We start from the raw sequence: 63127 nt of genomic DNA, 5'->3' as shown, positions 1-63127 counted from the left end.
TTTGATGTCATTGAGTTTAATTTCGGCCAGTAATTTTTGGATGATATGGAGCTACCCGCCCTTTGAGCCCGCATTTGATCTTAGAGGATGACCTTCAGATGGCAGGACCTTTTTTATCGGACGCTAGCGCTTCCTATGGTGAGTATATTTTATATATATATATATATATATATATATATATATATACGTATGCATGTATATATACATATATATATATATATATATATATAAGTTTATAAGTAAAACTCGGCCGGTAATTTTGGTTGACATTGAGTTCGCCGTCCCTTGAGCCCGCGTTTTATCTTGAAGGGTGACCTTGAGAGGTCAGAACTTTTGGACAGACGCTAGCTCTTTCTTAAGTTAGTGTTCTGATCTTTGTGAGTTAAAAATCGGACGACAATTTTTGGGCGATATGGAGTTTTTTGTCCTTTGAGCCCTGTTTGACCTTGAAGGGTGACCTTCAGAGGTCAGGACATTTTGATGGACGCTAGCTCTTTCTCAGATGGCTATTTTGATGTTGATAAGTTTAAACTCGGCCGTATTTTTTGGTGATATGGGTTCCCCGTCTTTTGAGCCCGTTTTGACCTTGAAGGGTGACCTTGAGAGGTTAGTACTTTTTGACGGACACTAGCTCTTTTTGGGATGAATGTTCTGATGTTTGCAAGGTAAAAATCGGCCGGTAAGTTTGTTGGTAATATTGAGTTCCCCGTCCTTTGAGCCCGTGTTTGACGTTTAAGGGTGACCTTGAGAAGTCAGGACTTTTCGACGGCCAGTAGTTCTTTCTTCGGTGAATGTTCTGATCTTTGTAAAACAAAAATCGGCAGGTAATTTTTGGGTGATATGGAGATCCCCGTTCTTTGAGCCCGTGTTTGACCTTGAAGGATGGCCTTGTGAGGTCAGGACTTTTGAACGGGCTCTAGTTCTTTCTGTGGTAAATGTTCTGACCATTGCAAGTTGAAAATCGGGTGGTAGTTTTTGGGTGATATCGTGTTCTCCGTCCTTCCACCGAGCTTTTGACCTTGAAGGTCACGTGATATTGCAAAATAATGATCATTTTTGGTGTTCTCATGCCACAATTGACCTTGAACCCGTTTTTCAGGAAATCGGAGCTCGTCGCTTAAAAAATCGCTGAATAAATCGCTAACTTCACGGACATTGCAGTGCCGCACAACGGTCATGTTCCGGTGTCATGTGGATACCACTGCTGGCCACAGCTCGTAAGTCAGTCTACCGCCGCCAGCCGGCCCACAAGTCAAGACATCCAAGTAGCAGCATCCGAGATCGGACGAACGAGCTTAGCAAGACAACGCGCACGAGTGGATGAAAACTAACAATAAACACGTACGCGTCCGGCAGACAACACAATTTTTCATGCAATTTTTACATTTTTTTACAAGGGGATACATAATGTTACTACCGGGGCCGTCGCTATTCGCGGCTATCTTGATGCAGCGCATGCCGGACAGATGATCGGCGCTGTTGCTGGCAGACAGTCAGCCACCGGCGCTACACGCCAGTGTCTGGATCTTGGGCGTTTCTTGGTGCTTTTAGCACCGAGACATTTTGTTCACAACAAATATACACTGGAAAGAATGGGAAAAATTGTTATCCGTGGGCGACATCAGATGAAGGTAATCTGCTCCTGAAACTTCGACAGCATCGTGTGCCACACTAACACGACTAAACGAGGGACACTGCTTGCGGGTTACAGCCGAATCTCTAACATATCACACACAATCTCTCCAATTTACAAAATCAATCTTGCAATGCACTCGGTGCCCAGGACCGTTGCTGTTCGTCAGCACACGTTTAACCCACCCACCATCCAACGACACCGAAGCGCTCAGCCGCCGGGCCCGAAGTCTCGTGACGGACCAGGGAGAAACGTAGAGAGAATCTGGTATACGCAACGATTTAAAGTTCCTGGATTGCACGTAGAAATCATTCTAACGCAATACAAATTGATACGAAAGTATATATGATGTTACACTGACATGTACCCCTAAATATAGTGTGAGTTTAATCATAATTTGATGAAAAACCTATTTTATTTCTTTTCAAATGGTACCCCTATTTAAGTTGCATTCGAAACTATCCAAAATGGATATTGTATAGGAGGTATAATGGTGACGTCCAACACCATCACAAACACTCGCTTGGGCACGCGGAAAACCACGGCTCCGCGGGTTTCCGGCTCTTAGGGAGAATTTAGCATCGAAGAGAAGGCATATTTTCCACTAAGAAATCCGAGCTCAATACGTGATGGAGTACGTAAAGGTGGCATTGAACAAAAGCGTGACATTTTTCTATCGATCTACGGAGGGTTGCCACAGAATCATGATCTGAATATCAGGCTGAAGCAGGGTTTCTTGTTCTCCATTGAGCAGAACTTTTGGTTTTGTATTTATGTGATTATTTACGTCTTTTAAATTTATCTCTTGTTTGAGCCGGGTTTTACAAATGAATGTTTTTTACAAAGTCATAAAGCAATAGCAAAACCGATAGATAACTGAACGCGGCTCTGTCGTTGAGGGCTGCTATTTCGTACGCGCCATTTATGTAGACTTGCGACATGTTTTGAGGGGCCGCGTGTGAAGCCGTGATAGCGCGGCTGGTTGGTAGCGTACATAAAGGCAGCATATAAATTCAGCGCATTTCCATACACTGAGAAAAGTATTGTATCAGACTCGACCCCGGTGAATAGATGCAGCGATGCCAACTTTGGACGGCTGGATTGCTCTGCGAGGAGGAAATGATTGCTCCGCCCCTGCCGCATTGGCCTCCGGGCCCCGATGACGCAGCGGCTCGGCGTCCCAGGTGATGTAGTTTTGTATTCATAGTTTGTGGAGCGGATGAGCAGAGAAACATTTTATCCCCCAAAAAATGCAAACCATCTTCCCCTTGTTTTACCAAGTTTCTTCTCAAAGGTGAGGAGGGGCTAGCACCCCATCAAACCAAATAGGAAACTACACCCTTGGTCCCAAATTAAGTATACCTAAGTCCGTAAAAGCCCTGGCGGGTATCACATCAGCGCAGAATCTTTCCCTAAGGTGAGAAAGATTTCACTTAGGCTAGAATGTAGCTGCACTTATTACCATGCCCCAGATGCCCCTATTTAAATTGTGACTTGCATGACATTTCAGTCACAAACTTGTCATAATGTGCTGTGAGGAAAAGTGCAACAGGTGCAAATATTTTAAGCATTGGTCTCTGTCAGCCTTAATTGGGATTGGCATCTTTACAATATGATTATTAATATCATCAACTCGCTATCAGCTCCATAGCTCCAAAAATACAGTAGGTTTGAGCATATACAAAAAGCATAGGAAGGAAACACCAGCTTACGAAGCTAGAAAGTTTGAGAAATGCAAGCAGCCAATCTCTAGTGGTCTTTGGCAATCACTAAGACCAGCTAGGCATGGCATTAACATCTGCAAAGGGAATGGTTGTCTTGAAATCTATACATGACACACCTTAAAGAAATGATTCCCACCATGATTGGGGTGAAGAGTACTTCATATCCACATATCTTATTAAAATTTGGCAATGTTACTCTGCCCTGGATTGCATTATGAATGGCATGTCATACATGGGCCTATCCAGTTAGCTCATGCATCAGCACTGCCGCTAATGGCTGTTGGAATCGCACACAGACAAGCCCAGAGGTCTCCATGACCCTTCAGGGTAGAACAAAGGTTTTAAAACGTTGATGGGGGTGTCGGCGCTGACAACAGTTGGTAATGCTGTAATACCAGTCGCCCGCCCACTGCTGCCAAGGCATGCACACACGACGCAGTGTACCCGCAAACCACAGAAAACGCCAAGATCACACGTTGTGAAACACGTTAACGCCAGTACAGCACCAGCGCAATGTCACTAAGCTAATTCACTGGGGGCATAAATCAAATGGCTGTATCTTTTCACATCTAAATATCCAATGTCCATATCATTTTACATCTGTGTACCTGCGCTGCATCCCTAATGGCGCGGCACCGCTCCTAAGGGCTGCACGACCCACAGACGAACAAGCCGAAAGTTCCCCGCAGGGGCACCGGCTTCGGCCGGCGTAGGGGACCAGCGCCCCCTCGGGTCCCATCTCCGGTAACAGGTGGACAGCGCAAGCTGTTCTTCTCAGGGCGTAGCGACCCTGCCCGTACGTAAGCTCCCGACCCTTGTCCCGCCCGCTCCCTTCCCATTACCCCTTTCCTGCATCCGGCCCACTCACCGCTCCTAATCCTCGTTTTGTCGGGGTTGCCTTATCCCTTCGCCCGCGTCCCCGGGTTGATCGGATCCTGGTTGCTGAGGGGCGCGTTGTGGGGTCAGTCACGGCGCGTCCCAACGCTCAAGTTTGGCCAGGATATCCGGGGGCGCAGGAGGCCTGTGGGGCCCCACACGGGTCTAGCGGCTTGTGGCTCGCGCTGCGGTTGGATGTTCCGTGCGGGTTTCCGCTTGGGGCGCCCGACCACGCGCAGCGGCTTAAGGGGTCAAGGGGCGGCGGCGCTAAACCAGGGTCAGGACGGGGAGGGGCCTCCCCGGCTACACCTCGCCGTGCGGAAGGCGTCGTTCGCCCCGTATAGCACCGGGGTAGCCCTGGCGGTGACCAACTCCCGAGGGAGTGTTGGACCGCCCCCCAGTTGGGCTCCGGGTTGGGTGGGGAGCCCCGGTGCAGAATGCTTGCAAGGAATCGCATGGCTTATCAAAACTCAACAAACGCTCGGCCCCCGAAAGGAGGTCGGACAGCGTTGAGGCCCAGCTGCGAGGGAAATTCGGCCCCCCTTGCCCTCGGATTCTATCTTCTCCAGCGGAGATAATTTATAGTATTCGTGATGAGAATGGGAAACATGACAAAGCCGTAGCTTTGACAGTAACACCACACAACATAAATAAACTCATCTAGAGGCGTTGTACATTGCTTTGACCTCCGTGATGTAAGTGAGAGCGAAATCGTCGAGGAGCTTTCGGAGTTCGACGTAACCGCCGTGCGCAGAATCCTGGTCAGGAGAGGAGGAGAACTGAACGCTACGAACGAAATCATTGTCACTTTGAATCGTCCAGACCTACCATACCATATCCGTGTGGGCTATGCCCGCGTGAAAGTCGGTCCTTTTGTTCCCAATCCAATGCGCTGTTTCCAATGTCAACGGTTCGGTCAACGGTCAACGGTGCAACAGGCGCAGCCCAGTTCTGTTCAACCATGTCGCATCTTAAAGTGTGACTTTGACCCCTTTTTAGTACGCCCCCTTGCAGGCGTCTCGACTGTGATATTCTGCGTGCTGTGCTGCTGAGCTAGGTGTGGTGACTGCTCTCACTTCTTAGCTCTATGACAGGTATCTTATAGTGGAACTGCAGGGGCGTGAGAACTAGTCTACACGATCTCAGAGTCATTCTGAATCGGCGCTATCCGGCCATCGTCTGCCTGCAGAAGACCAAACTGGCACCTGGCTCTCAGTTTAGTATCCCGAGCTGCACCGTAATGCGTCGGGATACGCCAGATGATTCAGTTGCACGCGACGGAGTTTTTTTGGCTGTGCACCACAGTGCCTCCGTCCAACGCGTCGTCTTACACTCTGACCAGCAAGCTGTCGCAGCTAAGGTACTTTTCGGGTGTTGTGTGATAACCGTCTGCTCGCTTTACTTACCTCCTGGTACTCCGTTTATGACGTCAGAAATGAGACTTCTGTTGGCCGAGTTTCCCAGGCCTCTCTTCTTTTGCTGGGCAACTTCAATGTTCACCACACATCTTGGGGTTGTGCCCAGACCAACACTCGCGGCCGGCATTGCGAAACTTTTTTACACGATGAACCTCTGTCTTTTAAACAACGGAACCCGAACTCAAAGGATGCTGCCGTCAGGTCAGACATCTGCGCTGGACTTGAGTTTTGCAAGCCCCCAACTGGCGGTACACCTGACATGTTCGGTGAAAACGACTCCTTTGGTAGTGGTCACTACCCCATCTGGTTGTGTCACCAGAACGGAGCAGCTCTCGGCTCCAGGCCACAACGGTAGAATCTTAGAAAGGCTGACTGGGATGAATTTCAGGCACGGGTGGAAACCAGGTTGGCTTCCGTTTCGGCGGGTGAGCCTGCATCTGTAGAGGAGCTTACCTCCACAATCTTACGATCGGCAGAAGAAAGAATACCACGTACATCCGGTGTCCCACGCCGTCCCCCTGTTCCGTGGTGGACGGACCAGTGCCGCGACGCTACACGTGCGCGTTAAAAAAAAAAAACTGTGAGACTTTGATGGGCACAGCACTACGGACAACTTAATCGCTTTTCGACGAACTCGGGCGGCAGCCCGCCGTACTACCATGGAGGCCAAGCGTACGTCTAGGCGTTTATATGTGGGCCAGCTTAATTGTCAAACGCCGGTTTCGGTGGTTTGGGCGCGGGTGAAGCGTATAGCAGGCCAACACTCCTCAGTGCCGCACCGCGTGCTCCGTATGAATGGCCATGACGCAATGCACCCATCTGATTTGGCGAATGAAATGGCTCGTGTGTTCGCGGGGCGTTGTGGGTGAACAACTGCCGCTCCCGATTTCATACGCCGTCGTGCTCGTTGCGGAGCAGCTCAGATAAACTTTCATGCAGCCGAAGAGTTTTCATATAACAAGCCTTTCACAATGCTTGAACTGATGTCTGCCATTAACTCTGCGCAGCGTGGCGGAAGGTCCGGATTTCATTCATAATGATATGCTGCGGTGACTTCCATCAACAGCAACACAAGCTATGTTGGTGGCATTCAACCGGTTGTGGGAGACAAGAGAGTTCCCGACGCCTTGGCGAGAGTCGCTAATAGTTCCGCTGTTGAAGCCTGGTGAGAATGGGAAGGATCCATCGGACTACCGTCCAATTGCGCTGACCTCCTCTATGTGCGGACTTCTGAAGTGGATGGTTCAGACACGATGTCTTGGTTTTTAGAAAACAACAATATGTTCTCAAACGCCCAGTGTGGTTTCAGGAAAACCGCAGCGCCATTGATCATCTTTTAGCCTTGGACTGAACTGTGGGCATTTCTTTTAGGGAAAGGTGACATGTAGGAGCTGTGTTCTTCGATATCGAAAGGGCTTACGACACCACCTGGCGATATGATATCTTACGGAAGCTGTTCCAGTATGGCATACGCGGAGCTATAGGTACCTTTCTTGCGAACTTCCTTGCTGACCGCTTCTTCCGCGTCCGCGTTGGTTCCATATGCTCGAAAAGATACACCCAAGAGAGCAGCATACCCCGGGGCAGTGTTTTGAGTGTTGCGTTGTTTGCCGTCATGATAAATGATGTTGGTGACAGTCTTCCCCAGGCGATCGGTCGCTCGCTTTTTGTTGATGACCTCGCCATCTGGTGCAGCTCTGCAGCGGCAACGTCCGTGTCGCGCCAATTGCAGTTGGCTGTGGCTCGCTTAGAAAGATGGAGCATGCTCAACGGGTTACGGTTTTCGACCTCGAAGACAGTCTCCGTCCACTTTTGTCGACACCGGCGTCAGTGTCCCGACGTGGTGCTTAAGCTTTATGGACAGTCGATCCCCTGCAATACGGCGACACGGTTTTTGGGATTACATTTTGATAGGCATTTCATTCATTCATTTCATTCTGCGTGACAAGTGTTTTAAAACACTGAACATACTAAAATGTGTGGCACGAACATCGTACGAAGCAGATCGGAAAACACTTTTATTGTTATACCGTTCACTGATACGCCCCAAGCTGGACTATGCGTGTTTTGTATATGATGGCACCTCTGAGTCCGTAAAACGCACATTGAATGCGGTCCATCATGCTGCGTTGAGAATCATTACTGGTGCATTTCGTACGTCTCCGACAGCCAGCTTGCTTGTGGAAGCCAACGAACCTTCGCTGGCTACCCGAAGGCAGTTGTTTCGCGCCCCCTCGGGTCCCAGCTCCGGTAACGGGTGGACAGCACAAGCTGCTCCTCTCAGGGTGCAGCGACCCTGCCGGTACGTGAGCTCCTGCTCCTTATCCCACCCGCTCCCTCCACATTGCCCACGCTCCCGCATCCGGTCCTATCACCACTCCTCGTCCTCGTTTTATCGGGGTTGCCGTGCCCCCTCGCCCACGTCCCCGGGTTGATCGGATCCTGGTGGCTGAGGGGCGCGTCGTGCGGGTCAGTCACGGCGCGTCCCAACACTCCACTTTGGCCAGGATATCCGGGGGCGTGGGGGGTCAGCCAGCGGCTGTTCACTCTCGCGAGCCGTGAACGCTGTTAACCTGATTGTCACCGAATGTGTGTGACGACATGGTTCCCTATGTCACCAAGTTGACCCACACTCTCCGCGGCGTCTGCTGGGCCCGCTCCCTCGGGGTTGTGACCGACTGCTGGGCGCGTCCCGTCCGGACTACTGGCGAGCGGTGATGTGGTGACCGTGATGTTTGTGGCCTGGCTGCAAGGTCCTGTGACCAAGGCTGGGCGGCTGAGATCATGCCTGGGGATCGGAGCAGCACGCCAACATGTATAGGGCTAACACGTTCGGCGTCAGAGTCGGCTTAATGTCTTGGAAGGTTTTATGAATGATGACGTCAAGCGCGCGTTTGTCACGCTCTACTGACGTGATGTGCGCATCAGATTCCAGTGATGTCGCCTGTGCGGTGACGTGCGTTCGTCGCGTTGAACTTGCATTGCTCACTGCTACCGATGCCGACAAGTTGATTGCGCTCGTTGAAGTTTGGCTGTCCGTGATCTGGCACTGATGCGATTTCCTTGTTTGTCATTGGCGCTGTGATCTGCTCCGTGTGTGCCGCAGCATGGCGCTAACACCGCACTGCACGGTGCTGCTCTGGGCTTCCACACCCCAGTCTGGGCGGTGTCTCTGAGTCAGCGACAGGGAGCGGTGGTTGGCCCACGGAAGCGATAGTTCGTTCAGGTATCGCACGCTATTGCTTTCTTCGGGCTGGAGGAGCCCGCTTCGAAAACAGGGTTGTTCCGTTTTTGTTATTGAGTGTTTGTGCTCGTAGAATTTTGCGAAAATAAATACATGATAATTGTAAAACTGTGTGACCTTTTGCCGACGACGATTTGGCTTCCACGCAACAGAGAACAATCGTTAACGTGGAACAATCGTGCAAATCAAACCAATCGAACAAACCGAATCGATCAAAATCGACAACAAAGTCGAACAAATCGGGAACAATCGCGAACCTTAATTCACGATTGTCATTGCAGGGAGGAATGTACACTGTGCGATCATTTAAAGATGCCTCTTGAGCCGTTTAGGCAACGGGAAATTTTTGGCGTCGAATATTGTGGTTTTTGTCACGAGACAATCTTAGGGCCCTGCGCCAAGACCCATTTGCGTATCACTCGACTGGGCTGCGTGATCCTGCACAACCAAGTGGACGACAATCTAGAGCCTTTGCTTTACTTCGCACCACACAATTTTTGGCGGCATCCACGCAGTGTTGCGATACACCTGGGCATCAACAAGGTAATGTACATTTTGTCACATTGATAGGAAGCATTATTCCGGGTCCGACAATCGTCAGGTGAGACCCAGAAATCAAGAATAAAACGGCAGTTTGTTTCGATACATTACCAGAGCCTTCTTCTGGTTGACGTAATTTGTTTTGAATTAAATGCATTGGAGCCGGTGTTTGCCGTTTAGTGGATGGCATAAGGTATTGGCGGATGGTCGCAACACGTCCTGGTGAGGCGGCACATCGCGAGGACTTCAAATTAAGCGGTCATTGGGAAACGGGTCTGGCGTGTTTGACACCGAAGAGGCGGCCGCAGCTCACCGTTGTAGCCCCCCTGCCTAGAATGAACTGGGAATTCAGTCAGGGGCCTGTGCACAAATGCAATGTTAGTAGGTCATGCAGTCGTTAGATGAGAAGTGCCAAAAGTGGGCAAAGCAAAGTTCCCGCACCTTGAAACTTTGCACGTTGCGTATGAATGCCGAGTTCAGTTTCATCTGTCGTTAGGGTCCGATCGAATTTCATGCAATTACGGAGAAACGTAGGAACCGGATGAAGTAACGGAGGTGGGGACCGGAAAGGTCGCCAGGCGCTCCATAATCATCCAAATTTGCGTGAAACCTAATGAAACCGCAGGGTAGTGAGCAAAAAGTCTTCAAGACGCAATCCTCACTCCAAAATGTTGAACTATTATAAGTGTAGTGTACGCGAATGCACGAGCGGTGATTTCGTAACACTGACCTTTCTGTAGTATTAGTTCACCACTATGGCGTACCAGCGTCCTCAGCACTACGCGAAATACAGTCTTCCGGTGAACCTTGGTTTGTGAGGTTTTGTACGCAGCTGTCACGTCAAGCCGCGCGTGGCGAACATTACGGTAAGCTCCTGGGATGTCTCCATATCCTCTGCCGAGTAGGCATTTCGGGTACCATTCCAGTGCCATCAACTCCCAAGAAATGATAGCGCCATGAGCAGCACTTGCGATACTTTGCGCGGACACCTCGAGACACTATTGACCATTGATGGTGATGTGCAAGTTAAATCTGTTTTCGCTCCTTGTGTTTTCCCTTGACACATCGGGGGCTCCTTCTCCTACTTAGAGAAGATCGGCCAAATCCGGGGAGAAACCCGCTCACTGACGTTTTTTAACCGCAGGCTTCTTCATTTCTCATCGTTCAGGCCCCCGTTTCCTTTTACTTGTTTACATAATTACGCCCCTGCTTGCGACTGAAGACCGGGCAAAAGTTTTGCGCCGTCCTACATGAGCGTAACTCTACAGTTCACTTGAATGCAGCTGCATCTACAGACTACAGCCCGCGAGAGGGCTTTCCGATGACTGGGTTTAATCACTAGCAGAACAGCAAATTGGGTTGCATAGGCAGTAAATGTTGTTTCGTTAGGCTTGGGCATAACCACAGGGCTCTGGCCCTGTGCGTTTCTCAGCTGATCCGGACGAAGACAGATGATCGCTGCGCGTGTGCAGAAGGTGAAAGTGTGTTCTCATTTCTCAAGGCCCTAGAGCAGAACAGATCATTTCTGATGCTGCTTGTGTGGGGTGGTGGAGGGTTAAGCTCAGTTTTCTCTATTTAACCTTTTAGATGTCAGAAACACGATCTTCTCTTCTGCTCCTGCTCAGAAAACAACTGGCTGGTAAGCCCAGGTTTTTATATCATGTCACGTTGTGCTGCCTGTATTCACAAACTATAAGGTCATAGTTTCTGCATTGCTTTTGCCCATTTTCAGGCCGAGCAACAAAAACTTCTGGGTAAATCACACATACTGTTACCAGTAATATTAGAGAAAGGGATTGCACTTGATTAATCTCATCCGCACAAACACCTGAACTGTAACTCCGTTTCCATGAGGAAGGCTGATCGGTGATGTCAGAATGGTCATTGGTTAACTGTGTTTGTCACTAATTGGGCTCTGAGCATGGTTTGCCACATGTCTAATACATTATGTTCTATGTGTTTCGAAAATGAATTAGAAGATGTAAAGATCATTATTTTTTACAAGTAGTACACAGTCTACAATTTTTGGAGGAAGGTGGGCATCCATCAATCATGTCATACATAAAAGGGAAAGGGTTAATGGAGTGTAACAGAAGTGTTGCAATGCAGGGAGGTGAGGTTCTTGGCAGCCTAACATTACAGCCATATCTGGTTGTAAACCATGCAGAAATGGATTAAAAGAACTTGAAACTTAAGCTGGATGCAATTGGCTTCCTGTTTTGACAAGGAATGCATCTAGCAGAAGATGACAGGCATCCCTAACTTAATTAGATGCCAAACAGATGTTTCTTTTTGTTATGTCATTCTTGACACAGCAGTAGGGGAGGGGGACTATAATATACCCACCATAACCAATATGTAAGCAGTTGGAGAAGGGATGGCAACAATGATCCAAACAGATACCATAGTTTATAGGTAGCCCCATACATCATTGGGGATTCAATGCAAGAGCCTTCATGGGTTTCCATGTAGGGAGCCAATGTGTGCTGATCCATAATACTGGGACCCTGCTATGTTATGTTTCTCTGTGTGCATGAACAGTTAAACTTTTATAGTTTGTTTTGTCATATATGGTGTTAAAAAAGAAGCATGCTGGTGTGGCTCTTGGGGTTTGCCTGGATATTGTGTTTGTCTGACTTTATATTTTGGCATGCATTTGTTGTGCTTTATATGGTAATGTGGAATGTATGAAAAAGCAGAAAAAATCAATTTACGCGAAAGGAAAATGACGAGATATCAAACTAAAGGTACTAGTCAGCATATTCTCTGAGAACTGAGCTGTAGCTACATATCCCTCAAGATATTTTGATTTAGTTTTAATTTCTGGATAACTTGTACAGTATCAAGCTAGAAGATGATTATTGCATCATAAGTAGGTGATTATGCTTTGTACGTGACATCCATCTTGGGTGGGTTTGTTGAGGTTGGCTTCACATATTTTTATAGCTTTTGTTGTAGTAAACTGACTTGTATGATTATTTGGGTGTGTTATTCTTTGACATTTGTGTTGTTGACTCATTGACTCAGCTGTCTGTACCCTGTGTACTGATGCATTCACCTTGATAAAAATGTGCTATTAGTAAATTATCAGTATGTGTTATTGATGTGCTGCATGGACTGATCAAACAAAATACCTTTATTATAGTATATGCCCTGTAGCCCAATTGGCTTACCTTGTTGTCTTTAAAAGAAGTGCTCACTTAATCCCAAAAATTCCCAACCAGTCACACTATGATGTGACAATGCTACTGTCAACCAACAGAGCAAGCCCAGGACTTGTCATCACTGTCAGCAGTTTAGAAAATGAAGAGGTTCACATGGATTGCATGCATTCCTCAGTGGCGGTCCTTGGTGTTAATGTATTCAGACAATGGTGTGATGTCATGTATTGATTGACATCCCTGTGTGGTTGTTTTAAACCTTTCCTGAACTGTGATATTACTTCAATTATTATCATAGCTACATGGTATCACCAAAGGAAGACATCACCACCTCTCTTTGACACTTTGTCCCATCCCATTGTCAACAATAATTGCATTGTATGAGCAGGTTGACCATCAAAATGATCAGCTGGACATCCAAGCACCAGCAGCTCTCCTTTAGCATATAATCCCAGTGACACCCATGGCAGTATTGCATTGAGTCTTATCTTATGGAATATGCTCTTTTTGTGGTAATGTCTTCTTGTGATGAAATTTTTTGATGGTATTGAATAGGGTTGTCACTCTAGAACTAAAGAACAATCCTGCTGCTATGTGCTCATTGGGCCCAGTTGATAATGGTGGTATTCCACCAGATGTAAAGCATTGGTGGTGCACATGTCAGTGCTGAATCCATACTCCTGTTGTGGACATTGCTTTGCTTCCTGTGAGTTAAATGTGTTTTTAATGAAATCCCATGATGATGAAACATGCTCCTGATTTCAGAACTGAACATGAACCCCGTCAATGGGTTCTCAGCAGGCCTTATTGATGACAATGACATCTTCAAGTGGGAAGTTCTCATCATAGGCCCTTCAGACACACTTGTAAGTAATAATCCATCAGTTGGCTACAAATTGCCTTTTATAATAGTCCATATTCACTTTCTAGGCACAGAAGGTTTTGTCAGAACTGCCTCAACTTGTCTTAGAATATGTCACAGATCTGCTTGATGGGAACAAGTTGCATTCATGCCGTGGATGAGTTAAGTGCTTGTTCCAGCGAGGGCGGCTTCTTCAAGGCTCACCTTCACTTTCCGAAGGAATATCCCCATTGGCCTCCAAAGATGAAGTTCATCACCGAAGTGTGCCATCCTAACAGTGAGTATCATGTACATGTTTTTGTTGCAGTGTAATCAGTCCAGTGTGGCATAAAAGGTAGTGTCAGTTCTGGTCGGCAATGTCACGGACATCGACAATTACAATCATCTGTTCTCCAGAGCGTTCACAGCTCTGCTGGGTCAGCTACAAGACGTGGCCCAGTTTTTTCCTTCCAAAATGTGCTCACACTGACAGACTGGCATAAACTGTCTGTCTCGGCATTAGGTGTTGCTGCGATGACTTGACCGCTAACACGGAAAATAATGCCGAATCCGTCATCAGTGGTACTGTAAACCTTTTTTTTGAAGATTTTAAGCTTCATCCTTATTGTGAGGAAAGGCCCGTCGTGGCTATAGGAACGTTTTTAAAGCGGTTGAGTCGACCTTATTTTTTCATGACATGCATATGCACATATGCACATCACCGTCGGTGTTAAGAAATGGGGACGCCTATTCTCTCACCCTGCGTGGCCAAGCTTACCCCCACCCGCCCCCACGCCTCGTGACCACCACTCTGCGGCCAACAGTCGAGAAGAACGGTGACGTGTGCATCTCGATCCTGCACGAGCCCTGCGACGACACGTGCGGCTACGAGAAGGCGTCGGAGCGACGGCTGCCCGTGCACACGGTGGAGACGATTCTCATCTCGGTGATCTCCATGCTGGCCGACCCCAACGACGAAGGCCCGGCCAACGTGGACGCCGCTGTGAGTGTCGCCGTCCCGTGACCTGCGGTGGGGCGCGGTTGCGGCTGAGGTCAGTTGGAGGATGTCCTGGTCAGTCTGCGCGCGTGACCAGCGTCCAGCACGAGCACACTTCAGCTCGTCTGAGGCTAACAGGGCGGCATGCAGTGTGATTGTGGGATGACGTTTTCCTCCGTTTTTTTTTTTTTTACAAAACTTCATGCCGTACTTCTCGGTGGCGCATTTCTTTGGATACGAAATGTCATATTGCATGCTTTGACGTTCTCCATTTGCACTCAAATTTGCCTACGCGCAAGTTGACGTGCGAATAGATCTTTGTATATAAATTTGGAACGCGCAATACGAACCGCCACATATTGACGTGCTCGTGTAACTCCATAAACGTGCTTCTGGTTTGTCATGCGCGCAATTTATTGCATCCTGTTTCATCTTACGGGCATTCGTACGTGTCACTATCCCCGTATATGCAATGCGCGTAGCAGCTTTGCGTATTTGCAGTCTTTCGCATCCATTTTCTGCGTAACACATTTCATCGCGGCAGTCTTAGGCTTCACTTCGGAGATAATCGAAAATGGATGAAAAGTCGACCAAATTATTGAGTCATAGTAGAATTGATTCCTCACATTTATGTACCTGGGGCGGAGTTGGAGTCCCCGCAGGGGCACCGGCTTCGGCCGGTGTAGGGGACTAGCGCCCCCTCGGGTGCCAGCTCCGGTAACGGGTGGACAGCGCAAGCTGTTCCTGTCAGGGCGTAGCGACCCTGCCGGCACGTGAGCTCCTGCTCCTTGTCCCGCCCGTTCCCTCCACATTACCCACACTCCCGCATCCGACCCTATCACCACTCCTCATCCTCGTTTTATCGGGGTGCCGTGCGTGTCGTGCGGGTTAGTCACGGCGCGTCCCAACACTCCGCTTTGGCCAGGATATCCGGGGTCGTGGGGGCCCGTGGGGCCCCACACGGGTCTAGCGGCTTGTCGCTCGCGGTGCCGTTGGGTGCTCTTTGCGGGTTTCCGCTTGGGGCGCCTGGCCACGCGCAGCGGCTTAAGGGGTCAAGGGGCGGCGGCGCTGAACCACGGTTAGGACGGGGAGGGGTGTCCCCGGTTACACCTGGCCGTGTGGGAGGCGTCGCTCGCCCCGTATAGCACCGGGGTAGTCCTGGCGGTGACCAGCTCCCGAGGGAGTGTTGGGCCATCCCCCAGTTGGGCTCCGTGGTGGGTGGAGAGCCCCGGTGCCGAAATGAAAACCTCCTTTTATGGCTTCTTCTCACCTTAAAAACACCCGTCCCCCGAAAGGGGGCGGACCTCAATAAGCTCAGGGTGCAGAGACGAATCTGCGCCCCCCGGTCCGCGGATCCTGATCTTTCTGAGGACCTCACCGGAATGCTGACCTGGTGACAGTTTGATCCGAGTCACTTTACGACAGAGGCCGTCGGAGACACCTAGCTGCGTCTTGACCTGCGCCTCCAAGAACTTGCACTATTTCGTCAGGGCCAAAGACTGTTTTCGCTCTACGCGCTTCTCGTCAGCCAGCCTGGAGTGACGTCACAGCACGCGATGTGACGCAATGATGTCGGGTGGGGATACAAAGCACTACGGCGATGTTCAGATGCAGTGACCTGCACCTACCTACCCGACACCGGTCACCTCCGCGTCCCAGGCCGGAGCTGCCGGCAGATGGCCGAACGGGCCAACGACGGCCACAAGGGAGAGGGGGATCAAGAACGGCAGGGAAGTGCATCGGTTGGTTTGAGAAGGGCCAGCGAGCAGACGTGCAACTCACTTGGTTTTGAGAGAACAACGATCTTTTTAGTAACTCGCAGTGCGGGTTTAGGAAAAACCGTTGTACGGTGGACCACATTTTAGCCCTGGACACTACGGTTCGTAAGTCTTTTCAAGAAAAAGCGCATATGGGGAGTGTTTTTTGACATTGAAGGCATCTGTGACACCACATGGCGCCATGGTATTCTTCAAAAGCTTTTTAAATATGGTATACGTTGTGTTCTTTGGCAAGTGATTACACCCTTCATTGACACCTCGCTTACGGAAATTAGGAAAGCAGATATCACACCACACCTAATGAGATCCAGGGCTTTTGAGCTTCTGGCGTGTTATGAAAGATACACCCTGACGTACGCAGACGGATCCAAAACCTCGGATGGCGTGGGTTGTGCTTTCGTCAGCGGTTCCGTCACTCGATCGTTCTCGTTACTGGCCCACTCGTCAGTTTTCAAAGCGGAATTAATTGCGATCACCAAAGCGTTATGTTTCATAGAAGTGGGTGAAGAATCTTTACACGCCATTTATACAGATTCACTGAGCAGTCTCTCTGCACTGCTGTCTTTTTATCCATCATGTTCCGTTATACAGGACATTTTATCACGCCTGACACAGTTGAATCGGGTTGGAAAGAGAGTTGCCCTGTGCTGGATCCCCAGTCACGTTGGTATCGTGGGCAACGAGTCGGCTGATGCCGCTGCCAAGCGAGCAACGGTGGCACCATATACCCGGTTTTTGCTTATCCCTGCTAGAAATTTCTACCCGGCAGTCAAGACCTTCCTGAGAAGCAAATTGCAGCATTGTTTGGACCAGGTGGGCGGCAATAAGCTCAGGGCGATACAAACCGAGTATGGCTTGTCGTCATGCTCTCGCAGTGTGCGGTGGTTTTATGCAGGTTGCGCATTGGGCATACGTATGTCACACATGGCCATTTGTTGCATGGAGCCGACAGACCCGCATGTCAATGGTGTGGTGCCGTTCTCACTGTCCACCATGTCATTATATCATGTCCATGCCTCATCGAAGAACGACGACGTCACTTTGGTCCGCAGGCTTCGCCCCTGACTTTTTCCATGTAGAGATGTGCTCGGGGACAGTTCTTCCTTTTTTGATTCCAAACAACTTTTTTCGTTGGTAAAATATATTGATTTTCAAGTCATTTTCACACCATACTTATTAAGTAAAAGCGTCGTTATGGGCGCAAAATGACCAATGAAGTCGACGCGCCCGAAAACACCAATGAACGAACGAACTCACCCATGGTCTTCAAGGATCATATGCTCGAATTAACATTGGTGGCGTTTCCATGTCCGGCGTAGTGACGTGCTGTCCGTTTTCTTGCTTTTCAGCTTGCTGGGTTTGCTTGCTGAATGAAACGCCGTACACGACTTCCTGTTTTGATGGTGGCTGTCTTGCGAAGTAATTCGGGTCTGATGATCAAATGACTCGTTTGCTTTTCCGTTGGTTTGCTTGCATATTCGTTGATTGGGCGTGGTTTGCTGTTCCCCTTTCGTATTGCTGACCTGCTTTTCGTCTTGTCAAAACACATTTCTTGAACATCTTCGTCATCATGTGCACCGTTCTTTCGAAACAGACAACACAATTTGCTCTCTGTGTGGCGCTGGCCCTCCCGTCCGGTTTGCTGTCATGTGCTGTTCATTCTGGCCAGGCCAGTGCGGATGCGCGGTTCTATTCTGTGCTGGTGTATCTTTTTTGGTATCCAGTACCCTTAGCCGCATCCAGAACAAATGCCAATGACTATCGCGAGAACTGTCAGTTCTTTTTCGCACGAGTGGCCCATTCTCCTGTGGGTGAAATCACGTCATCGTTTTGCGGGGCTGGAACGCAGGTCGTGAATAAGTGCAGACAGAGAACGCACAGGTGCTATGAATTACCCCGGACGGCGGACCACCCATCGCGAAAAGCTCCATCTTGAGAGGCGCTGGGATGGCCGTGTTCGGGACGCGACCAGGTACGCCGCCCGGGCGGTGATGCGCTGTGGCGGTCACGGCCAGGCACGACCTGAGCTTTAGGGGTCGGTTAGGGACATGGCGCGCGTGTCCGGAACGAGTGCTCGGGCCATACGTGACAAGGAAAAAGCCGCGCTTGGTTAAGGAGAAAGCAGCGTATGGCCCGAGGCGGATAGATACACCGTACGCCACATCCGAAGCTAACCTATTTATTCCCGGTTCCGAGATTCAAAAAAAAAATTGTAAAATACACGAATTGCAAGAATGACCTACTTGCACATTGAAAAACAGCGGGTGGCGGATGCGGCGGATGGATACGCATTTCGCATTTCCTCGTCACGTAAATGTGTCCTGAAGCTTGAATATTTCTCTCACTTCACTTTACGACAGAGGCCGTCGGAGGCACTTGCCTGTATCTTGACCTGCGCCTCCAGGAACTTGCACCGCTTGTTCAGGGCCAAAGACTGTTTCCGCGCTACGCGCTGCCCCGCCGGGGCACCGGCTTCGGCCGGTGTAGGGGATTAGCGCCCCCTCGGGTCCCAGCTCCGGTAACGGGTGGACAGCGCAAGCTGTTCCTCTCAGGGCGTAGCGACCCTGCCGGTACGCGAGCTTCTGCTCCTTGTCCCGCTCGCTCCTCTTCCCATTACCCGTTCTCCGTCATCCAGCCCTATCACCACTCCTCATCCTCGTTTTATCGGGGTCGCCGTGCCCCCTCGCCCACGTTCCCGGGTTCATGGGATCCCTCTGCCTATCGAGTGTAAGAGATACACTACCGGTTGCAGAGTTGCCAGCGAGTGCATGGGACCTACCATTGCATGTAGAGAGGTCAGGGAGACAAGGAAGAGAGATCAATGGGTGTTGAGTTGGGTCACGCGAGCGACGATCAGCCTGTTTGTTGAAAGAGAAGAAGGCGTCACCGGTCGTGCGCACGTGCGGTGTGACAACTGCCCGGAGCGGCCAGTGGCTGTTCACTCTCGCGAGCCGTGAACGCTGTGAGCCTGATTGTCACCGAATGTGTGTGACGACATGGTTCCCCATGTTACCAAGTTGACCCACGCTCCCCGCGGCGTCTGCTGGGCCCGCCTCCCCGGGATTGTGACCGACTGCTGGGCGTGTCCCGGGCCCGCCTCCCCGGGATTGTGACCGACTGCTGGGCGTGTCCCGCGCGGACCACTGGCGAGCGGTGATGTGGTGCCCGTGATGTTTGTGGCCTGGCTGCAAGGTCCTGTGACCAAGGCTGGGCGGCTGAGAACATGCCTGGGGATCGGAGCAGCACGCCAACATGTATAGGGCTAACGCGTTCGGCGTCAGCGTCTGCTTAATGTCTTGGAGGGTTTTATGAATGATGACTTAAGTGATGCCCTGTGGCAGTCACGGCCCGGCACGACCTGAGCTTTAGGGGTCGGTCTGGGGACATGGCGCGCATGTCCGGAACGAGTGCTCGGGCCATACGTGACAAGGAAAAAGCAGCGCTCGGTTAATGAGAAAGCAGCATATGGCTCGCGGTGGATAGATATATCGTACGCCACATCCGAAGCTAACCTATTTATTCCGGGTTCCGAGATTACAAAAAAAGTTGTAAAATACACGAATCGCAAGAATGACCTACTTGCACATTGAAAAACAGCAGGTGGCGGATGCGGCGGATGGATACGCATTTCGCATTTCCTCGTCACGTAAATATGTCCTGAAGCTTGAATATTTCTCTCACTTCACTTTACGACAGAGGCCGTCGGAGGCACTTGCCTGCATCTTGACCTGCGCCTCCAGGAACTCGCAATGCTTCGTCAGGGCCAAAGATTGCTTCCGCGCCCCCCGGTCCGCGGATCCTGATCTAATCCGCGGATCCGCTAAATCACTGCATTCACGACACCGCAGTGGATCCTCTCGTCATTGGGTGTGAAAATGTTGTGGATGATTGTCCGTTCCACCGAACGTGCATGCGCCTGGTTGTGGTCCCTCGTACTGGAGCCTGTTGCCATGGCAATTTGCGTGCTCCTGGAACTGTCGGGTTGAACTCTGAGGACCTCTAACGCGTCCGTGGACTAATTTGCGTGCCTGCCATGCAGTAGGTTTTCCCGAGACCGATGCGAGACTCGACAACCCAGCGCCTGCTGCGTGCGCCGAGCCGAGGGGCAGGGACAGGGTCGCCGCTGCCAACGACAGCCACACTTTATTCAAGGCCACACTGGCTGTGCAAGAATTTACTTGCTTATTGATTACCATGAACATGACCATAACTATAATAACCATCACAACCATTTACTTGCTTATTGATAACCGCCCCAAAGTATCCTTGTACCTTACTGCCCTCACCGGAATGCTGACCTGGTGACAGTTTGATCCGAGTCACTTTACGACAGAGGCCGTCGGAGGCACTTGCCTGCATCTTGAGCTGCGCCTCCAGGAACTTTCACCGCTTGTTCAGGGCCAAAGACTGTTTCCGCGCTACGCGCTGCCCCGCCGGGGCACCGGCTTCGGCCGGTGTAGGGGATTAGCGCCCCCTCGGGTCCCAGCTCCGGTAACGGGTGGACAGCGCAAGCTCTTCCTCTCAGGGCGTAGCGACCCTGCCGGTACGCGAGCTTCTGCTCCTCGTCCCGCCCGCTTCTCTTCCCATTACCCGTTCTCCGTCATCCGGCCCTATCACCACTCCTCATCCTCCTTTTATTGGGGTCGCCGTGCCCCCTCGCCCACGTCCCCGGGTTCATGGGATCCCTCTGCCTATCGAGTGTAAGAGATACACTACCGGTTGCAGAATTGCCCTCGAGTGCATGGGACTTACCACTGCATGTAGAGAGGTCAGGGAGACAAGGAAGAGAGATCAATGGGTGTTGAGTTGGGTCACGCGAGCGACGATCAGCCTGTCTGTTGAAAGAGAAGAAGGCGTCACCGGTCGTGCGCACGTGCGGTGTGACAGCTGCCCGGAGCGGCCAGTGGCTGTTCACTCTCGCGAGCCGTGAACGCTCTGGTTGAACTCTGAGGACCTCCAACGCGTCCCTGCCATGCAGTAGGTTTTCCCCGAGACCGATGCGAGACCCGACAACCCAGCGCCTGCTGCGTGTGCCGAGCCGAGGGTTATTGATAACCGACCCAAAGTATCCCTGTACTTTACCGACCTCACCGGAATGCTGACCTGGTGACAGTTTGATCCGAGTCACTTTACGACAGAGGCCGTCGGAGGCACTTGCCTGCATCTTGACCTGCGCCTCCAGGAACTCGTACTGCTTCGTCAGGGCCAAAGATTGTTTCCGCTCTACGCGCTTCTCGTCAGCCAGCCTGGAGTGACGTCACAGCATGCGATATGACGTAATGATGTCGGGTGGGGATACAAAGCACTACAGCGATGTTCAGATGCTCCGCCATCAGCTAGAGAAAATTGAGGACCGGAAGTAGGCGCGAAAAACTTACCTTGCGCTCCCGTGGTCCACCGGCGTCCACTCGGCGCGGCGTCTCCGGCGGCGTCCACGGCGGCGTCCACCCGGTGTGGCGTCTCCGGCGTCCACTCGGCGCGGCGCGTCCGACATCCACGTAGGCGGGTGATCGTCGCCACGGTGTCCTTGGGCACGGTAGTGTCACGCGGCGTCAAGAGATGGCTGGCGTGGTCCGTGAAAAAAACCCGCGAACACCGGGTCGCGCGATAAAAAGTCTCCGGAGCGCGCGAAAATTCTCGGCCTTTGGCTCAAATCGACAGATTTTTTTATTATCATAGAACATGTTTGATAACAAGGAATATTGGAGAAATAAAAACGCATGCGCTCCAGGACCTGGAGCGCATTTACAAACGACACGACGGTTTTTCAAGACATAACAATGTAATCACATTACCCCGCGGCACGACACAGCGTGCCGCCAATAGGGTGGGACGCTGCCTCACCTCCCTCCCCATGGTGGGCAGGGGTGGGGGCAGGCCGTCGGCGGGGGCCGCATCCGGCCCCGTTCAACTGCATTGATGCAGCAACACTAAGAATACACCGCGCGCTGGCGCCGCCCAGGCACACGGCGGACGTGCCGCGCCAACAAGGATTCCAGGCTCACAGCAGCGCAGGGACGGTATGCCGTCGGCGACCCCACCGCGGCCAGGCAAGCCGGCCGCGGACAGGTCGCCATACTGTACCGCCCCGAAACGCAGCGCCAGACGGCGGCCGCTGATCACAGCAGCGGCCCAAGCAAACCCGCCGCCAGGCGGGACGGCCTCGGTCACACACGCCACAGGGACATGGGCAGGGGGGGGGGGGGAACCCACAGCCGGCCGGCCAGCCAAGGGGAGGGGCGGTGGGCTACACTCAGTCCGGGGGTGGGGGAACATTTCGCGTTGATTCCATGTGATTTCACTAATACACAGATCAGATAATAATCAGCACAAGACGTACGCAACAAACAACACACAAGGGAGAGGGGGAATAATGGGGAACATCTCGTGGTAATTATCGTTTGATTGCACTAATACACGGATCAATTAAAAATACTTTTTTTATTATCATAGCACATGTTTGATGACAGGAATATGGGAGAAAAGAAAAACGCATGCGCTCCAGAACCTGGAGCGCATTTACACGCGACACGAATGATTTCAAGGTATAACAATGTAATTACGTTACCCCGCGGCACGACACAGCGTGCCGCATGTGGGGTTGACTGCGACTGCGCCGCCTCGGGACGCCCCCGGCGGTACGGCCGCGGCCAAGCCCGAACCGTGGCCAGAAGAGGCGGCCGCGGGACGCGGGCAGGGGGAGGGGAAACCCACAGCCGGCCGGCGTGCCAAGGGGGGGGGGGGGCGGGGGGCTACACTCTGGAGTGTTATACATTCCGGGGGGGGGGGACATTCCGTGTCGATTTCATATGATTGCACTAATACACAGATCAAAATAATTTTTTTATTCAGAAAAATGCATGTTTGATAACAAGAGAAAGAGAAAGAAAAGCGGATGCCGCTCCACGATGTGGAGGGCATTTACACGCGACACGGTTAGCGCTGGGGGGGGGGGGGGGGGGGGCGTCGGGCGGTCGCGCTGAACCCTCACCGCGCGGAGGCAGCGGCCCGGGCGTGCGGCCGCCGTGCCGCGCCGAGACGCCGCGCCAGGCCGAAACAGTGCGCTGCTGGCGGCGGCAAGATGGCGGCGACGACCCTGACGTCACCGCGGCCGGGAGAACCGGCCGCGGATCACTCGTACTAGCGGCGCCCGGACAGCTGTTCGATGTAAATGTCGCGGGACCACCTCAGGGTGTCGCTCACCATGAGCCGCCGCATCAGCTTGGCGTAGTTCCGGCCGACGCGGAGCCGGCGCAGCGAGGCCTCGTTGCCCCGCCACCAGGTGCCCAGGGGGCCGACGATGAACGCCACCACACTGGCCGTCTTGCCCCGCCCGCGCAGCTCGTGCATGAGCGGGGTGTACTTTCGGGCCTTGGCGTCACTGGCAGCGCGAAGCGCGTCAGGCCCGTTCTCAAACGCCACGGTGACGTCGGCCAGGATGACCTCGTCACCGCGGGTCACCACCAGGTCGGGGCGCAGCGTGGAGCCGCACCCCAGCACCCGCCGGTTGACCTGTGTCACCACGCCATCCCGCTGCACCGCCTTGTGAGAGCGGCTCAGGGTGGCGTTGTGACGGCGCTGGAAGGCGGCGCTGTGCGGCATGCAGTGGCACAGCACATGGGGCAGCGTCTCGCGCGCATACCCGCACCGCCGGCAGCGCTCGTCGCCCCGCACACGGCTGCGACGGACGCCGTTTAGAGGCACCAGTCCCAGCCGTGCGCGGTGCACAAAGCGCCACTCGGCGAAGCGAGTGAAGCTGCCACTGTACATGTAGTGGTACAGACGCTCGGCGGCCGCCTGGCGGACCGCCTCTCGCTGGAGGGCAGCCGCCTGGCGACGCGGCACCACGTCGTCGCCGATCGCAAGCCGCAGCTCGCCGTCCACCGCGCGCCAGGCCACCGGGATGGTTTTGGCCAGCGCTTTGGTGGCGACGCGCGTTCGTGAAAAGCGCGTCGAAACGTCGCCACCGTCCCTCAACTCCCTACCATTCAGGTAGTCGGCGAGCTGTGCCGGGGTAGGCTCAGCCAGGAGGCGCTTGCGCACGGACTCCTGCAGCTGAGAGGCAGCAGTCTCGCGGACAAGTTCGTCCGGGGAGGTGAGGAGCTGCCATGTAGACGCCAGGAGGAGAATGTCGGCCTCAGAGGCGAGCTCAGTGAGGCCAACACAGCCGCGCGAGGTGCTGGCGTGCAGGTACTCCTGGCACGCGCGAGAGGGCAGTTGGAGTGCCCCCTTGACCCTCCAGCGCAGCTCGGCGTCGAACTGACGCAGAGCCTGTTTTGGGAGCAGACCCAGCCGGAGGCAGTGGGTCAGCCGTGGCGGGATGAACGCGCGCAGCGCGTCCAGTTTCTTCCACGGGGCCAGCGCGCTGTCCAGGACGAGGCGGGTGGCCTGCTCCGCCTCGGCCAGCACCTGTAACGGCGGGCACGACAGCCTGGTGTGTCTCTTCGAATGTGAGATGCCGTGGCCCGCGCGCAGGTGTCGGCGAGGGCTGGCGCGCTGGGTCACCATGGAGGCGGCGGCATACGACGCCCGGCATCCCTCCACAGGGCAGGCGATGACAGCCGGAAGCGGGTACGGGAGGGAGAGGACCCTTCCGTCCAGCTCCGGCTGCCGCCCCGGGGCGGGAGACGCCGGGCGGCTGGGCTGACTTGTGACTGGCAACGCCATCTCTCGGACGGGGTGAGGCGCCGTCTAGCGGGCCGCCGGCGAAGCACGGAAAGCGCGGGGAGTTCCCGCGCCAAAACCACGGCAGCCGCCAACTCCTATTTAGGGCAGGAACACGAGGCTCCCGACCTAAACAGTGGAAGGGCGGAAGGCCGGAAGTCGGCGCGTGCACTTACCTCGCGTCCCGTGCTCACCGGCGACACGTCCGAGGACTTGCTCGTAGTCGCCGTTCGTCGCTGACCTTGAGTAGTTGAGCTGCTGGCCGCCAGGCGTCACTACCTGGAGTCGTAAGCCGCGCGGATGGAGAAATAAGGAATTTCAACCTGAAAAAACCTATGACTAAGATCAAAATTAAGCTGATGAGAACATATTTTTTTATTTTAATAGTACATGTTTGATAACAGGAATCAGGTAAAAGAAAAACGCATGCGCTCCAGACCCTGGAGCGCATTTACACGCGACACGAACAAATGATTGCAATATACAACAGAGTAATTACGCTACCCCGCGGCACGACACAGCGTGCCGCGTGTGGGGTTTACTGCAGGTTCACGGTACAGCCGCGGCCAAGGCCGAACCGCGGCCAGAAGAGGCGGCCGCGGTCTGCCAAGGCCGCCGGACGCCGGCAGGTGGAGGGGAAACCCACAGCCGGCCGGCCTGCCGAGGGGAGGGGCGGGTGGCCACGCTCTCCGGGGGTGGGGAACATTCCGTGTCGATTTCATATGATTTCACTAATACACAGATCAGATAATAATCAGCACACCACGCACGCAAAACACAAGGGGGAGGAGGAACAATGGGATCCTCCCATCGCCGAAGCCGCTTCCAGGAAGTCGCCCTTTGTAGGCTTCGGTTGGGTCATACGCGTATAGAAGGAGCCTGGTGGCTGATTCGCCGCAATAGTACCCGACTGCGGAAACAACTTCCGATATTTAGAATACATGTTAACCCATGTCATACCACTCATAGGTGAATTGTCCGGTAGAGGTACAGCCCAACCACCATCATCTATAGTCGTTACAGGATACTCGCCAGTCTCTATATGCTGCATTAACTTCTCCTTCTCAAAAGACGTAAATCGTAAGGCACCAATGTTATCCACATAATATTCCAATTCCGCCGAATGATTCGCAGAATAAACACCTATAGGTGTTCCACCAGAAGTATGTTGCACTAAATCTAACCCACGCACTTCACCAATAGTCCATTGACATCGCAGAAATTTATATCCGTTATGCATAAACGTCAGACGGTCACCTTCCCAATTCATCTGATACACTTTTGCAGTAGGGTCACTCGCTTTTACATAACAGAAATTATATAAGTAGTGCGCAGGTAACAGTAAAGGCACGCAATAAAAGGAGCCCTTGCGTAAACACGGTTTAAACGTAACTATATGCCGTGTAGTCACAGTAATCTTCTCTATCGGCACTTGCGGCTTTAAATGAAACGCCACCACATCTTGATGTTGCCCGCCAGATATATTGGGCTCCCCTATGGGCTTCGCGTCGTGGATTTTCTTCGCAGGAGGTTCTCCATCTTGCGGCATACCGTCTTCACGAGGCCACCCTTTCGCCCCACGTTGCCGTGCTTGCCAACAACAACATATATATTATACATCTATATACACTCCCTAGTATCCATATACACTATACATACATACACTCTATACTCACCGATTTCTTGTCGTCCGCTTGCATGTTCACCCTCCGACCACTAACCTGTGAGTGAGCGCAGCTTCGTGCTGATGCTCTTTATATTGTCGTTGTAGATCCGCCACCAGTTCCAGTGCCCCTTCATCGGTTACACGGTCGAGACCCATGTGGTGAACTTGGAGATACACTCGTAGCTGTTCCAGTATGGCATACGCGGAGCTATGCTTACCTTCCTTGCGACCTTTCTTGCTTACCGTTTCTTCCGCGTCCGTGTCGGTTCCGTATGCTCGAAAAGGTACACCCAAGAGAACGGCATACCCCAGGGCAGTGTTCTAAGTGTTGCGTTGTTTGCCGTCATGATAAATGATGTTGGTGACAATCTTCCCCAGGCGATTGGTCGCTCGCTTTTTGTTGATGACCTCGCCATCTGGTGCAGCTCTGCCACAGCAGCGTCCATGTCGCGTCAGTTGCGGTTGGCTGTGGCTCGCTTAGAAAGATGGAGCATGCTCAACGGGTTACGGTATGACACCGCAGACACAATGACAACCTCTCGTCCTTGGGTGTGAAAATCTTGTGGATGATTGTCCGCTCCACCAAACGTGCACGCGCCTGGTTGTGTTCCTCGTACTGGAGCCTGTCATGACAATTTGCGTACTCCTGGGCTCTGGTTGAACTCTGAGGACCTCTAACGCGTCCGCGCACTAATTTGCGTGCCTGCCATGCAGTAGGTGTTCCCGAGATAGATGCGAGACCCGACAACGCAGCGCCTGCCGCGTGGGCCGAGCCGAGGTGCGGGGACAGCGTCACCGCTGCCGACGACAGCCACACTTTATTCGAGGCGACACTGGCTGCGCAATAGTTTACTTGCTTATTGATTACCATGAACATAACCATAACTATAATAACCATCACAACCATTTACTTGCTTATTGATGACCTTTCATAACCATAGCCATTGCTTATTGATAACCGACCCAAAGTATCCTTGTACCTTGCTGACCTCACCGGAATGCTGACCTGGTGACAGTTTGGTCCAAGTCACTTTACGACAGAGGCCGTCGGAGGCACTTGCCTGCATCTTGACCTGCGCCTCCAGGAACTCGCAATGCTTCGTCAGGGCCAAAGATTGTTTCCGCGCCCCCCGGTCCGCGGATCCTGATTTAATCCGCGGATCTGCTAAATCACTGCATTCACGACACCGCAGTGGATCCTCTCGTCATTGGGTGTGGAAATGTTGTGGATGATTGTCCGCTCCACCAAACGTGCATGCGCCTGGTTGTGGTCCCTCGTACTGGAGCCTGTTGTGATGACAATTTGCGTACTCCTGGACTCTCCGAGACCGATGCGAGACCCGACAACCCAGCGCCTGCTGCGTGCGCCGAGCCGAGGGACAGGGAGAGGGTCACCGCTGCCGACGACAGCCACACTTTATTCAAGGCCACACTGGCTTTGCAAGAGTTTGCTTGCTTATTGATTACCATGAACATAACCATAACTATAATAACCATCACAACCATTTACTTTCTTATTGATAACCGTTCATAACCATAGCCATTGCTTATTGATAACCGACCCAAAGTATCCTGGTACCTTACTGACCTCACCGGAATGCTGACCTGGTGACAGTTTGGTCCAAGTCACTTTACGACAGAGGCCGTCGGAGGCACTTGCCTGCATCTTGACCTGCGCCTCCAGGAACTCGCAATGCTTCGTCAGGGCCAAAGATTGTTTCCGCGCCCCCCGGTCCGCGGATCCTGATCTAATCCGCGGATCCGCTAAATCGCTGTATTCATGACACCGTAGTGGATCCTCTCATCATTGGGTGTGGAAATGTTGTGGATGATTGTCCGCTCCACCAAACGTGCATGCGCCTGGTTGTGGTCCCTCGTACTGGAGCCTGTTGTCATGGCAATTTGCGTGCTCCTGGACTCTGGTTGAACTCTGAGGACCTCTAACGTGTCCGTGCACTAATTTGTGTGCCTGCCATGCAGTAGGTGTTCCCGAGATCGATGCGAGACATCATCATCATCATCATTGATGCGAGACCCAACAGCCCAGCGCCTGCTGCGTGCGCCGAGCCGAGGTGTGGGGACAGCGTCACCGCTGCCGACGACAGCCATCCTTGTACCTTACTGACCTCACCGGAATGCTGACCTGGTGACAGTTTGATCCGAGTCATTTTACGACAGAGGCCGTCGGAGACACCTGCATCTTGACCTGCGCCTCCAGGAACTCGCACTGCTTCGTCAGGGCCAAAGATTGCTTCCGCCGCTACACGCTGCTCGTCAGCCAGCCTGGAGTGACGTCACAACATACAATGTGACGTAATAATGTCGGGTGGGGAGACTAGCACTACGGCGTTCAGATGCAGAGTGACCTGCACCTACCTACCCGGCACCGGTCACCTCCGCGTCCCAGGCCGGAGCTGCCGGCAGACGGCCGAACGGGCCAGCGACGGCCACAAGGGGTGTCGGAGTAGGAGAAGAAGGCGTCGCCGGTGTGCGCACGTGCGGCGTGACAACAACTGCCCGGAGCGGCCGGTGGCTGTTCACTCTCGCGGGCCGTGAACGCTGTGATCCTAATTGTCACCGAATGTGTGCGACGACATGGTTCCCCATGTCACCAAGTTGACCCACGCTCCCCGCGGCGTGTCCCGGGCCCGCCTCCCCGGGATTGTGACCGACTGCTGGGCGTGTCCCGCGCGGACCACCGGCGAGCGGTGATGTGGTGACCGTGATGTTTGTGGCCTGGCTGCAAGGTCCTGTGACCAAGGCTGGGCGGCTGAGAACATGCCTGCGGATCGGAGCAGCACGCCAACATGTATAGGGCTAACGCGTTCGGCGTCAGAGTCGGCTTAATGTCTTGGAGGGAGTCTTGTCGCGCTCTACTGACGTGATACGCGCATCAGATTCCTATGATGTCGCCTGTGCGGTGACGTGCGTTCGTCGCGGTGAACTTCCATTGCTAACTGCTACCGATGCCGTCAAGTTGATTGCGCCCGCGCTGCACGGTGCTGCTCTGGCCTGCCACACCCCAGTCTGGGCGGTGTCTGAGTCAGCGACAGGGAGCGGTGGTTGGCCCACGGAAGTGATAGTTCGTTCAGGTATCGCACGCTATTGCTTTCTTCGGGCTGGAGGAGCCCGCTTCGAAAACAGGGTTCTGTTTTTGTTATTGAGTGTTTGTGCTCGTGGGATTTTGCGAAAATAAATGCATGATAATTGTAAAACTGCGTGACTTTTTACCGACAACCATTTGGCTTCCGCGCAACAGAACAATCGTGCAAATCAAACAAATCGAACAAACCGAATCGATCAAAATCGACAACAAAGTCGAACAAATCGGGAACAATGGTGAACCGTAATTCACGTTTGTCATTCCAGGAAGAGATGTACACTGTGCGATCATCTAAAGATGGCTCTTGAGTTGTTCAGGCAACGGGGAAATTTTGGGCGCCGAATATTGAGCTTTCTCTCACGAAACAATCACAGGGCCCTTCACCCGGAACCCATTGCGTCCCCGGGTTGATCGGATCCTGGTGGCTGAGGGGCGTGACGTGCGTGTCCGTCACGGCGCGTCCCAACACTCTACTTTGGCCAGGAACACACTCGTTTTACTTGACGCCTAGGGATGTGCCACGGAGTGATAGATGCGGGGGCCGGTTGTCTGTTGGACATGTGCTCGTCTCATGCCGGTGCCTTGAGACGGAGAGGTTTCACAATTTCCGGATCACCCAGCCTTTAAGTTCATCTTTTCTCAGACGTTAATCCGTTCTTTCTTGGGGGGGCGGCCCACGTCATCGCGGCCGATGTGCCTGCGCGTCCGGGACTGGCTAGACGAGTCGCTTATTACGCTGGATGACATTGCCCCGCACACTCTTCGCGACCCAGCTCCGTGGAGACGTCTGAGTATTAAGTATGATTTGGAACTCTGTCAGCATCTTAAAAATGGCACTTCACCACGAGAGTTCCTCACGTATTCGTTGCAACAGATTTCACAATACGCGAACTCATTACAAATATTTACTGATGGGTCCAAGGGCTCAACAGGAACGGGTTGCGCATTTGTTTGCGGTGACCATACCGTACGTCTGTGCCTCCCGCAGCACCTTTCAGTTTTTTTCCTCAGAACTGTTTGCCATTTTAGCAGCGCTTCAGTACGTTGCTTCTCGTCCTGAAAGGGATATAGTCATTTTGACCGACTCGCGTAGTGCACTTTTATCATTAGACCCGATGGCGATGTCGCGTGACCACTCATTTTTGACTCGCTCAATTTGAGAGGAACTGGAATGGCTGGACAACACTTCCTATCGTATCACATTTATGTGGATCCCCAGCCACATAGGAATAATGGGGAATGAAAAAGCCGACGCCGCAGCGAAAGCTGCGGCGTGTGAGAGAAACTCAATACCAATTTATGTACCCGCTCGAGATCTGAAGTCAGCCATTTCCAAATACGTCCGCAATACGTGGCAGCACATGTTCGACCAACACCTCCACGCTTTCAGGGAAATCAAGCCCCAACTGGGTGATTGGGAATCCTCCCATCGCCGAAGCCGCTCCCAGGAAGTCGCCCTTTGTAGGCTTCGGTTGGGTCATACATACGCCACGCACTCGTTTTACTTGACGCGTAGGGATGTGCCATCCGGTAACGGGTGGACAGCGCAAGCTGTTCCTCTCAGGGCGTAGCGACCCTGCCGGTACGTGAGCTCCTGCTCCTTGTCCCGCCCGCTCCCTCCACATTACCCGCACTTCCGCATCCGGCCCTACCACCACTCCTCATCCTCGTTTTATCGGGATCGCCGTGCCCCCTCGCCCACGTCCCCGGGTTGATCGGATCCTGGTGGCTGAGGGGCGCGTCGTGCGGGTCAGTCACGGCGCGCCCCAACACTCCACTTTGGCCAGGATATCCGGGGGCGTGGGGGGCCCGTGGGGCCCCACACGGGTCTAGCGGCTTGTCGCTCGCGTTGCGGTTGGGTGCCCCTTGCGGGTCTCCGCTTGGGGCGCCTGGCCGCGCGCAGCGGCTTAAGGGGTCAAGGGGCGGCGGCGCTGAACCACGGTCAGGACGGGGAGGGGTCTCCCCGGTTACACCTGGCCGTGTGGGAGGCGTCATCCGCCCCGTGTAGCACCGAGGTAGCCCTGGCGGCACCACCACCAACTGGTGAGTGGGCCGTCCCCCAGTTGGGCTCCGAGGTGGGTGGGGAGCCCCGGTGCCGAAATAAAGAACAACCTTGCATGGCATCTACAAACCCAAAAAACTCCCGCCCCCCGAGAGGGGGACGGACTGCGATGAATTTAGGGTGCAGCGAGGAGTCGGTTCCTCCTGCCCCACGCGTTCTTGTCTTCCGGAGTGATGTGAAGAACCTGGCATCGCTTTCACCGTTTCAGCGCCGAAACGGATGCGACAGGCTGGGAAAAGTCACCCGCTGTGACAAGCTGAGGGACGGCGCGATCGAAGTGGAGTTCGCAAACGGCACCGATGCGACTCGAGCTTTGACTGTTACTGAATTTGTATATGCCGCGAGAACCGAGGGTGCAAAGCGAGACGTGAGCGTGCCAGTCACGGTCACACCGCACCACGCCAAAAATTTCTCAAAAGGTATCATAAACTGCTATGACCGTGACGTCAGCGAGGAGGAAATCATCGAAGAGTTGGGAACTTTCGGGGTCACGGCAGCACGTAGGATCACGACCAGGAGGGGTGATGACCAAATCCCTACAAACAACATTATACTGACATTCAACCGGCCTGATTTACCGTCTGATATCCGCATTGGCTACGCAGTTGTCAAAGTCAGGGTCTTCGTTCCGAATCCGATGCGATGTTTTCAATGCCAGCGCTTTGGTCATACAAAACCACACTGCCGCAATTGAGCTGTCTGGGAAGTGTGCATCTTCCGAGCATGCCGGGAGACCAGTGTACCTCTGTGCAGCCCTGGTGCGTGAACTGTGGCACGGGGCAGGTACCGCACACAACTTTCGACCGAAGTTGTCCAGCCTTCATGAAGGAAAAGGAAATTATATCACTTAAAACTTCAAAGAACATTTCTTTCCGTGAGGCGCGTGGACAGTATGAGGCTAATCACCCCAAGGTATCCTATGCCGAAAAATCCAAAACCTCTGTACCACAGTCCACCAGCATCAGTCACATGTCAGCGGTCCAAGTCATCACGCTCCTGCGATCCTTCGGTTTGTCTGTGGTGCCGGCGGGGCGGGCGACCCCCGCCCAGTGGGATCCTCCTGGTCCTTCAGTTGCGTCCTGCTCTACCAACGCTGTGCCGCCGGACCTTCATGTGTCGTCGGGGTCGCAGGCGGGGGAGGAGGAGGGATGGACGGTGGTCAAGCGCGGCCATGGTCCGCGGGCTCGGCCTTCCTCGCCGTCTGTCACTCCGCTGCCCTCGTCGCCTCCGGCGACGCTGGCGAGTGTGTGTGGACGAGCAGCGGAAACGATGGAACGGCATGAGGCGGACAGGCGCGCCCGCGACGCCAAGCGGACCCGCCTAGCGGAGTTGGAGAGGGCTAAGACGGCCAATCGCTTGTCCGTTGCAAGCAAGGAGCCCACCCCTCGCAGTGGCACACCATCGCCGAGAAGGCCAGTGGAGGCCCCCGCTGACCCCCAGACGCCCGGTAGAGGCCCGCCGATGGGCCCTCCCCCGCCGCCACCCCGGACCGGGTACGCTGGCGTCAAGCGTGCCCCGGCCGGTCCCCCGTCTCCATCTGACGGCGGGAGCCCCAGAACTCGTCCCAGAGTGGGGCACCTCCCTGCAGATTCCAACCGTGGCTCTCAGTCAGAAAAGTCTGCCTCTGCAACTGGCGCAGCCCAGTTCTTTTAGGACGTGTCCGGTTTTAGTATGTGACCTCCAACCGGCTTTTTAACACGCCCCCTTTACAGGCCTTTTTACAGTGGAACTGTAGAGGAATAAGGGCGAATGCCCTCGACCTCCAGGCTGTCGTCAGCAAGCACTGTCCTGCAGCCGTAGCGCTGCAGGAGACCAAGCTTGCTTCTAGTCACCACTGCGCGCTGAAGGGATACGCCCTGTTTCGCAATGATGTGTTTACCGACGGTATCGCACATGGCGGTGTCCTTCTTGCAGTCCACCACAGCGTGCCAGCCAGGAGGTTTAACCTGCGGTCTACGCTACAGGCTGTAGCCGCACGCCTACATTTTAATCATCGTCGCATCACGGTGTGTTCTTCCCCGCAGGGGCACCGGCTTCGGTCGGTGTAGGGGACTAGCGCCCCCTCGGGTCCCAGCTCTGGTAACGGGTGGACAGCGCAAGCTGTTCCTCTCAGGGCGTAGCGACCCTGCCGGTACGTGAGCTCCTGCTCCCTGTCCCGCCCGCTCCCTCCACATCACCTGCACTCCCGCATCCGGCCCTATCACCACTCCTCATCCTCGTTTTATCGGGGTCGCCGTGCCCCCTCGCCCACGTCCCCGGGTTGATCGGATCCTGGTGGCTGAGGGGCGCGTTGTGCTGGTCAGTCACGGCGCGCCCCAACACTCCACTTTGGGCAGGATATCCGGGGGCGTGGGGGGCCCGTGGGGCCCCACACGGGTCTAGCGGCTTGTCGCTCGCGTTGCGGTTGGGTGCCCCTTGCGGGTCTCCGCTTGGGGCGCCTGGCCGCGCGCAGCGGCTTAAGGGGTCAAGGGGCGGCGGCGCTGAACCACGGTCAGGACGGGGAGGGGTCTCCCCGGTTACACCTGGCTGTGTGGGAGGCGTCGTTCGCCCCGTATAGCACCGGGGTAGCCCTGGCGGTGACCACCTCCCTAGGGAGTGTTGGGCCGTCCCCCAGTTGGGCCCCGTGGTGGGTGGGGAGCCCCGGTGCCGAAATGCAAACCCCCTTTTTGCATGGTTTCTTCTACCTTTAAAAACACCCGTACTCCGAAAGGGGGGCGGACCTCGACAACTCCAGGGTGCAGAGGCGAACCTGTTATCCCCGGACCACAGATCCTCGTCTTCGGAAGTGACGAGATTAGGTTGGCGTCCCTGTCACCGTTTCAGAGAAGAAATGGGTGCGACAAATTTGGAAGAATTATAAGATGTGACAAGCTCCGAGATGGAAAAATAGAAGTTGAATTTGCTAGTGACTTGGAGGCGAGTCGGGCTATGAAAGCAACTGAATTTTCGTACAGTGTTCGGGATGGGGCTGGCAAACGGGAAAAAACAGTGTCAATGTCGGCGACACCACATAACACGAAAAATTCGTCCCGGGGCGTGGTGAACTGTTTTGACCTGCGTGACGTTGACGAAGAAGAGATCGTGGAGGAGCTCTCGGAGTTTGGAGTGACCGCCGCTCGACGGATTCTTGTCAGAAGGGGAGGAGAGTTAGTGCCCACGAACAACCTTATACTCACGTTCAGTCGCCCCGACATACCATCCGAGATACGTGTGGGATACGTCCGCGTAAAAGTCCGTCCATTTTTGCCTAACCCCATGCGGTGCTATCAGTGCCAGCGATTTGGTCACACGAAACCCAACTGTCGGAACCGCGCGGCGTGTGGCAAATGTGCGTCCCTCGAGCACATGAGCGAAGAATGTACTTCTGACAAACCCCACTGCGTCAACTGCGACAGGGACCAGGTTCCGCACATGTCCTACGACCGTGCATGTCCAGCCTACGCTAAGGAGAAGGAAATCATATCAATCAAAACTTCTAAAAACGTATCATTCCGTGAGGCTCGGGAACTTTATGATGAGACCCACCCAAAAACATCGTACGCATCGAAAGTGAAAGCTTCGTTGCCGCACACCAACGTGATCGAGGACATGACGGCCGCTCAATTTCTGGAACTTTTGAGATCGTTTGGCCTATCAGTTGTACCCTCAACACGCGCCCCGGACTCACAGCCAGCACCGCAAGCCCTCTCCCCACCAACCGAGCAGTCGGTGGCCGCCGTGCTGCCGGCCTCCTCGGCACCAGTTGGATCGCCAACAAATGACGGGTGGACGACGGTTCGGCGTGGCCGCAGCCCTCGCGCGCCGTCCGGTATTCCTTCGTCTGAGAAACCACCGGTCTCCTCATCACAGGCACCCCTCACCAGTGCATGTGAACGTGTAGCAGAGACGATGGAGCGTCAAGAAGCTGATAGGCGCGCCCGCGAAGCCAAGCGAGCGCGTCTAGTTGAGCAGGAGAGGACGAAGGCGATTAGCCGGCTGCCGGGGGCGGATCAGGGACGTGCTCCCGCGGGGGAAATCGTTCCACCGCCCAGGCGACGCGTAGAGGCCCCTGGTGGATCCGAGGTTCGGAATCCACCGATGGGCCCTCCTCCTGCGCCGCCATCTAAGGTCACGGCTTCGCCGGCGCCGTCCCCGTCTAGAGTGGGGCGCCCGGAAAAGCGTGGCCCCCCCTGGCCAATCTCGCCCACAGACGGCAGCCCACGTATTCGGCCCAGAACCCGGCCGGCGTCGGTGGGATCAGACCTTGGTGGGTCCCTGCACCCCGTAGCTGGACCGTCTGGGTCTGCTGTGGCCGGCGCAGCCGAGTATTTTTAAAAGTAGGTCTGTTTTACACTCACAACCCAAACACATGCCCCCCGTCCTCCGGTAGGCGTCGATACCATGGAGTGATAGGAAGCTAACGACCGTCCTGACCTCTTAGCTCCATGACGAATGTTTTACAGTGGAACTGTAGGGGCGTCCGAACAAGCTACCAAGATCTCGCAAGTATGCATTAACGAGCGGCGTCCGGCGGTGATATGTCTCCAGGAGACAAAACTGGCACCCGACAGCGTTTTTAGTCTTTCGGGTTATGCCGTTTGGCGGCGAGATTTACCACCTGTCCCTGTTGCTCATGGTGGCGTTCTCCTAGCCGTGCACCACAACGTGTGTGCACAAAGGCTGGCTTTGAATACTGAGCTTCAAGCTATCGCAGTCAAAGTGTTGTTAAACTGCCATACGATCACCATACGCTCAATCTACTTGCCTCCGGGGACCGGGTTTCCGTCTGCTCATCTGAGACACCTGGTGGCTCAGCTTCCGCCGCCTGTCCTCATTTTAGGTGATTTTAACGCTCACCATTCAGCATGGGGTTGTGTCAAGACAAACACTCGCGGGAAACGCTGCGAAGCCCTCATACATGAAGAATCGTTGTGCCTCTTAAACACGGGCACGTGTACCCATTTTACACTCCCATCAGGACAGGCATCGGCAATCGACCTAAGTCTTTTGAGCCCACAACTGATCAACCATTTTGACTGGTCGGTGTCAGACGATCCAATGGGAAGTGACCACTTCCCCATCTGGATCAAGTACCGGGCTGACGTTTTTCTTGGTTCTCGGCCACAGCGCTGGAATTTTAGAAAAGCCGACTGGACTGAGTTTCAAGCAAGGATCGAGCATTCCCTTACTATGCATCCAGCGGGTGAACCCCCGTCGGTAGGGGATTTGACATCGCTGATTTTGCGGTCTGCAGAAGGGTGCTTACCGCGAACGTCGGGCTGCCCTCGTCGTCCTCCAGTCCCATGGTGGACGCAACAGTGCCGGGACGCAATCTGTGCACGTAGGAGGGCCCTTAGAAAGTTTGACCGTCGGAGTACTACTGAGAATCTTATTGCATTTCGACGAGCACGAGCGGCTGCTAGACGTACCATTCTAGAGGCTAAGCGGGCATCGTGGCGATCGTACATCGGCCATCTAAACTGCCAAACACCTGTATCCAATATATGGTCACGGATCAAACGCATTGCTGGACAGCACTCGTCTGTGCCACACCCTGTGCTCCGTATCAATGGACGTGACATTATACACCCAGCTGACGTAGCAAATGAAATCGCCCGCGCATTCTCCGAACGGTGTGGTAACGGCAATGCCGTCCCGCAGTTTATGCGTCACCGGATCCGCTGCGAGGCATCCCCTGTCGACTTCAGCACGACGGAGCAGATGTCGTATAACCGACCTTTTACAATGGCCGAACTAATTTCCGCGATCGGATCGCTGCGCAATGTGGCAGAGGGTCCAGATCTAGTTCGCAACGCCATGCTTAAGCAACTTCCCACTTCAGTAGTTGAGGCCCTCTTAGCGACGTACAACAATCTCTGGGAGGATGGAGGTTTTCCGGAGTCGTGGCGTGAGTCACATATTGTCCCTATGCTCAAGCCTGGTAAGAGTGGGGCTGACCCTGCTGACTATCGCCCTATCTCACTGACATCATGCGTTTGTAAGTTGATGGAACGTATGGTAAATGTGCGTTTGTCGTGGTTTTTGGAGCGGTACAACGTTTTTACGGCTGCTCAATGTGGATTCAGAAAAAATGTTACGGCATCCTAAAAAAGCTCTCTCATTATGGCATTCGAGGAGCCATGGGCACGTTCTTAGCGAACTTTATGACCGATCGCTCTTTCAGAGTTCGTGTTGGCTCACACTTCTCAGATAGGTACCAACAAGACAATGGCGTGCCCCGGGGTAGCGTTTTGAGCGTCGCTCTGTTCGCGGTTATGATTAACGATATTGGTGACTCCCTTCCAAAGTCGGTCAGCCGCTCTCTCTTCGTGGATGACGTCGCCATCTGGTATGCCTCGTCAAACTTTGCCTCTTTGGAACGTCGCTTGCAGTTGGCTGTGATCAGCCTGGAAAGATGGAGCGTTATAAACGGACTACGTTTCTCGACCTCGAAAACAGTTGCTATGCACTTTTGCAGACGACGTCGTCAATGCCCCGCTATGGCTTTAAGGCTATACGGCCAGACCATCCCAAACGAACCCGGTACCCGCTTCTTGGGTCTGCAGTTTGATAACCGTTTATCGTATGGGTCACATTTGAAAACCCTACGTGACAACTGTTTTAAAGCATTGAACATATTGAAGTATGTGTCTCGAACATCTTATGGAGCGGACAGAAGAACACTGCTACTGCTATACCGCTCACTTATACGTTCGAAACTTGACTATGGCTGTTTTATTTATGACCGTGCGCCGAGTTCCTGCAAACGTTTATTAGACACCGTGCACCATACCTCATTACGCATTGTGACGGGGGCATTCAGGACGTCGCCAGTTGCTAGCCTTACCGTGGAAGTTAATGAACCGGCGTTGGCACTGAGAAGGGAAATGCTTGGCATGCGGTACTTTTGCAAGCTGGCTCAATTTCCCAACCATCCGACTCACCGAGCAATATTTTCACGTGATGTGGAAAGCAAGTTCCAAAGTAGCGCAAGGCTGTCCGCTATTCCATTTGGTGTCCACATGAAGAAGCTGTTCCGGGAAAGCGACATAAGGTTGCGTGGTGTGCTGAGGTTGCGTCCCGTATTAGTGCCTCCATGGGAGCTAATCTCACCAAAAGTGGATGTATCCCTTTCATGCACAAGCAAACAGGGAGCGATCCCATGCGACCTGAGATCGAAGGCTCTGGATCACATGGGGTCGTACATAGGTTTTCAAGCCACATATACTGATGGGTCGAAGACGGAGGTAGGTGTTGGTGCTGCATTTGTGAATGACCAAGCCACCCGGTCCTTTTCTTTACCGAAACACGCCTCAGTTTACACGTCCGAGCTCGTTGCAATCAGTAAAGCCCTATGCTTCATCGAAGTTGGTGAGAGCAACTCACACGTGATCTTATCCGATTCTTTGAGCAGCCTGTTGGCTCTGACAACCTATAACCCACCTTGTCCCATTATACAGGATATTTTAGTTCGCCTGACAGCGCTGGATCTTGCTGGTAAAACTGTCGTCTTATGTTGGATACCGAGTCATGTGGGTATCGCAGGTAACGAGCGTGCTGACGCGGCCGCAAAACGGGCAGCGCGTGCACCTTGCACCCGTTCTTTACCCTTGCCGGCAAGGGACTTTTACCCTGCAATCGCGACCTTTGTGAAGGCGAAATGGCAGCGCTGCTGGGACGCCATTGTAAACAATAAGTTAAAGATGATCAAGCCACAACTGGGTCTATGGTCTTCAAGCTCACGTAAGCTGAGACACGAAGAAGTAACCCTCAGCAGGTTACGAATTGGCCACACGCACGCAACACATAGCTACCTTTTGTGCGGTGAAGAACGCCCTAAATGTCCTCGCTGTGGTGCGCCACTTACGGTTCGCCACGTTATCCACTCCTGCCCACAGTTCAGAGAAGAGCGGGCACTTTACTTTGGACGAGATGCGTCAGGTCTTACCTTTTCAGACGTTATTGGTGACGATTCTCGCATGCTTGGCACCGGACAGCTGTTTTCATTTTTGAGAAGCGTAGGATTCACAGCCATTTATACGCCACGGTAAACACTTAGCTGCTATGGGCGCAAAATGACCCTAGAAGTCGACGCGCCCTAAAACCCCAATCATCATCATCATCACGGTGTGTTCTTTATATTTTCCACCTGGCGTCGGTTTTCCATTGGAAGACATGAGACGTTTAGTGCATGAGTTGCCTTCACCATGTCTTCTTTTAGGCGACTTCAACGCTCATCACACCGCGTGGGGCTGTGATAGCACGAACACCCGCGGAAGGATGTGCGAACATTTTATCCGTGACTCGTCACTGTGTATTTTAAACACAGGGACTCGTACTCATTTTACACTGCCGTCTGGTCAGACTTCCGCGCTTGACCTGAGTCTTTCTAGTCCCAAGCTGGTGGAGAGCCTCGAGTGGTCTGTGGCAGATGATCCAATGGGCAGCGTTTCCGAACCCCATGAGATGCTTTAAGTGCCAGATGTTTGGACATACGAGGCACTTCTGCCGTAACCAGCCAGCATGTGGCAAGTGTGCTTCTCCGGAGCACCCGAGCGATCAGTGCACTGCAGCGAACCCGTGGTGTGTGAACTGTGGGAAAAACCAGAAACCTCACTCCACTTTTGATCGCGCATGCCCGGCGTACGCCAGAGAGAAGGAGATCATCGCACTAAAAACCACGAAGAACATCTCATTTCGGGAAGCAAGGGACTTATATGAACTGAGCCACCCTAAGACATATGCCACGGCGGCCAAGGCCCATGTCCCACCTGAGGTCTCCTTAGACCAGATGACTGGAACGCAGTTCATTAAACTGCTTACATCGTTCGGGCTGTCGGTTGTACCGGCGTCTCAGGTGCACGCCACAGCGTCGGAAACACTGTCGTCCCCCGTCTCGTTGGCACCTTGTGCCCCCTCTGAGGCACAGGCCAGCGCGCCAGTTGTTACCTCGCCGCCCCACCCCACACCAGCCGAAAGCAATGAGAGGACCGTGGCCCGCCGGGGCCGAACCTCTCGGTCTTCGCCAGTAAGCGCGCGATCACCGGCTTCACAGCCGTCCTCCCCAGGAGCATCACGTCCTACAACCCTGAGTGAGACGATGGGACGGAAACTGGACAACCTTGAGCGCCAAGAGGCGGAGAGACGGGCGCGCGAGGCAAAGCGTGCACGCCTTCAGGAGCAGGAGAGGGCAAAGGCAGCCAGTCGGCTGTCGGGTGCGGGCCCCGGGCCTGCTCCCACGGGGGAGGTGGTCCCACTGGCCCAAAAGCGTGTGGAAGCTCCCTCAGGCCCCTCCGACTCGCGGAGAGACCCGTCTATGGGTGCTCCACCACCACCGCCGCCTAGGACCACGGCGTCGCCGGCGCCGGCTCAGTTTAGGACGGGGCGTCCGGAAAAGCGTGGACTGCCGGGGCCGATTTCGCCAACAGATGGCGGTAGTCCCCGGATCCGACCCAGGATCCGCCCGATCTCTTCGGGTTCTGACGACAAAACCAACAACCATGGGCCAGGCTCTAGCGCTGCTGAGTTCTTTTAAAACCTTACAGTGCTTTTAAAGCCTCTTCATTCAGTCAGTTTTACAGTGGAACTGTAGAGGTGTAAGGTCAAGCACCCAGGACTTGCAGACAGTTTTAAGCGCGCACTGCCCGGTAGCCGTGTGTCTCCAGGAGACCAAGTTGGCGCCTGATGCGGCCTTCAGCCTGAAAGGGTACACTACCTTCCGCACTGACATCCAACAGATACCGTTGCTTACGGTGGCGTTCTTTTGGCTGTACACAAAGCGTACCTACGCGGCGTCTGGTGTTGAGAACAGACTAGCAGGCTGTCGCAGCAACGGTGAATTTCAATCGCCGCACCATAACTGTCTGCTCTCTCTACTTGCCAGCTGGGGTTTCATTTCCATCTGGAGGACTACGAGAGTTAGTCTCTCAACTTCCTCCCCCTCTACTCGTTTTAGGCGATTTTAATGCACATCACACTGTGTGAGGGTGTGCTTCCACGAACACTCGCGGGAGGCTATGTGAGGCTCTCGTGCGTGACGAAGGTCTGTGCTGTTGCTCCACCAAGGTACCTGAGCATTTGTAGTCCGCAGTTGGTACCACACTTCACCTGGGATGTTTCAGAGGACCCCCTTGGAAGTGACCATTTTCCGGTCTGGGCTCGGTACCGTGGTGGTACTGTTCTTGGTACTCGACCTCAGCGTTGGAATTTCAAGAAGGCGGACTGGAGGGGTTTGAGACTCGCCTGGACGAAACGTTTTCCAACGATTTGGACTCAGCAACTCCGACTACGGAGGAATTTACGTCTCTCGTGTTGGATGCGGCGAAAGGATGCATTCCGCGCACCTCCGGATGCCCTCGTCGCACCCCTGTACCTTGGTGGAGCGACGAGTGTCGCGACGCTATTCGCGCACGTCGGAGAGCTTTTAGGGCTTTTGACCGGCACAGCAGCACATTAAACCTCTTGGCTTTCAGGCATGCACGCGCGGCCGCACGCCACACTATACGAGAGGCGAAACGTGCATCATGGCGCAGCTACGTCAATTCACTAAATCGCCACACGCCGACGTCACATGTATGGGGCCGCATTAAACGAATCGCTGGACTGCATCCAGCAGTTTCCCTTCCCGTACTGCGAGTGGGAAGTCAAGACATCACTCACCCAAGTGATGTGGCAGAAGCCATTGGGGAAGCGCTGTCAGACCGTTGCCGAAATGGCACCTGCGATCCACGGTTTTTGCGGCACAGGGCACGATGTGAAACTTCGCAGGTTAATTTTGTACAGATGACGTCCTGACGTACAACAAACATTTCACTATGATGGAGCTTCAAGCGGCCATTCGCTCGCTGCGTAGTGTAGCGGAGGGGCCCGACCTCATCCACAATGATATGATACGGCATTTTCCTCCCCGTGTACTACGAGCGTTGCTGGCAGTTTTCAACTGTATATGGGTGTCAGGTAACTTCCCGCCAATCTGGCGAGAAGCAATAGTAGTGCCTATTTTAAAGCCCGGGAAAAGTGGGACGAACGCTCTTGACTACCGCCTGATCGCCCTCACATCTTCGCTTTGTAAGCTCATGGAAAGAATGGTGAATGTGCGGCTCTCGTGGACTTAAGAACGCCAGAACTTTTTCACAAATGCTCAGTGCGGATTCCGTAAGAACAGGAGCACGATCGGCCATATCTTAACTCTTGATACCGCAGTGCGAGCCGGATTTAGTAGCAAGCGTCATACCGGCGCCATCTTCTTTGACATAGAAAAAGCTTATGACACCACATGGAGACATGGAATTATGATGAAGTTACTCGATTGTGGCATCCGTGGTCACATGGGAAAGTTTTTACAAAACTTTCTGACTGACAGATTCTTTCGGGTGCGTGTTGGTTCTTGTCAGTCCGACAGGTATCCACAGGACAATGGTGTGCCTCAGGGCAGCGTATTAAGTGTCATTCTTTTCGCAGTGATGATAAACGACATAGGGGACACGCTTCCACATGGGATCAGCCGTTCTCTGTTTGTAGACGACTTTGCTATTTGGTGTAGCTCATCGACCACTCGCACGATGGAGCGACAGCTGCAGCTGGCTGTCACGTCTGGAGAAGTGGAGTGTGCTCAACGGTTTCCGGTTTTCTACATCGAAGACAACTGCAGTTCATTTCTGTCGTCGTCGCCGTCACTGTCCTGATATGGAAATCAGGCTGTATGGGCAACGCGTCGCCAATGAGAATACCGCGAAATTTCTCGGTATACGCTTTGACCGACGCCTAACATACCGTGAGCACATCAGAAATCTCCGCGACAAATGTTTAAAATCTCTTAACATCCTAAGGTGCGTGGGACGTACGTCATACGGTGCTGATAGGAGGACACTCTTACTCCTATACCGCTCCCTGATTCGTTCAAAACTTGACTACGGCTGTTTTATCTACGACAGCTCATCAGACCTGATCAAACGTACTCTGAACACGGTGCATCACGCCGCACTCCGTATCGCCACAGGGGCTTTTCGGACATCGCCCATAGACAGTCTTCTGGTGGAGGCTCACGAGCCCCCACTAGCATTGCGAAGGCAGATGCTGGGACTGCGCTACACGTGCAAGCTGGCGCAGTTCCCAGATCATCCCACCTACAAAGCAGTGTTTTCGCGTAGCTTACGAAGGCTTTTCCTACGTCAACGGTCACCTAAAACTTCTCCCTTCTGTGTACGAATGAGAGAGCTTTTAGATGCGAGCGGCCTGAACCTACGGCGTGTCATCAGACCTAAACCCATGGAGACTGCTCCTTGGGAGCTAGCATCGCCAAGAGTGGATGTCTCTCTATCAAATATGCAAAAGCAACATGTCCTCATGGCGGAACTCAAAGGCGCAGCTTTAGAGCACATGGCCTCCTTTGACGGGTACAAGATGACTTATACAGATGGTTCGAAGACGGATGCAGGTGTAGGGTGCGCTTTTGTGTGCGGATCGACCACACGGTCATTCACACTGCCTTCACACGCGTCGGTCTACACTTCCGAGCTTATAGCCATTAGCAAAGCTCTCTGTTTTATTGAAGTGGACGATAGCAATCTGCATTTAATTCTTTCCGACTCCTTGAGCAGCCTACTGGCTGTTAGCGGCTTCTCCCCGTCGAATCCACTTGTTCAGGACATTCAATCTCGTCTTAGCTCACTGGATCGAGCAGGAAAAACGGTCGTTCTATGCTGGATCCGAAGTCAGGTGGGGATATGCGGAAATGATCTTGCTGACGCGGCAGCAAAGCGCGCTACGACAGGGACTAGAATTCCTGTAACACCACTACCTGCTCAAGACGTGTACCCCGCAGTGTCGCTGTTTATGCAGAAGCGATGGCAGTTCTACTGGAACTCGCTGAGCGCCAACAAGCTGCAGTCGGTGAAACCCCGCATTGGATTATGGCAGTCGTGCTTTCGGGACAATAGGGTGGAAGAAGTTGCCCTTTGCCGGTTACGCATAGGTCACACATATGCTACGCACCGTCACCTGCTATTGGCTGGCGACAGACCATGCTGCGGTCGATGCTCTGATCCACTGACCGTGCATCACGTACTGGTCGCTTGCCGCCACCTTACGGCAACGAGAGCGCAGTTTTTCGGACGCCACGTCCAGAGTCGCACGCTATGCGACTTTTTAGGGGATTCTTCGAACATCGTCGGGTTTGGTAAAGTGCTCCAGTTCCTTCGCGCTATAGATTTTCCTGTAATCTTCTCATCATGATGCTAGGGCCGATCATCATGGCTCTATAGGGTGACCTGATTGATGCACTTCTCTGATTGACGGCTCTGCATGAATCGATAGTTATGGACGCTGCATGACCTTTAGCAGTCGATGCGCCCTAAATCCCCAAATCATCATCATCATCACGTGTGGTTTTCCCGTACTTCCCTCTCTAAAATGACCACCAGACTTTTTAGGACGAGCCGGCTTTTGAGCGGCATTGGTAAGGGAGATCCGCTCTCCTCTCTTGGCAGATAACGGAAGTTGAAGCCAGTAAAAAAGAGTTAGTGCCTAAAACGCAATTCCATAGCCAGTTGGTATGTCTGTGGATTGCAGAGACCATGCTATCGCGCGAAATCAACGCAATGCTATCCAACGAAAGCAACACAACAAGGTCTCTGCCACTAATTACAATAAACGACACCCTCTCCCCCGCACGCCGGCAAGCCGCACAGCTGGCTCGACTACTCGAAGGCTGCTCTTAGTCATAAAATATGTCTGGCGGGTCTTGTACAAGCTGTCAGATCTAGTACGCACGTAGCTTGCAATTTAGCGCAGTGTGCCAAAGGCGTGCAACTCGTACTGCTTCGTGTAGTGTTGTATGAATAAGCTGAAATTGGTGCATGCAAAGACCCATTTGCCTTGTAAACCCTTTTGGTGGGAAACTTGATGAGGTGGGTCTCATATTTTCCTCATGCAATTATCTGCTTGTTTTTTATCGTATTCCTGTCATCCAAAGAAATACTCCTGTCCTCGGACAGCCTCAGAAATTAGGTCAGAAACTTGCAACCAATTGCTTTCCATGCACAAGTAACACATTGTTGGTGGATTCCAGTGTGTCTGGTTATGTTATTTGCCCCTTCTGCCTCCATCCCTTGCATCCATGGCTGGACTTCTGTCCAGCCAGCAATGCAGAATGTGCAGCCAAGATGCAAAAAATATGGTTCAGAAGGTGATAATTGTTACATTCCTGCCCCATTCCCTCAGGTAATATGTTTTGCATCAGTCTCATTGGTGGCTTCCATGAACAGTGTAGTCTGCTTTGTTTGTTTCAGAGCAGCCAATATCCTATTTGGCAAACCAGGGTGACTGCTTCATTGTGACATCATGCTTTGTCCCGAGTGTGAGGTGGCAAAGACATCTGATGATGACCCAATTGGACCTGCCGGATGTGAGTGCTTCTTAAATCTTACTAGAAACATTTTTGAGAAAATTTGGTGTGGCAGGGACATTGGAACAAATATTGTTTCCTGAATTTTGGCCTGTGTCGAAGTAGTTTGCCTGGTATATGTCTGTTTGGCGGAGAGCCGGCTGGCCAGCTACTGTTTCATGTAAATTGCCATTATCTTCCTGCAAGCAAAGATAAGTAAATATGTTTCTCTTCATTCCCTGGAGCCTCCTGCCATGCTGAGACCTTGTGATAAGCAGTTGAATTGTGTAAAATCTTGCTGTGTTAGCTGGTCTGTTAGTGTTGTGGGGTTGTCTTGTGTTATGACCTGACACACCCCACCCGGCCACAGTGACCTGGCTCATGCCATGTGGAAGGCTGACCTGTGTTATGACCTGACATGCCTTGCCAGGCCACCATGCACTGGCCTGTGCCACATAACCAGCTGACCATGTTGTGACCTGACTGGTCTCACCTGGCCACCATGCAGTGGTGTTACCAGAGCGGCCAGATGGCTGTCAGCCACTCTCTGACCTCAGCCACGCCACCATCCTCACGGACATGCTGCAGCAGCTGTGGCAGGAGCAGCTACTCTGTGATGTCACAGTGCGGGTGGAGGAGCGCCAATGGCGCGCCCATAAAGCAGTGCTGGCTGCTGGATCACCATACTTCAGGTGGGTGGCATGTTGGTTGGCCAATTGGCACAGATGGAGGTGCCCAGCTTGGTGTACATGGTGCACACCGTGCGTGACTAGATGTGATCTTAAGATCCAAGGCACCCTAGTTTCTGAGCTACACACCCACAGAAATGGAGAAAGGTATATTGGGGGAGTATTTCAAAGTCATTTTAGCATCCATGATGTCATAATAGCATCATTCAAATCCTGCCGTCCCGTAAACCATGTGGCGATCAAGGCCAAGGCAAATATAACTGTCAAGACGTTCATATCTGACGTTCGTGAGCGCGATTCCAGATATAAGGTGCGTCGATGGGCTCTCAGTCGAGGTTATGCGAGATACGATGATGTAATCAAACCATGACTCATTGAAGAGCGCATTTACTAAACAGTGAATTGTGCTGTGTGCAGCAGTCTGCTCTGCTTAAAAGCACACCAATTGTTAGAGGTCAGCTTGTTTCAACCCATCCGGTGCTTGCATCAGTATCTTTAAATATGAAACATTCCATTCATTTCATCAGCTTTTGTACTGTACCAAGCTCCAGCCGCAACGTCCCATCTGGATTAGCCGTTACATCACGATCTATTTTTGCTTGTGATTTTGTTACATCACCGTGCGTTTTCATTCTTCAACCACCTGTCATCAACCATCGGTGTTGTGATGCTTCAGTGAAACCTTAGCCGCCATGAAAAGGCTAAGATGGATGTTACTTCCCATAATGCCTGTCATGCTGCCAAGCCTGCGGCACAGATCCGACAAGTCCGCAGATGGCCATGCAAAACGCAGCGCTGCGCCTGCACTCCGGCTGTGATGATATGGTCTTCGTGCAGTTTGCATGGGGTGATGCTGGCCTGCTCTGCGCGCAGGACCATGTTCACGAGTGACTACGTGGAGAGTCAGGAGCCAGTCGTGGGGCTGCACGGATTTGACAGTGACACCTTCGACGCCGTCCTAAACTACATTTACACGGGCCATGTCGAGGTGAGGACCGCCCGAGATAAAACGTGGGGCGTTTCTGATCACTTGATTGCGTCTGACCACCCCGAACTTGCTCTCAATAACGCTGTTCTCAAAGTAAGCACAGTCTTATCGATAAGTCGCCCGTTTGGTGGCGATTGGCCAGCAAAATGCCAAAAGGGTGCCATTATTACTGGTCGCTGGTCCAGCTGGCCTTGCTACTGTACTGTGCCTGCTGTACTGTGGGGCAGGCACTAGGCCTGCTGGACTCTGTCAGCACTGCGTTCTAGGTGGCACATCTGTACTTGCCCCATGTTTCAATTGCGGTGGCCAAGTCTACGCTATCTTCCAGCCGAGGTGGCTATGTCCACCCTGTTCTAGCTAAAGTGGTCGTATCTGCTCGGTGCTCCAGCTGAGGTGGCCGTGTGTACCCTGTTCTAGCTGAGGTGATCTCACCTGCTCGGTGCTCCAGCTGAGGTGGCCGTGTATACCCTGTTCCAGCTGAGGTGATCTCACCTGCTCGGTGCTCCAGCTGAGGTGGCCGTGTGTACCCTGTTCCAGCTGAGGTGATCTCACCTCCTCGGTGCTCCAGCTGAGGTGGCCGTGTGTACCCTGTTCCAGCTGAGGTGATCTCACCCCCTCGGTGCTCCAGCTGAGGCGGCCGTGTGTACCCTGTTCTAGCCGAGGTGATCTCACCTCCTCGGTGCTCCAGCTGAGGTGGCCGTGTGTACCCTGTTCTAGCCGAGGTGATCTCACCTCCTCGGTGCTCCAGTTGAGGTGGCCGTGTGTACCCTGCTCCAGCTGAGGTGATCTCACCTCCTCGGTGCTCCAGCTGAGGTGGCCGTGTGTACCCTGTTCCAGCTGAGGTGATCTCACCTCCTTGGTGCTCCAGCTGAGGTGATCTCACCTCCTTGGTGCTCCAGCTGAGGTGGCCGTGTGTACCCTGTTCCAGCTGAGGTGAGCTCACCTCCTCGGTGCTTCAGCTGAGGTGATCTCACCTCCTCGGTGCTCCAGCTGAGGTGATCTCACCTCCTCGGTGCTCCAGGTGAGGTGGCCGTGTGTTCCCTGTTCCAGCTGAGGTGATCTCACCTCCTCGGTGCTCCAGCTGAGGTGATCTCACCTCCTCGGTGCTCCAGCTGAGGTGATCTCACCTCCTCGGTGCTCCAGCTGAGGTGATCTCACCTCCTCGGTGCTCCAGCTGAGATGGTCTCACTTCCTCGGTGCTCCAGCTGAGGTGATCTCACCTCCTCGGTGCTCCAGCTGAGGTGATCTCACCTCCTCGGTGCTCCAGCTGAGGTGATCTCACCTCCTCGGTGCTCCAGGTGAGGTGGCCGTGCCTGTTTTGTTACAGCTGAGCCCGAACTCAGCGGCCGCACTGCTGGACGCGGCTGAGCACCTGCAGCTGTCGTCGCTGCGCCATCACTGCCTGCAGTATCTGTCGGAGGTGGTGACTCCCGAGAGTAGCATTGCCGTCTGGCGACTGGCGCTGCTGCACGGCTCCGCCGAGCTGGCGCACCGCGCCCTGCGCCTCGTGCTCGACAACTTCAGCGCGGCGGTGCGCGACGCCGACTTCCTGGCGCTGCCCGAGGAGGCCATGGTGACGCTGCTGCGCGCCTCTCACATCGCCGCCCGCGAGGACCAAGTGCTCTATGTGAGTCGGACAACGGCAACGGACGCCGCGCTTTTGCAGAGGCTGCCTGGGGGGGGGGGGGGGGGGGTCGGCGACCGCCAGAGGTGCCGGGTCGGGCCGCGAAGACTGGTCTGTGTGGGGTAACACAGCAGCGCCAGACAGGCTTCGGTGCTAGTCCCGCCTCTGATGGGTGATATCGCTGCTGCCTCATCTGGTTCTTTGATGCACATCCAAGCAGACGGGCTATGTTATGCTGTGCGACACTCCTGCCGGGTAAAATGAAAATGAACCATTCCCAAGTCGTGAGCACTGACCCGAGGTCTCCGAGCCGTCGATGGGCTGGCCACTGACGCCTGGGTACACCTCTGACCGTGGGGCGGGACCCGTCGTCGGCTGCGGTGTATGGGGCGGCCGGCGTGTGACGGCCGGTCGGGCGTGTATCCAGGCACTGTGCCGGTGGACGGAGGTGGACACGGAAGGCCGCCTGCCAGCCTTCCGCCGCCTGCTGCGAGACGTTTGCGTGAGTCAGCTGGACCTGTTCAAGCTGCGCTCGGCCACTGAGCTGCACCCCTGCCTGCAGGACCCAGGTCAGCCAGTGATGGGCAGCTCCGGCCCGGTGCTGGGCACGTGTCCACAGTTGACAGTGGGCTGCATTCCTGCCTGCAGGACTCAGGGCAGTGGCTGACATCGTTGACCCAGTGCATGGCACGTGCGCAACTCGAAGCTCACTGCGTGGCTTACCTCGGTGAGCACCTGGTGGCCAGCTGACGATGGGCCTATGCTCTTTGGCGGCAGAGGTGCGCGCGTACCTGGACTCGCGCCAGGAGGAGGCGCTCAGCAGCCGCTATGACCGGCCGACAGAGGGGCCGGACGGGCCGCCGGCAGAGCCCGTCCGCCGGTGCACCGACTCGCTGGAGGTCAGCAGACGCCGTAATACACCGCCACCGCCGCTGGACGGCTGCCGCGGCACACTGCCACCGCCGCTGGGCGGCTGCCGCGGCACACCGCCACCGCCGCTGGACGGCTGCCCCGACACACCGCCACCGCCGCTGGACGGCTGCCGCAGCACACTGCCACCGCCGCTGGACGGCTGCCCCGACACACCGCCACCGCCGCTGGACGGCTGCCCCGGCACACCGCCACCGCCGCTGGACGGCTGCCGCGGCACACTGCCACCGCCGCTGGGCGGCTGCCGCGGCACACCGCCACCGCCGCTGGACGGCTGCCCCGACACACCGCCACCGCCGCTGGACGGCTGCCGCGGCACACTGCCACCGCCGCTGGACGGCTGCCGCGGCACACCGCCACCGCCGCTGGACGGCTGCCGCGGCACACTGCCACCGCCGCTGGACGGCTGCCGCGGCACACCGCCACCGCCGCTGGACGGCTGCCCCGACACACCGCCACCGCCGCTGGACGGCTGCCCCGACACACCGCCACCGCCGCTGGACGGCTGCCGCGGCACACTGCCACCGCCGCTGGACGGCTGCCGCGGCACACTGCCACCGCCGCTGGACGGCTGCCGCGGCACACTGCCACCGCCGCTGGACGGCTGCCGTAGCACACTGCCACCGCCGCTGGACGGCTGCCCCGACACACCGCCACCGCCGCTGGACGGCTGCCCCGGCACACCGCCACCGCCGCTGGACGGCTGCCGCCGGCACACCGCCACCGCCGCTGGACGGCTGCCGCGGCACACCGCCACCGCCGCTGGACGGCTGCCCCGGCACACCGCCACCGCCGCTGGACGGCTGCCCCGGCACACCGCCACCGCCGCTGGACGGCTGCCGCGGCACACCGCCACCGCCGCTGGACGGCTGCCCCGACACACCGCCACCGCCGCTGGACGGCTGCCCCGGCACACCGCCACCGCCGCTGGACGGCTGCCGCGGCACACCGCCACCGCCGCTGGACGGCTGCCGCGGCACACCGCCACCGCCGCTGGACGGCTGCCCCGGCACACCGCCACCGCCGCTGGACGGCTGCCGCGGCACACCGCCACCGCCGCTGGACGGCTGCCGCGGCACACCGCCACCGCCGCTGGACGGCTGCCGCGGCACACCGCCACCGCCGCTGGATATCTGCCGTGGCGCGGCTCTTCTCCCGCTTAACGGGTCCGTCGTGCGACGAGACGCTCGGCGAGTGCGGAATAATAATGAGGGCCTTAACAAAATTATACGGGATTCGAAAATAGAAATTTTCCTATACCCGCTGTTTGCCTCGTTGTCTGCCACGTCATGTGATGTTCCGTGTTGGTTCACTCTGGGGTTTATGAGGCGTGACCGAACGTCTGTCGAGATGCTCACGTAATACCTCGCGTTTGACCCAAAGCATACATGCTGATTATCGGCGCGTCATTCAGTAGGTCAGAGCGCGTTACTAACCGGCTCAGAGCGCATCACCAACCGGCTCAGAGCGCGTCACCAACCGGCCCAAAGCGCGTCACCAACCGGCTCAGTGCGCGTCACCAACCGGCTCAGAGCGCATCACCAACCGGCTCAGAGCGCGTCACCAACCGGCCCAAAGCGCGTCACCAACCGGCTCAGTGCGCGTCTCCTGGCGTTCGTTTTGCGTCCCACCACCCGTCGCCACGCGCCGGTCCCCGCCGGCGCCCGGTGTCACCGGCCGGCCGCGACCCGTTGCCCACCGGCCCGCCGGCGTCGGCAGGTGATCCTGGCGATAGGCGGCGCCACCTGTGCGGGCTTCTCCTCGGGCGTCGAGTGCCTGACGCTGGGGTACGAGTCGTGGAAGTACTCAATGCCGCGCGCCGTCAGCGCCGTCAGCGACGCCGTCACCACCACCGAGCCCATGGCGCGCATGGCCGAGATGCGCACGTTCGCGGCCGTCGCCGCCGACGAGGAGCACGCATACGTGTTGGGTGAGTCGACGGCGGGGGGATGAGTGGGGTTGGGCGCGCCGCCAGCCTGCGGTAGCCGGAGCGCGCCGTGTGGGCCGTGAGGGTCCATATTGCACTGTGTCTGCGTCCGCTGAAACTGTATTACGTAAATATCTGGCGACAAATGCTTGTTCTGCCGAACAGATTTAAGGAAAGCTGACGCATTCTCAGTTTTGTAACATTAGCCTCTTGGCCTTGATATAAGTCGCTGGGCTATTCATTCCTCTTTATATCAACCTTCGCAATGCAAATTTAGAGATCGGAGGCCTTTCGTCTCGCATGACTGCTCTCGTTCAGGTGGCGTGCCCTGCGTGCTGAGCTATATGAAGTAAGCTCGCAGCTTAGTGACTTCTAGATGGCACCTGCAGACATATGACATGGAAACATATGAATTATGGTTGACATTTTGTTGCCTATGTCACTGAGGAACATCTACAGTCGTCGAAACCAGGGAGTCCACGGCATCCGTACTGTGCATTTTGACAAGAAAGTCTTCCTGTAGTGACGCTGTATGGTACCGGTGGTCGGTGTGGCGCCGCCGTGCCAGCCTGACAGCCGGTGTATGACCGCTGCCGGGCCTGACGGCCGGCATACGACCCCTGCGGGGCCTGACGGCCGGCGCATGATCCCCGTGGGGCCTGACGGCCGGCGCATGATCCCCGTGGGGCCTGACGGCCGGCGCATGACCGCTGCCGGGCCTTCGCCAGGCGGGTTTCGGGACATCGCGTCTCTGCGCACGTGCGAGCGGTACTCGGTGCGGGAGAACGCCTTTTCGCCGCTGGCCGAGCTGCCGGCTGCACTGCACGGCGCGGCGGCGTGCTGCGCCGGCGGACGGCTCTTCCTGTTCGGCGGCTGTCTGGACGCTGTGGTCACCAACCGTGTCTGGGTCAGTGTCACCATCATCGGATCCCCGCGTCGTGGCCGCAGGCACCACACGTCGGGTGCCGAAGGGTGTGAAGTGACCAGGGTTCGCTTATGAATTTGTGATTTTATTTCAGACTTGAGAAAGAAACATTGCCAGTTGGAAGTCGGTGTAGTGTGAAGCAGCCATTTAAACGGTCTGTTGTTGTTTTTTGTGTGCTTGCCCAGATGTACTGCGAAGAGCGCGATGAGTGGGTGGACCGGTCGCCCATGATCGGAGCGCGCAGCCATCACTGCGCCGCCGTCGTCCGGGGACACATCTACGCTATTGGCGGCATTGGTGAGTGCGGTACCACAGCAACCATGGCAGCCCGACGGACACCTGTCGCTGGCATGTCGGGCCGGTATGGCGGATTGGCCTCGGGGCTTACGGGGTAAGCATTTTTAAAGCTTTAGTGCTGACCAAGTTGCCATTGCACAGTAAAACGTGCTAGGAAAGTGAGTTCTAAATTGCGATTAAACCGCAGCCATTCTGTTCCAGTGAGTTCGAATGTTTCGTAAATGTCCGTTTTCGGTTGGCGGCTGTAACCGAAGCAGAATCCATTTGTGGCACGGCTATCGTCGCAAGCGTTTAAAGCGGAATGGTTTCTATGAAACTAGTATGATAATGGTGGTAGACAATAGGAATGTGTTGATTTGCTGATGGTGACGCTTTTGATTGCGCGGATGGATTTAGAACTAAATGGATTTCGTGTTGCAATGCTTTGTGAGTAGTGATTTTGTAAAAAAAGAGTCCGAATTCACTTAACACTACGCTGGGTTATAACCGCACGCATCCAAGTTATCGATATGTCGAGTCTTCGTTTAAACTCAGTGGTTGCCGGGTCCGACTCGGGGTGTGGTCCGTTCATTATTCCCCACGCATTGTCCCCCTGACGTTAAGCCCCGCTCTTGAGGTCGGCTGAGCACGGTCCCGACTTTGTCCTCAGATCCAGGCGGTGCGTACCTGAGCTCCGTGTCTCGCTACGACCCGGACAACGATCGATGGACGGTGGCGCCGCCCTGCGGGCCGCCGCGCGCTTACGCGGCCTGCGCCGCCGTTCGGGATCAGCTGTTCCTGATCGGCGGCCACAGCGGCCGCCAGTGGCTGCGTACCGTGAGGAGGTTGGTTTCGCGTTGACACTGCTGTGTACATGGGCCGAATCGGAGGCTGGTGCCGCGGCAGGGTCTCCCGCGGGCGATGCTTGCGGTGTCCGCCTTTACCCCGGCAGGTTCAGTGCACTGGAGAGCCAGTGGTACAGTCTGGGCCCGATGCCGTGCCTCGTAGAGTCCATTTCTTCCCTGGCAGGTTCAGTCCACTGGAGTGCCGGTGGTACAGTCTGGGCCCGATGCCGTGTCTCCGAGAGTCCATCTCTTCCCTGGCAGGTTCAGTCCACTGGAGAGCCAGCGGTACAGTCTGGGCCCGATGCCGTGTCTCCGAGAGCCTATCTCTTCCCCGGCAGGTTCAATGCGCTGGAGAGCCAGTGATACAGTGTGGGCCCAATACCGTGTCTCCGAGAGCCCTTCTCTTCCCCGGCAGGTTCAGTCCGCTGTAGAGTCAGTGGTAGGGCCTGGGCACGATACCATGTCTCCGAGAGTCCATCTCTTCCCCGGCAGGTTCAGTCCGCTAGAGAGCCAATGGTACAGTCTGAGCCCGATGCCGTGTCTCCTAGAGTCCGCCTCTTCCCCGGCAGGTTCAGTCCGCTAGAGAGCCAGTGGTACGGCCTTGGCACGATGCCGCAGCCGCTGGGCCAATTTGCAGCCGCCGTCTGCGACGACCGGATCTACTGCGTGGGCGGCTTCACAGGCTGCGACTACCTGCACACGGTGAACAAGTACAACCCGCGCACCGACCGCTGGCACACCGTGCACGGCCTCCACATGGCCCGCATGGGCCTGGGCGCCGTCACCGTCCGTGTGCCTGTCACCAAGGGCAGCGAGGTGTGACGCCAGCGCGGACAGCGATCTGTGACGTCACTGAGGAAGACGAGATGTGACGTCAATAGAGACGGCGGTGTGCGACGTCAGCGCGTGGTGTGACGTCACTGATTTCTTCCCGCGGTTTGTCACCTTGCCAGTCGTGGATGGGAGGGTCTGTCTTTATGCCCTCTGTTGGCACAGGTGTAGGTCCATGTGACGTCACATTGCTAGCCCAACGCGCGATGCTCCCTCAGTGGCCCTAGGCTTTAATCTGGACGTATGGCGCTTTCCCCCTCTTGGACTCCCTTGAGCCGGTCCCGATATCGTAGGGGCTGTGAACCCCGGCGTCCAGAGTGCTGAACCCGGCGTTCGAGGTATTCGGATGTGTCGTTTTCTGGCGGCGGGGCTGAGCCCGATCGTGCCCCAATCGAAACGTCTAGTCGTGGTTTGCTGGCTACAGGCGAGTCATCTGCGGTTTTGTCACGCGCTGTTTGGCGCTGGCTGTCCGCTGGGAGCCAAGTCCGTGTGCTGTGCGTGTTACAGCGCCGCTGTGCTGCTGTGTCTGTGTTCCGTCAGGACGCACACAGCACCGGCGACGAGCGCGAGTGCGTTTATGTTGTAGCCCAACTGTGCAGTGCTGTGGCGAAGTAGGAGTTTAATACATGGCTTGTCGCCGTTCATGAATCGCGAATCGATTCGGTGACGAATCGGTAAGTGTGTGCCCCGTTTAAATATTTGCAATACATGCATGCCATGCGATGGTCAACCCAGTTTTCATGCGGTGAGTTGTTTTCCGGAGCGCTATGTGGAATCACTCTGATGCCCTGAAATCTCGACATACATTTGGTTGATTTGTCGTCTGACTCTTCGTACGTCCCGATGGGACGTTAAGTAACACTCCGTAGACGAACAGCGATGTAAAATGTGACCAGTTGGTCTTTCAGGGAGAAAAGTGGAGTAAAACAGGTTCTTAATGCTGGGAGGTTCAGTAAATCTAGAAGAACTACGTGAAAAAAATGGCTGCCGTCACTCATCCAGTGTTGTGTATTGTACACGAGCTGTGGGCGTCAGGGCTGGGTGCATTAACGTGCATTGGGAGGGGGGGGGGGGAATAAAATTTGTATCGTATTGCTGCCCGTCAAAATGATATGCTTGTATCGCTAGTAAGTCTTGAGCTAGTCAGGAATGAGCCACTATAAAGAAACATTGCCGTTTCCAAGCGTCAGCGATGGGCTCTGGTATGCTCAGATAGAGATTAAAAGCGTAAATAATAAGGCCTTCCACTGCAATGCTAATGGTGATCATGCCAATGATGCCAATGACCACGGTTAATGATGCATTGCAGGGCTCAATAATAAGCTTAAAATAGATGTGGATGCCTGCAGGTCAGCTACTTTTGCAGATGGCGAAGATGAAATGCTCAACATGCGGATTAATTTGATTAGTACTTGCCCTCCGTCAAGATATGTTCTGCTGAGGTGCACATGTATATGTTACCAGAGAAGAGGTTATAATCTTCGACCTTCGTTTTACGACACCTGGCACCGACCACCGTTTTACGACCACCGATCACCACCAGCGGGAAGCTACCAGCACAAAACATTGCGTAAACCCGGTTTTACCAATCCTGTCATGCCTGATTAGACTAATTCAGAGTGGCTTGATAATGCTTTGATCATCCCAGCATATACAACAGTGTATGTCAAAGCCTTTGTATCAATGCAATTTCCTCCCATCTGTACTGCCGGGCACCACTTAAGTCCATGCACCCGCAGCTGCCATATTATTGAAAAAGACATATTGTAAACGGTGTCCGTGTTGGAAAACAAGAAAAAAACGAGAAACGATCTCCGCCGAGCCATTCATGCGTTTGACGTATGTAATGCTTCGGCAGGCGTCCGGAGGACTGCATCCTCAAATAGCACGTTTTCTTGGTATGCATATTTTTGCATTTATACGTGCCTCAAGTAATGTTGAAAAGGTATTTAAAATCTGAAAAGTGCTTTCTCATGTTCGGCGCGTGCCCAGCTAAACAAAATGGGCGAACTCTGAGGATGGCCAGCGGTTTTCTATAGCCTTGACCTGCGGTGTGTCGGCAGGGTTTTGGGCGGAATATGGTTACATATGTAGCTGCGTCGGAGAAAACAAAGGAAAGCGTAGCAGAGCGTTGGGAATACAGCTGGTGCCGGGTTGCACCTGAGTACGTTTACCACCTGCAGAACTGAAGAATGTCTGAAGATCTCACGAAAAGTGCATCTAAGAACATTGCAAAAGAAACAGAAGATGGAACATTAAGTTCCGCTGAAGCAAGAGAACCGGAGAAGCAGAAAGATGAACAAGATGCACATGGCCAAGGTCTACATCACACTCAAATATCTCTCTCAGCTTGTAAAAAGATATCGTACGTGTCGCAGTTTTTGGTGGTTGCTATCGCTGTGACAGCATTTTGCTCTATAGCGTACCTCAGTATACGTAATCTGACTTCAAGTCACATCCTTCAGAGTAAGAAGATAATCCCTCGGAATGACGCATGGTTTAAGCTAGCTATATGCGTTCGACCCTTTATTCAAAAAGAGATTTTGTCAGAATTGTATCGCCTTAAAATAGGAATGACTTTGGATGATTACGTTAAGTCTCTTCGACCACCCTCGGCATGGAATTCAACACAGTGGCTGGACGTCACATTGCGGCCATTAGGCTATAAACTGTATTTTCAAGAGGTGCACCCGTGGAATAAAATTAATGTAAGCGACGTTTGGTCGTATCAAAACGACAGTTTCCGGAAGGCTTTTCACGAGTTCAAGGTAAATGACGTGCGCATAACGTCCAAGATGGGCGACATGGATACTTTGGAAGACTACGACAACTGGCATTATTCGGGGACCTCAGACGACATTGAATATGCGGTCTTGACAACCGAAAAAAGCTTGAATTCAACAAGAGCGGACTATGCTCTTTTGGGAGAATACTCTCTCGGTCCCCTTTACGGAGGATGCTTGAATATCACTGTCAATGAAACCATGTCAAAGCGACAAATGCAGCTCGATGTGAGGTTTAATAGCGACGTGTATTCCAAGTATAAGTCTCAAACCAGTAATTACGGCCAACAGCGGGTCAAAACAAACTTGTTTGGGGAGGCCGATCTTTTTGTGTACGACACCGGTGACTTTTTTACAGAAATACCCATCATTCAAAAGTTTAGTAAGTTTAGTATTCGTTCAAATACACTAGAGCGTCTTTGGGTAACGGGCTCCAGCCACCAGCGGGAAGCTACCAAAGCGAAACATTGCGTAAACACGACGGACTATTCGCAAACCAATTGCCGCAAGTGGTGCATAATGCGAAAACTTTTGAAGTCGCTGGAATGTATTCTGCCGTGGATGCGAGATGTGATACAGAAACCTTGGATGGAAAAAGATTACGGAAAACTGCCTGTGTGCCCAGATCAGGAAAGTTTTACGAAAACGTGGGAAATTCAGCAACTGTACCTCACTTCAACAGGAGCTAAAATGCCTCGCCCGGTACAGAAATGCATGGAAAGCTGCCCCGATCACTGCCTTTCGTTCAAGGTAAGAATATGGCCTGGCATATCTGTGGCCAAAATCGAGAGCAAAAACGTCCTCTGCACACATTTAGCAAAGCAATGGGTCAATATGACGGTCGCTCTGAAAAGCTCGGGGTCAAGGTTTGACCGTCTGTATGTGTGTTTGTGTGCATCCAGCCCTCCGAGCGTGCTGCGCCGAAGCGTTTGTTGATGTTTCTTGTTTTTCAAGATGTTTCTTGACGTCCATTGTGCAGAAAGGTTATAGAGGAGTGAAATGCGCAGGAGTATGTTTTCGTGGTTTCTCACACACATGGCTATCAACTTTCAACTATTGAAAAAGCTTGTTTCATCATAGCTGATGCTCGCTTCATTACCTTAAAATGTGAAGCACTCCTTTTGAAATCATTCGACAGGAGCGGAAGCCCGATCTAGTGCGGAACGTTGTTTCGCGAAACCAGTCATTTTCGTATCTGCTAGTCAGAATTTTGACGATTAACACGCGCACGGGGGCTGGTTGAATGGCAATCGCTCGGGGGATTTCTTCCTGATCTATTAAAACTAAAATTACACAAAAAATAATCACACAAACTTCACAGGGTTGACTTCTCTGTATGCGAACTCTTGGTCTGTCAAACTTTGAGGTTTCTATGTCGTGAACTTTAAGCAAGAATGTGTCAAACAAGGTCCAGTTCCAGATTTGTGTCCAAAGTACCCCATGGCCTCATGAAAACGTTTTGAATCTCGACACCTATTCTGGACAAAAGACTGCTGGTGTTAAGTGGACGTTAGCGTCCTTCTTTGAGCCTTATGAGGTTGTGAACAAATGCTATTTTCAGTTGTCTGCATCTGAATAAGCGTAAAAGATTACGCCACCTGGTATGCTCCTAAAAACAAAATTTTGACTTGCGTCATGTTAGGGCATTGGCTTACTCTCACCTTCGAGAAGTTCAAGGAAAATTTCCGTTGCGGTTCATGTTATTTATAATTTTGTTGCCTAAGAAACCATGTTCGAGACGTATTGCGTCGGCTAACATCAAGACAGCGTTCTAGAATTGTGCCGTCGCCTTGAAGTGTTGTTGCATCAGGTTGAACGATTCCCTGGAAATTGCCCTTGCTGACAGCCACGGCCTGACATTGACGTGCCATAGATCAGTGACCCTACAAGGTACGTCTCATCTATGGTCACCTACTTTGCTTTCAGGTAAGTCTTTTATCACTTGGAAGCAAATCAGTCGGCAGTAACTACGGTATAAGCTTGACCATCTCACCTGAAGTGGAGTCTGTGAGGGAGCACCGTGAGTACACCTTTGAGAACATGGTGGCCGAGTTGAGTGCCTCCATTAGCTTCCTGCTGGGCCTGTCCGCCATCGCCATCTACGACTGGCTGGTGGCCTTCGGCGTCTGGTCGGCCATCCGGCTAGGCTTGTATGAAGACGACCTCGACGGAGAAGACGAGTACTACGCGCCTGATGGCGAAGAGGCGGCATGGCCATCCGACACAGTTGGCGGCTTGTCGCAGCTTCAGGTGCTTCCCGAGGAGAGGGGCGAAGGCGGGTCTCTCACCCCCTCGGAGGACGGCCGCGACGACGCCGCCAGCCTCATCTGGTACGTGGAGCCTAGCGCTAAGGAGGCCGCCGACAAATCGACGTCACCCAAGGCTGTGGCTGCCCCCCGGAGCCGTCGCCGAGACAGCCTCGAACTGCCGACGGTCGGCAGCGGTCCAGAGGCTGGGTCATGGAGGCCACCGACCCCCTCCGGCGACGGCCTCTCTCAGTACGCCACGCCGAGCGGCGGCTCCTCGCAGCCGAACCCCGAGGCCTGACCTGGCCGGCGCCGGCGGGGCGCGTCATGCCACGGCGCGGGTCACCGGAGTCGAACGACGCGGCTGACAGTCTGGCCCGAGACTGCGTGCAGCTACCAGCCGTGTCGGCATTCCTTGCATTGTCTCTGGTACGATTCCACTGCCGTCGTGCCTATTGGCTATTATATTGTTTATTGGCATGCGCTATCGGCAAAATGTTTCCCGGGCTGTTGTCACCCTGAGTCACTCACCGTGCCCCTGCTAACAAAATGTGCGTCGTGTAAGTTTAGATGAGTGTCCATCCTTGCGTTGTTGCACCGTTCAGCTTGGATTTATTGGTACTGGGTGTGGTGCTCTCGCGTCGGCGTCTGGCGTGGCGCTCTCGCATCGGTGTCTGGCGCGGTGCTCTCGCAACGGTGTCGTGTGTGTCGCTCTCACACCGGTACCGGGTGTGGTTCTCTCGCATGGGTGTCTGGCGTGGCTCTCTTGCATCGGTGTCTGGTATGGCGCTCTCGCATCGGTGCCGGGTGTGGTGCTCTCGCATCGGTGTCTGGCGTGGCGCCGTCGCATCGGTGCCGGTTGTGGTGCTCTGGCATCGGTGTCCGGCGTGGCACCCTCGCATCAGTGTCTGGCGTGGCGCTCTTTCATCGGTGTCGGGTGTGGTGCTTTCGCATCGGTGTCTGGTGTGGTACTCTCGTATCGGTGTCGGGTTTGGTGCTCTCGCATCGGTGCCGGATGTGGTGCTCTCGCATCGGTGCCGGGTGTGGTGCTCTCGCATCGGTGCTTTGTGTGGCGCTCTCGCATCGGTCCTGGGTGTGGCGCTGTTCATCATTTCCACCGAACTGATGGTAGTCCAGTATGGGTGTTTTGTGTGGTGCTCTTCCCAATTTTCCATTAAGTCTGATAAGCTGTTTTCGCTGTCTGCTCCATTCCGTTCATTATTGCAATTGTTTCTCTCCGTCTTCGTGGCGTTGCCTTGATTTTTCACCGTATAATTATGGACTGCCACCAATAAACTTAAGTAGGACTCCATCTACTCACCACTAACTGGAACAAACACAGATGTGTCAAAACGCAGTGCAGTCTTGTCCTGAATACGCTGATTTCTAGTGTAATGACTAGTTACGTGATTAGTGACCTCTAGTGGTGTGACCCTATCAGGTGCACAGCTAGAGCTTGTGCGGGGATTTGCGAGGGGCGGGGCTTGGACTTTTTTAGGACCGAGTCCCAGCCCTATTCGCGGTACCATTGCGCTGCGATCAGATCACAGACACCATAAATGCTAATTACTGCACAGCTGATGTGGCAATGGCTTATCAACGTCGGTTTGCCCTAGTGCCGAAACCAATTGTCTCAGCTATGTATACAGTGTGCATAATCATTTACGTATGCTCAGTGCAATGTGTATATCTGTTCGACTTTCTACTGAAATTGCCACTTAATTACTGATGGTGTGCGGGGCATTGCCTTGCCAATGAAGATCAGTGCAGTGTGAAGTCAAAGCATTTCTTTGTGCACCGTATTGCGAAATTATACTCAGTAACGTCGCGATCAAAACACTGCTCGATTCTCACGGAAAGAAAGGGGGGGGGGGGCTTAACTTCCATGATGCTCCTCTTGGTTGCGCTCATACGTGAAGCAACTCCAGCTATTTCTTTCGCACAGATGATAAGGTTCACGTTGAATCGTCCTGAGTGCTTCTAGTTTATTACGATACTTAGCAAAGCATTCGAATAAAGGCATGTCTTTAACAAAGGCACGATACAAAAAACTGAGTTCCTGGCCATTAACACAATAACTTCTTTAACAGCGCGAATGGCGAGGGTTACATATACAGATACAGACATTCATTATCGGATGGCATCTTTTCTAGGCTCTCGTTTACATATGAAACATAGGAAACGTATCCATTATCACAGATCATCCCGATCCATTGTTACTCTGCAGCATACAGGTGATGGTCATCAGTGTATGGTACTTGACCACTTCCTCCGCGCTGAGCCAACACGGTCTCTTTGTCAGATCGGTCAGATCTTTGGGATGTGTTTTATGGCAACCAAAAATCACTTTCCCCGAATAGCTATTTTTTTAACCTCAAAGCGCGAGATCGGTTCGTTGTCCTACTTTCCGTGGCGCGCCATCTTGTCGTCCTCCTTTCTCCACACAGCCCGTCATCTTGTTGTTCTACTACACCTTTCCTGGAGCACCACAAAACAGGGACGGGTCCATAGGGGAGGGATCATGGGGTCATGTCTCTTCCCCTTGAGTCCCATGGGGTTTTGACGCCCCGGGGAGGCGCCAACTACCATCGCGAAGGGACAGTAATACATCCAATTCGGAACCACATAACCTGTATTTTTATGAAACACCAAATTGCAGGGGCACCACAACATTCGTGCTATGCCCCTTGACGAAATCCTGCCTCGGCCCATTCCGCGAGGGAGCGCCGAAGTCTTCATTTCGGGGCACCATGACCTTTATTTTCAGGAAGCACCCAATTCCAGAGAGGACCAGAAAGAGTCCCGATCCATTATTCTGAAAGAGCCAGGAATTCCAGACACATAACTATGTTGCCGCCCTGATAAAATCCTGGATCGGACCCTTGGACAAGGAGGCACAAAATCTTTTCTTTCGGGGCGGCGTCATCTACATTCAAGAGGCACGACATCAAAGCAAGCCATAAACAAAGCCCAAAACCATAATTTCAAAAGGGC

The 63127-nt window shown here is 54.0% G+C and overlaps 3 protein-coding genes across 9 annotated transcripts; all 3 read left to right on the top strand.

The window, feature by feature from the left end:
* The first annotated feature begins 10230 nt into the window (after positions 1-10230).
* Positions 10231-15388, top strand: LOC119105822 (ubiquitin-conjugating enzyme E2 G1). The gene is made up of 4 exons (XM_037229357.1): positions 10231-10301; positions 13362-13462; positions 13638-13735; positions 14262-15388. Exons 3-4 carry the CDS (start codon positions 13702-13704, stop codon positions 14459-14461), a joined length of 234 nt encoding a protein of 77 aa, XP_037085252.1. The 5' UTR covers positions 10231-10301; positions 13362-13462; positions 13638-13701; the 3' UTR covers positions 14462-15388.
* A 29978-nt stretch (positions 15389-45366) lies between these two features.
* Positions 45367-55752, top strand: LOC119105820 (kelch-like protein diablo). Of its 7 annotated transcripts, none has more exons than XM_037229352.1 (12): positions 45367-45448; positions 45975-46090; positions 46578-46761; positions 47632-47746; positions 49074-49373; positions 49798-49939; positions 50148-50269; positions 52020-52230; positions 52956-53134; positions 53338-53449; positions 54099-54273; positions 54843-55752. In XM_037229352.1, the coding sequence occupies exons 2-12, from the start codon at positions 46027-46029 to the stop codon at positions 55093-55095; spliced, it is 1857 nt and encodes a 618-aa protein (XP_037085247.1). In that variant the 5' UTR covers positions 45367-45448; positions 45975-46026; the 3' UTR covers positions 55096-55752. The 7 variants fall into 7 exon arrangements, with proteins under 7 accessions (XP_037085247.1, XP_037085246.1, XP_037085250.1 ...); XM_037229351.1 differs by having other exon boundaries at positions 45372-45593; positions 45980-46090; XM_037229355.1 differs by having other exon boundaries at positions 45372-45593; positions 46658-46761.
* A 1417-nt stretch (positions 55753-57169) lies between these two features.
* Positions 57170-61445, top strand: LOC119106115 (uncharacterized). Its single transcript, XM_037229711.1, has 2 exons — positions 57170-58637; positions 59814-61445. The coding sequence occupies exons 1-2, from the start codon at positions 57297-57299 to the stop codon at positions 60432-60434; spliced, it is 1962 nt and encodes a 653-aa protein (XP_037085606.1). The 5' UTR covers positions 57170-57296; the 3' UTR covers positions 60435-61445.
* Positions 61446-63127: the final 1682 nt, after the last annotated feature.

This window comes from Pollicipes pollicipes, unplaced genomic scaffold, assembly GCF_011947565.3.
Source record: "Pollicipes pollicipes isolate AB1234 unplaced genomic scaffold, Ppol_2.1 Scaffold_6138;HRSCAF=7277_pilon_pilon_pilon, whole genome shotgun sequence".
NCBI lineage: Eukaryota > Metazoa > Arthropoda > Thecostraca > Pollicipedomorpha > Pollicipedidae > Pollicipes > Pollicipes pollicipes.
The sequence above is the reverse complement of the archived record's forward strand: the minus strand, read 5'-3'. Positions and strand labels throughout refer to the sequence as shown.

Excerpts from the sequence above, each read along its gene's own strand:
- LOC119106115 (XM_037229711.1), top strand. The coding sequence starts at position 57,297 with ATGTCTGAAGATCTCACGAAAAGTGCATCTAAGAACATTGCAAAAGAA. Across the intron at positions 58,638-59,813 it reads ATCACTGCCTTTCGTTCAAG|GTAAGTCTTTTATCACTTGG; the intron begins GTAAGAATATGG and ends CTTTGCTTTCAG.
- LOC119105820 (XM_037229352.1), top strand. The coding sequence starts at position 46,027 with ATGCTTTGTCCCGAGTGTGAGGTGGCAAAGACATCTGATGATGACCCA. Across the intron at positions 49,374-49,797 it reads GCGAGGACCAAGTGCTCTAT|GCACTGTGCCGGTGGACGGA; the intron begins GTGAGTCGGACA and ends GCGTGTATCCAG. Across the intron at positions 53,450-54,098 it reads CTACGCTATTGGCGGCATTG|ATCCAGGCGGTGCGTACCTG; the intron begins GTGAGTGCGGTA and ends CTTTGTCCTCAG.
- LOC119105822 (XM_037229357.1), top strand. The coding sequence starts at position 13,702 with ATGAAGTTCATCACCGAAGTGTGCCATCCTAACA. Across the intron at positions 13,736-14,261 it reads CGAAGTGTGCCATCCTAACA|TCGAGAAGAACGGTGACGTG; the intron begins GTGAGTATCATG and ends TGCGGCCAACAG.